Genomic DNA, 70,971 nt, shown 5'->3' on the forward strand with positions numbered 1-70,971 from the left:
TGTATTTGTACATTTGAAGGGGATTTACTTCAACATAGCATAGTAGTTGAAGGCAAGATTCTGGAGCCAAAGTTCCTGGTTCAAATCCTGAGTCTGCCACTTATTAGCTGTGTGACCTTGGGCAAGTTACTTCACCTCTCTGGGCCTCAGTTTCTTTACCTGTTAAATGGGAATGCTAATGACCCTATTACATGGAGTTATTATGAGAATTAAACAAATTGTCATATGTAAAGCGCTTAGAGCAATACCTAACACGTAGTATAGGTTTTAGCTATTATTATGCTGTCACTAACCAATAATGTGAACTTGAGTATGTGACCTAACTTCTGTGGGTTTCATTTTTGTTGGTAAAAAGTCTCCAAAGGCCCTGCTGTCACCAACATTCCAAGAAGGGGTGGGAGGATGTTTCCCAACACAACGCTGGAGGAAAGAAATAGCCAAATGCAAATCATCCATCCTGTAAAATGGACACCTTTGAGGTCTCAGCAAAGCAGCCTGTTCCAAAGAAAAAACCCCATAAGCCAACTTGTTATTATCTCTCTAAATTGCATGCAAAGGTGAATTCAGGATGGTGAGGGATTGACCAAATCAAGGAAAATGCTCTTTTTTTCCATCCATCAGACCCTTCATGACTAGCATTGGCTTCCTGTCTCTCCCATTGCCATGTATTTTATTCCATATACTGGGATAACCACAGCTGGGGTGAACAGGAAATCTGTCCCCATGTTTGTTTGGTTTTTTTGTTTCCAACATTCCTGACTGTGAAGTACAGTGTGAGGCTGTCCTGCAGTTGGTCTGGTGTTGGTCACAAGTCACCTTTCACTGTGGAATCTGAAGTCATGTCTAGCACCAAAGATCATGAAAAAAAATTCCATTTACTTTCACACACACACACACACACACACACACACACACACACGAAGCCAACAGAAAAATAGGTGAAGTTATTACTGATTATTCACAAATAAATAAAAATGGTCAGTAATAATGTTCTGTTCAGCCTCATTTGTACTGATAATTAAAGAAATGCACATCAAGACATTGAGATATCTTTTTTCACCTATAAAAGAAGCAAACTAATTAAAGTTAGGAAATAGCCAATGCAGAAAAGGATGTGAAATAAGCATTCTCATGCATTTATGAGAGTCTAAATTGGTGAAACTTCTCTGGAGGACAATTTTGCCATAAATAGCAAAAGAGTAAATGTGCATAACCTTTGACCAGCCCTGAAACTATGAAGGCGTTGAACTAAAGCAGCCTATATACAGACTTCTCCTCTGAGGAAAATAAAGTCCTATTTGTTTAATTTCTTGTAGGCTTAGACACACATAAAATTATAGTCGGGTATTCTATTCCTTGCAACCTAACACATTCCTAGTTGATAAATCTGAAAAGAAGGGGGGTGGGGGTAAAAGAGGACATTCTTATCTTGCACTAATTTTAACATGAAGCCTTCTAGTATTTTCCCATTAAGCATGATATTGGCTTTGGAACTGAATTTCACTCTTCACTTTTATCATACTACAGAAGTGTTTATCTATATTTGTATGATGAATTTTTTCTAATAGCTTTTCAGATCTATGGTGATGATATTTCAGTTTTTCTTTTTTGATCTATTTGTGATGTAATATTCTTCTGATATGCTACTGTGATTCTGTGTCAATATTTTATTTAGGATTGCTAAAACAGTATTCATAAATGAGATTAGTGTGTTACTTTATTTTCCCCTTTTTAATGAGTTATTTTTATTGTATTTTTGACTGATATATTACTACTGACTTAAGAAAAAAAAGAATTCCACCCACTGAGGGTTTTTTAAATGTAAATGACTGAACTTTTTATTTCTACGTATTGTATTCGTACTTTTTCAGATTTGCCTGTTTTTTCATAGTGCTATGTTCTATCATTCTGTCTCGGCAATTATGTTGAAGGTAACTATTTTACAGTCTTTTTCAAATTGTTCTACCGCCTCAAGTTCTTAAGGGGCTAATCTCCTGTTTATTACTGATCCAGTCCCGCATGTGGTTCATTTCCTAGTTGGGTTTATAATTCTTATTATAAACTCATCTCCAATGGAAGTTGTTTTATCTGTTAGAGATCAGAAAAAACAACTGTGTTTTGCATTTGCTTCTGACAGGACTGAGGGGATTCCTCACTTTGGAACCAGCTTTTATATTCTTTCTTGACTTCAGGACTCCCTGGACACATGGGTAATATAGATTGGGACATCGCACCTAAGCATGACAGAGGCAGACTCGTGGTTTCAGTTTCTATAGCACACGTTTTTTAATTCATTCAGAGCCCCCAGACACAGCACAGACTTCCTTGCTGTGGCACTCCTAAGATCCTTCCCAGGGTGTCAGCTTTAGGCAGGGGTCTCAAGTCCAGATCTCTGCTTTTCTAGAACACACGGCTTTAGTGGGTACCAACCCCAGTCCTCAGCCATTTCTGTTTATATTCATGTCAAATACCCCTATTTGTCTTTGCGTTCCTTCTTCCTGTCTCACACCTAGCTATCCCCCTTTCTTTCTTTCAATTGTTGATTTTTTTTTCAGCATTTCTGTGTTCAGCAGAGGTTCCCTGAATTCCCTTCATGTTCCCAGAAGTTGAATCTTTGTACTTTCCTGTCTTTTAAAAACCCTTTCTAGAATAAGCACAGGGTGCTATGGAAACTACATGGCAGGGGTGGGGGGTGGGGGGGTGCCTAAATCAGGAGTGCGGGTTCAAGGAAGACTTCCTAGAGGAGAAATCACCTATTTGGAGACCTTAAGACTGAGCACACATTAGCCAGGCAAAGAAAATGTGTGTGCATCAGGGGTGACAGGTTGGATGAAGAGGTGGGGTGAAGGTTGCAAGCAGAAGATAGAGCCCATATGAACATCCAAGGGGGGGAAACAAATCTCATATCACATTCTGAGAAGCACAAGTTCCAAGAACTACAAGAAGTTTGGTGTGGAAAATGGAATGAGATACGCGCTTGATGAGATAAGTAGGGGCCAGTTCATGAATGGCCATGGGCCTGGTTAGGACAGTGGACCTTGTGCTGAGAACAGAGTGGAGCTGAAGCTGACCATCAGGTCTAAGAGAGTGAAATCACCAGGTTTGAAAGAAAAACAAAAGTAATAGATGTTGTTTGTATAAGCAAATATACACAGCCAGTTAGAAAATGCTGAAACAACTTTGCACACAAGACAATCCCAGAGGGCATTCAAGCACAAACCTTGGCGTTCCACCATGCATAACCCTGACTTCTTACCCCAAGGAATACAAGGCATGCTAGTGGTGCTCAGTCCAGGGTCCCCACCTCCCAGGAATTTCCCCCACCTGCTTTGGGGTAGGTGGGTGAACACCCCACCTATCCAACTAGCAGACGTTTTGGAAATACATCGCCCTTTCAAGAATGTTTGCCCCGATCACCCTATTCCCCACCCCTCCCCATCAGCCCCCCAAACTCTGCCATAACTGCCCCTGATGTAAGGAAAGAGCTGTGCACAGCAGCAGAAGCTTGAAAACAAGAGTAACCTGGGCCAAGGGCCAGGGGGTCTATTTTTAGAACTTGTTCTCATTGCCTGTTTATCTTTCAGACTCAGCCTAATGTCTTCCAGGCGACTGTTAAAGCTATTTGGCTGGCTTGCCGAGGAGAGGAAGAAGGTGATCTAAAACCAAACAGCAGTGGCAATGGTGATAATCATTCGGACAGTGTGTTCTCATAATTTCCCCTAATGTACCCTCAATGCCGTTTGATTCCTGCAAAGCCACTTACGTAGGATTTATTCAAGCCCTTCCCAGCCACTTTTACTGGCTGTGGAATTTGGGCAGGTCACAAAGAGAAGATAATAGGTTATGGATTTCATAACCCATCAAGTATGACCAGGGTGCTGCTGTCCCTCCTGGCCTGTTCCTCGGGTCTAAAACAGGGGTCTAACATCCCAACTGTAAACAGGCTTCAGACAGTAAAGCGCCCTCTACAGATAAAAGCATTTAGTCATGACTCTCCTTTGTGCCTGGTTACTCAGGAAAAGACAACGATGCATTCATTTATCATAGCATTTGGTGAGTTATTTTACTCCACTCAAGCGGCAAAAGAGAAAAGGGCCGGCGTTGTGTCTCGATTTATATTTCCCTCCAGAGGACAAAATAGGTGGCCCCTGGAATTCCACAGCTTGTAAAACGCGCCGCGGAAAACGCTTGTAGGCGTGCTGGAACTTAACCCCTTCCTTTCCGCCGGCCCAGAACGACTTTTAAGGGCGCCTTCCCCCGACTCCCTGTTCATTCGCCCCAGATTACTCCACTAGCCAGATTCCGTCTCGCCCGATCACCCTCCAGTTCTGCTGTCCCCTCTGGAGTTTCAGGGGTGGTCGATGGGCAGACCTCCGCGGCGGACCCTGGGTCCAGCCCCTCCTAACCCTCATGGTCCACCTTAAGGAGCCTCCGCGGCCGGGAGTAGAGGCGGGTGTTTTGTTCTTATAAGGGGGAAAAGTTTCTTTGACATCCAGGAAATGAGTAAGTCTGAAGCCCTTTAGAGCCTGTTGATGGGGGCCAGAAGGCGGGAGCCGGCCAGGGTATCGCCGTCAACGTCCCTCTAATTACCGGGCCGGACGCTCAGCCGCAGCCGCCGCCGCCGCCAGACAGCGGATTCGGGGCTCCCGGGACCCGCGAGCGCAGCCGGGGCTCGCGCGGTCTCTCCGGAGGCAGAGAGCGGGGACCAAAGCTGAACGTAAGTATCGGGCCCGCGGCCGCGAGGCTCTGCGTCCTCCCCGGGCATCTCGAGGGCTGGAAGGAAGAAGAGGGACCGGGCGGAGCTGCGCCGGAGATGGAGGAGGATTGGAGCGGGGTGCCCGCCCGGCCCTCCCAGGTCTGGGCTGACTTGGGGAACCCGGTTACGGCGCCCGAGCAAAAGCGCGGTTGCTGTCCTCTCCCTCCTCGCGCTGCGCGGGGTCCTGCGTCCCAGCCTCTCCGCTCGGGCCTCTCCCGGGCCGCGGAGACCCCAGTGGGCGCTTCGTTGCAGCCCCGGGCGGCTGGCAGCTCCTCCTCCGCGCGCACCGAGCCGCGGTGCCGGAAGCGGGACCAAGTTGCTGTTTCTACGGCCCCGAAGATCCGTTACTTTCGACCTTGCGAGCAGAGTGCTAGAGCTGAAAGAGTGGCCGAGTCGTCCTGCTCCTTCGCTCCCTTCCCTCCTTCCTGCCTTTCCTGGAAGGAGGGAGTAGGTGTGAAGCCTGTTTTTTCTCGGTTTAACGTAGTGAAGCTATGAGGTTGCTGGGGCCGATTAAAGCCCCCGCCGCTTCCTCTTTCAGGCCTATTGGTGGAGGAGATTCCACGCCGCGCAGAACTTTCTCTTGGGGCTGCAGCTAGTCTGCCACCTGACCTCTGATAGCATCCCAGACCCCCTTCCCAGAGTTCCCAACTTCCTGGCTGCCGGGTGGAGGGACTCAGACGCCCCAGGGCTGGGCTTCCCATTCAAAATGCTCTTTCTCTTTAAAAACAAAAATGCTGCTTCCCAGGAAGGGAAAATATTTTACCGAACCTCTCAGGGACCACACTTTGCCTTTTGCTCCTCTGACTGGTTTGAGCACCACCCCTCCCATCCACCCCCCCCCCAAAATAAACTAGAAGAGTACCAGCCACTGGCAGATCCTGGACCCTATCCTTTTGGATCTAAATCGGTTTCAGAGTCCTGTTCTTTTTTTCTTTGTTCCTCTTGGATTTGACCCAGGGCCCTTCCCTTTTACAAACCAGTTCTACCCCGGAGAGGCTGCCAGGTAAAGCAAATCTGTGCTGGATGCAGTCACAGGTCCAAGTCAGCCTGGAAAATGGCCTGGTAGACAGGTAGAATTGCTGCCATTCACCTCTTATTAATAACATAATAGGCTGTGCTTTTGAATCCTCATTCCAGCCTACGTGCCTAAGTGGCTTTCATTGTTTGCTAATTCCCTGTGTGCTGCTGGTCTTGGCCATCCTGCCCTCATATTTTCCACTGTGGGTAACCATAAAGTGGTTAGACTGACTCTCCACTGGAAAGGCTTTTGTTCAAGTGCCATCCTCTAGCTCCGTAATTTTCAAAGATGCAGCAGTTTCATGTGCCAGCTTTCGGGTGGCAAGGATCTGAACTTTTATCCTCATGCCATGAGCCGAGAAGTTGTCACCTTACCAAGAACGCCTCCTGGCTCCTGCAGTGCCCATGAGGGAAACAAAGATGAGGGTGTGTGGGTGAACTTTTTATCTGAGGGCAAGAAAGGGGAGGAACTTCTGGTAGAGACCTCTGGCAAAATTGCCCACCTGAGAAGGTATCATCTGGGAGGAACCTGGTTTTGTATTTTTTCCTTCTTGGGCCCCCTGTGGTCAATAAAGAGAAAGAAGATGGGGAATTCTGTCTGAGGGCGAGGGTGCACATCTGGGTTGGGGTCTGGAGTGCACAGCCCTGTTGTCACTTGTCCGCAGGAGAGAGGATGGAATGCCATGGAGGGTCTGGAAGGTGCTCCTTGTGAGGGAGAAGGGAATGAACTGGCAATATTTCCCCCAGGTTTGAGAAGCCTAGGGGGACTTGGCTCTGGCCTTCAGGAATCTCCAACATTGTCACTTGAGAAGAGGAGACTTGCTCTTTCTGGCCTCAGAGACTCACTGGGTGGGAGAAGCAGGAGACAGATCTTATTTACTTAGAAGTAAGGGGGAACTTGCCGACAACTAGAGCTCCTCAGTAGGTAAAGCGCTGCCATCACTGTCAGCAGACAGGTGGCCATCAACAATTACGAAGGAGAAAGTCCCTTCAGAGTCCAAGACACTGTGGCTCCATGTTTGGGGTGCAGAGTCCCCTCAATAGGAGGGCAGCCCCTGGGGGATCCTGGGGAAGGCTTTACCCCCCAAGCGTCCTAAGGGAGGGGCAAGTGCTCCAGGTGTGCTGGGCACCCAAGGAGCAGAACCGTACTTGTGGCTGGGGCTAATCTCGCCTTGCTGCGGAGGGGGACATAGCCGTGAGAGTGCCGAGAGCTGATAATAATAACCTCCAAGGCTGCTGCAAGCCTGTTCCATCCTTTGCATGAATTAGAATAAGGTGCTTCCTCTTGGCAAGAGGATGGCACCCTGATGCCATTTAGAAAAAGGGACCTCATCTGGGTGGACAGAGCCAAGGCACATAGCTGGGCAAGCAGCATGCGAGCCGGATTCATCCTCACCACCCCGCAGCCGGGTGTTCTTGAGCAGTGTACCACCCATACAACTGTACACAGCAGCCCTGGTAACCAACAGTTACTGAGGGCTTAACATTTGCCAGGCTTTTTTTTTTTTTCCAAAACCACTTTGTCTGTATTAACTCATTTAATCTCCTCAGTAGCCCAGTGACATAGGTATTGGTATCCCCATTTTATAGTCAAGGAAACTAAGGCACAGAGAAATAAAGTATTCAGAATGTTCCAGTCACTGAGCATTCACGGAGCAAGAAGCAGGTTAAGCTTCAAAAGCTAGTTTGGGGCTTCCCTGGTGGCGCAGTGGTAGAGAGTCCGCCTGCTGATGCAGGGGACACGGGTTCGTGCCCCGGTCCGGGAGGATCCCACATGCTGCGGAGTGGCTGGGCCCGTGAGCCATGGCCGCTCAGCCTGCGCGTCCGGAGCCTGTGCTCCTTAAGGGGAGAGGCCACAACAGTGAGAGGCCTGCGTACCGCAAAAAAAAAAAAAAAAAAGCTAGTTTGGTTGGGGGGCCCTCATGAAAAAGAGAGAAGGGCGGTTGCTCTTTTTCTTTGTCAAAGGAAGTAGTACCTGCTCTCAGCTCAGATGGAAAAAGACGTAAAACTCACCTGGCAGCCAAAAGAAAGGAAAGAAAGAGGCAGGCCTGGCCTCGGGGGCTGATGGAGTGGCCTGGCCCAAGCCTCAGATGGCTTTCCTTCTTAATTGCTAGGCAGTATGAGGTCGCAAATCCAGTTTGGGGCCTGGCATGAGGGTGATGAGTAAGTGCTGCCTGGGTGTGGTGCAGAGGAAAGGCACCACGCAGGTCCCCTGACCTAGGCAGAGAACGCCTGTGGGAGTGGACGATGGGAGAAGTATCTGAACACGCTGTCCTGACACTTCCAAGCCCCACAGGCCCCATCCCTGTGCAGTGCTGTTCACGAGCAAACGCCCTTCCCAAGCTCGTCCAGGAAGACTTTCCAAAACTCCATTTCACAGCTCCATAGATATGGTCATTTATTTTTCACACTATACATTTCAGCACTTAATCAGGTGCAACAGAGGGTTTTACTGCGTACTGTCTATAGACAGTATTTTAAACAAAATAGGCTTCTCAGCTAATGGGAAAGTCACGATGTCTCCTGGAAAGGGTCGGCTAGTGCCTAGCTGATTTCCCAGAAGGGTGGTGTTTACCTGCAATCATGTCACCTGTCCCAGAATCTGGCTCTTAGCAGTGCCCTCTAGAAACCCCATCTCCACAGTTTTCAGAACAGTTTGGACTTGGGCTGCTGAGTCATCTCAAGAGAGCTCCCCGAAGTGAGTGTACAAATAAAATTGCTAGTGTATTAACTTGCAAGGAGACTTTGTGACTGTCGTGCAGCCTGAATGATACCTGCTTCTTGCGTCCTGGGCAAGGCACATGGGAAACCAAAGATCAGAAGGCAGCTACTGCTTGGCAAAGCTGGATTCAGATCAGGGGAGGGAGAGGGCAGGGGGAGTGATGGTCCAATAGCATGGGCCCTGTTCTCTTCTGTGGCTCCCTCACCAGTGGAGAGATACCTGCCAGGTAGACTAGCACTCCTGTATGCACTGTGTATCTCCTTGGCCAGTCCCTCAAAGGCAGTGTACCGGTAGGATTTCTCCCTGTCCTCTTTGATAATTTAGCAGTTTTTATTTTACTTACTTATTTCATTTAGTGCTTTCTAAGCATTAGCTCCCAACTACATTGAGTTGCTTTTGCATAAGTTAAATAACTACTATAAAATTTCAGGGTTGTAGGTTCAGGCCACAGGGGTAGATGCTGCACGCAAATCAAGGGGGTGGTCAGGTGACCTGGATGGGTCAAGAAGAAATGAAGCAGAGCGAAGAAACATGGTCCCTAGTCAGCACAGGTGCTCAAGGAAGCGGGAGGCCCGGGGCTGGCCACTTACTGCAGCACCCGTGTGAGCATGGACGTGGTGAAGCAGTCCTAAGTGCTTGCTTTGGCTGCCTTAGCCACCTGGCCTGCCCAGCTGGCCTCTTTGGATTTAAAGGGCTCTCCTTGGTCTCTGTCCAGGCCCCCTCATGGCTCATCTTTAGAAAGCCACAGCCTCCAGGTGCCGCAGAGCCAAGGAGGTATGACTCACATGGGCTTTGGAGTAAGGAAGGCTTGGGTTCAGTCCTGGCTCCACTGCTCAGGAGTTGGGTGTTCTCAGTCGTTGGGCAAGTGCGTTGACTACTCCAAGCCTCAGCTCTGTCATGGGTAAAATGTGGATAACCCCTCATGGGACCTGCTTATAAAACACTGAGCACAGTACCTGGTGCAGACCAGTATCTGGCTAGTATGAGCTTTTTTGTTTTTTTTTTTAATATTTTATTTTATTTATTTTTATATTTTTGAAATTTATTTATTTTTGGCTGCATTGGGTCTTCATTGCTGCGCACGGGCTTTCTCTAGTTGCGCTGAGTGGGGGCTACTCTTCATTGCAGTGCGCAGGCTTCTCATTGTGGTGGCCTCTCGTTGCGGAGCAGGGCTCTAGGTGCACGGGCTTCAGTAGTTGTGGCATATAGGCTCAGTAGCTGTGGCCCACGAGCTTAGTTGCTCTGGCATGTGGGATCTTCCCGGACCAGGGATCGAACCCGTGTCCCCTGCATTGGCAGGCGGATTCCCAACCACTGTGCCACCAAGGAAGTCCCTAGTATGAGCTTTTAAAGACAGTAGAGGTCAATGGAGGATCTACATTCTCTGCCAGATTGGGACCCTCACTTCCCCCATTAGTGCCACTGCTCCCTCCTCTGAGGTCTGGGCAAAGGGCAAGGCCACAGGGACCCAGATTATCCCAGGTGGTGAGAAGGAGATCATTGGTGCCCTTGAGTGGGGTTCATTCAGAGCTGAGGATAAAGCTGCCCATCCCAACCTTTTGACACTTGGAGGGGGGAAGTCAAGTTTGAGGCACGGCCTAAACAGGCATCCAGAGGGGAGAGAAAGGTGAGAACGTTCTCTGGGACAAGAAGAGGATTATTTGGTTGTGCCCAAGAGGTGTATAGGATCCTCCTGAGCAGTTTGGGACCTGTGACGTTTTCCTGTAGAAAACGCATCCCCCTCCATCCACATGGCCTACCCCGTGACATCAGCAGAATGGAAGTACCTCACAGGTGCCATCACTGTTGCCCAAGGCAACACCTCCACCTTAAGTCAGACGGTGGGGTGGGGGAACAGAAACCACCCAACTGTAAGGCACTTGACGTTGACAACGGAAGGAGCGCAGAAGGCATTACATCCACAGGTGTGTTTCTTAGAGGATGGGCCAGGGGAAGAGGGCGGGGCTGCAGGCCACAGGTCCGGGCTATGAGCCAGTTGGTGGAGGGTCTTCGGGCCTTGGATTTGCCCCCAGAGAGCAGAGCATAGCTGTCAGCATTGCTCTCTTGTTTAGTCCTCTGAACTGCAACTGGGGCAAAAAGCATGACCCCTGAGGGGCTTCTGGTGGCTTCCATGGCTCTGGGTCTCCCTTCTACAGCCTGAATCAATCCGTGAAGGGCGTAGGGCAAGAGCAGGCCAGAGCAGTGATGGGGAGATCAGAAAAGTGGCTTTCCCTCCTTCACCGACGCCCCCTCCCCCAAAGGAAGGTGAGAAACAAGGCTGCTCGTGTCCTTCCTGTGGGGGCTGACTTAAGAGAGAACCTTCATTCATTGATGGAGCGAGTATGTACTTATTGTGCACCTACATGTGCCAGGGCCCTTGCTGGGGCTCCTGTGGCCTCACAGAGCTTGCGGATCAAATGCGGATCAAAGGCACACAGAGGAGGAATGTCCGGAATCCACTGCCCCAGGAGTAGGTACCAGCCGGAAATAGAAGCAAAGTCTCAGAGTTCACCTCTCACCCAGCTCTGGCTTTCCCTGTGGAATTCTAGGTGGGCTAAATGAGACCTGTGGAATCCCTTCCTCCCCAGCAGTTTATGCAGGAATTTGAGGGTGTTTGAGATGTACCAGAGATTTGGTGAGTGGTGTTAGAGAGGTCAGCATGTTCACAGTGTCCTGCCTAAGGACAGAATCCCACAAAGTCTGAGTGTCAAAGGTGAGAAGACAACAGGCAGACCACCAACCCCAGGTCCCCTCCTGCTCTGTGATATTGACAGACAGGGCTCAGTTTCCCTGTCTGTTTAATGGGGGCAGTAATGGCCAGTACCAGGTCATATTCAGAGCACTTTGAGATCCTCTGAGGGAAGTCCCAAGAAAAAAATTCAAAGCCCACAACGTTTAACTGGCTCACTTCCAGGTGAATAACACAGTGGGGCGCTCTGCTGCCCAGCAGGAGGGGCTCCGCTTGAAGCTCTCCCGGACTTTCTCCCTCCAGGTTATTTTCCTGCAGCAGATGCAGGAGAGTCTCCTACCAACCTGCATCAAACCAAAGGGAGGGCGTTGTCATCATTTTGGCCCTGCTGGTTGGTGCAAAGCCACGTGCTCATAACAAACTGTTCTCCTGGGAGCCTGTTTCAATAGCCTTCTTAGTAGCAGTCAGGGGACCTGCCTGGAGTTCATGAAAAGGTCCTTTGTTTGCTGAGACTTTGTTTCAGAGTCACTGAGGAGGCAGGCATGCCTGGGCTGGAGGGGAAGAGAGTGGGGATGCCTGGGTCCCACCCCTGTGTGCTGCCCTGGAGGCCCCCATGCATCCATGCCTCTTCCTTCTGATGCCTCACCCCCAAACCCACCACCCAGGGTTAGAAGAGACCTCACTCCTTTTTCCTAATCCACGGCAGAGGAGGCTTCCCGAGGAAAAGCCATCTCCGATATCCCAGGCCACACTCCCAGAATCTCTGGGTGGAAGGAACATCATAGGTTCATTAAGTCTGACTCCCTGCTTCGTGCCCATATTTCACGTAAATTGTCACCTGCTTTTCCCTAACAGTGCAGGGAAGGAAAGGCCACAGGTGCATGACTGATGTTTCAAGGGGCACTGAGCAACATGGTGTCATGGGAAGATTGGAGGCTTGAAAGGTGGGCAGTCCTGGGTTCAAATCCTGGCTCTGTGATGTGGAATGGATGGCCTCCCCTCTCTGTGCCTCAGTCTCCTTATGAGGATAGTGACTCCTTCAGAGGTTTATTGTGAGGATGATATAGCCATGTAAAGCATTTTGCACAATGTTTAAATCTCAGTGAATGTAGTGCATTGGTTGCTATTTACTAAACCCTCCCCTGGGTGTCAGGGCCATGCGGTGCGTCTGGCATTCTCCAGAAAGGGGGAGTTGCTCGTCACTCTACCAAGGGTTGGTCCTCTGCTTCTACTCTTACCTGATTTGCATCAAACCCTGTCATCCTCCATCTATCGTCCATTTCTAGAAGGCTCTCAAGCGAGGATGTGGGTGTCAAGGAGAGACGCAGCTGGGGGTCAGATAATTTGTGTCAGAGTTCATTTGTGGGTCATTATCGTGGTCAGCACTGGTGGTGAATCAGTCAGCCTACAATTAGCTGAAGGCTGTCCAGACCTAAAGTGGCTTTGGTCTGTCTCCAGGGGTGTGTCTTGGTTTTTGCTTACATTTCCCGAGTTGCTTACCACTGTTAGTGCTTTGCTTTGCTTTTCTAACGGCAGGGTGCCTCCCAGAAAAAAAACTTAGAAGTTACTTCATCCAGGATGCCTTACTCCATTCCCATCTCAAATTCCTGCTCCTGGGAGTAAAGGCAGTGAGGTTCTTTTCCCAGCCCTGACTTCATTCAGCAAGCAAGCAAGCAAGCAAGCAAGCAAGCATCCATGGAGCGCCTGCACCTTTAATGCCAGGCATCAGAGACCAACACTGGTTTCTCCTTCTATGTGCAGTGGAGGAGTTTTCAGTGTCGCTGTCAGATGGGCAGCAGGGAGCTGTGAACTTCCCAGGTGCCAAACTTCCTGCTCTCCCTCTGTGGCGTCCCCTGGGGGCCTTTAGAAGAAAACGGGGAGGTAGAGGAGACAACTTCACCCTGTCCCCAGGCTTCTGGAGTTGCTGCAGAGATACAGGCCACCCCCCTCTGCCCAGAGGAGTCCCTAAGATGCACTCGGCAGGATTTAATAAGTCAAAACGGAGACCTGGCCTTGTCACCAATACCAATGCCAATAACACTGTCCTTTACAGAGCACGACCATGTGACTGCCATGCCATGAAGTAGGTGCTATTGTCACAGCAAGTGGGAGAACCAGGATTCAAAGCCGGGCCTCTGATTCCAGAGTTTGGCCCCTTTGCTACTAAGCCTCTACAAAGTGTTAAGCTCTTCTGAGCTGAAGAGCTTTGAGCTGTTTCTTTCTGGGCGGCCTTGGGATGGGAGTATAATATGTCCAGGTGAACTCAGCAGTATCAGTGGCTGCTTGCGCCCTACACCAGCCTGACCTGTGTGTTGGTTCTGGGACAACTACTGTGTGCCATGTGCAGCCTGGAGCAGAAGCCGGGACAGAGCATGGGCACCCTCACAACCTCATCAACACTCCGTCCCTGTGGCTGCAAAACCATGTGGTTGTAGGTCGTTGTTTTGTGTAATTCACAGGGAGGGTGACTGTGTTCCTAGATGATTCTGGGGGTCATTTTTCTAATAGTGCCTGGCCTTACAGCCTAGGCCCCCAGCTTCCCCTGGTGGAGGAGAACTGGTTTGCTCTGACGACCGATGAAGCTCTGGTGAGGGAGGACAGGCAGGCTGCCTGCTCTGTTTTCAGCCCAGGTCCCTGCAGCAGAGAGCACAGCCAGGAGGCCAAACACAACTCTATAAAGTTTTTTACAGCTGTGTTGGCCTCCCACTTGCCTTTGTGTCTCTTGCTGTTCCCCTTTATTAAGATGAAAGGGGTCTTTAGATCTTTGCAGTCACAGAGCATGACTCGTGTATGTGTGTGTGTGTGCGCGTGTGTGTGCGTGTGTGCGCGTGTGTGTGCAGGAGGCCCAGAGCACTTCCCTTCTTCCCCATCTCTCTCCCCCTCTCCCAGCCCAGCTGGGGCCCAGGCATTGTGTCAGGTACACCCAAGCCTCAGGGACCAGGGTGGGAACGCAGCCTGGGACTTCACCGTGTAGGGGCCAGCATCCCTCTAAGGCAGCACGTGAGTAAGAGGCGCTGGGTGGGGAGGGAGGCGGGGGGGACCTGGCTGTTCTGTGGCCACAGAAAAGCCCCCGGGGCCCATCCCCCCACGCCCATGCCGGAGAGGCCAGGGTGTTTTCCTGAGCTGGGCTCTCTTTGTTCCCATCCAGGGCTCACAGGGAAGGGGGCTGCTGGGCACTAACAGGCTATTTGATCCCATCCATCCCCAGCTGAGCTCTGAGACTGGGCGGGGGGTGGGGGAGCGGGTGGCCGAGCGAGGGCCCTGTCTTCCCTTTGTTGTCCTTCGTATTTACTCTCGGCTTCCTGCTCCACCCCCTAAGTCCCCTCCCCTAAGCCCGTGTGTTTGCCGGGCGTCCGGAGCCTGCTTCCCCCGCCCCCTGCTGCAGACTGCCCTCCCTGCCCCGTGGCAAAAGTGGGGTTTGTCCTGAGTATTTGCTGCTGTGCTTGGAGGCCTGGGGTGTAGAAAACGTAGGGTGAAGGGCGAGACAGCGGACAAGTTTCGGAGCCCTGGCCTGGCTGCCCTGAGGTGGGTGTTCCTCTTCCCTCTGGGCAGCCGCTCTTGTGAGTGACATGGGGCCCATGGGCAGAGGGGAACTGAAGAGAAACACTAGTTCAAGCCAAGCCAACGTCTGACAGTCATGAGGGCTTCTTCGCTGTGGGAAATGGTTAGCACTGCGCTTGTATTGTTAAAACGCACCCTGTGAGTTCAGGTCTAGAAAGCTGATGAGGGAATTGGGGGTCAAGGGAGGCCCTTGGGTGCACGCTTGCTGTAGGACGTGCATCCTTCCTAAGAATGGAGGCGTATATAGAGGCCGTCTTTAGAAAGCGGGTGTCTCCCATGTGCAGTGTGTGAGCTGGTGGGTCCCCAAGGTCGCCCGCCCTGTCCTTAGCACACTAAGCAGGCAGCCCTGCATTTGGTGTCTGCCAGGCGCTCTGCAGAGTGTCAAGGGAAACAGGCCCACCTTGACCCAAGAGGAGCCCAAGCGAGGAAGGCGGTGGGATAAGACCAGACCTCAGGCAAGCAGCTCGCCGTGAGGACAGAGTAGCCTGGGGTCCACCGGGGAGACAGCAAGGTCTGGAGCCTCGGGCCTGGCGTGGTGTCCGCCTCTCCTCTGCTCTCTTCCTACATGTGTGACCTTGAGCACTTGCTCAACCTCTCATCGCCTTGGGCTCCTGCCTGGGAAATGGGGCTGCTGCGCAGGTGAAATGAGCTAAGAATAAAGGCTTGAGGAGCAGGTGTTTGCTGGGTCCCTGCTAGGGGCGCATCTATGGAGACACCATCTACACAAGGCACCAGACACCAGCCTGCCCTCGGAGGGGCTTAATAAATAGACCATCTCCCTCCCCTTGTTCTTCTATCCCTTTCAAGAAAGAAGGATTTGTCTCAGAAGTTGGGGGAGGGAGGGATCTGGAAGAATCTTGGAAGCGGTTTCTGAAATGGGCTGGCTGTGAGGACCATTGGGTAGGGTTAGGCGTGGACATTGCAGGGAATGGTGGGAAAGTAAGTCTAGGAGGTGTTCAGAGGACAGTAGATAATCTGAAGCCCCGCCCCGGGCAGGAGGGAAGCGACCTGAGAGTTCCCCTGAGCCTGGTTGAGACCAGACCCTGAACATCAGACTGAACTAAAGCTCAGACCTGTGTCTCATGGATACAAGAACTCCCTGAAGTGGGGCAGGAAGACCTTCAGGGCCAGGGCTACCTGAGGTGTCTGGGAATTAGGGAGCGCTTAGAGGAGCTGATTCCAAAGGACCACGCCGGGCCAGAAGGGAGAGTCCCATTGGTGTGGAAGCCCCAGGCTTTGGTGCACAGCGATGGCTGCGGCAGCTGGGGAGGTTGGAGGTGCCCAGCAGAAATGGGAATGTCAGTGTGGCCAAACTGGGAGGGGAGGGGAGTGCATTGTGCTTTGAGACTGCATTGGCTTCCTGGGGCTGCCATAACCAAAGACCACAAATGCGGTGGCTTAAAACAACAGGAATCTACTATCTCACAGCTCGGGAGGTCAAACGTCTGAAATCAGGGTCCCTGTCTTGCCTCTCCCAGCTTCCTGTGGCTCCAGACCTTCCTGGGCTGTGGAGTATCACTCCAACCTCTGCCTCTGTCTTCCATCACCTTCTCCTCTTTGTCTGTTTTCTCCTTTTCTGTCTGTTTATAAGGACACTTGTCACTGAATTTAGGGTAATCCAGACCTGTCTCATCTCAAGAGCCTTCATTTAACTACATCCGTCAAGATTCTTCTTCCAAATGAAGTCCCATTCACAGGGTCCAGGTATGAGCACATGGACTTGTCTTTTTGAGGGCTGCCATTCGACCCACTGCAGTGACTGCCGGAGGAGCCCTGGGGAATATGGATGGGTGGGGGGAGGTGTGGGCCCTGACTCAGGGCTGCCAGGGGAGCCTTTCCTTATCTCTGTGACCTGCAGGCCTCCTTGTCATCCCTTAGCCTCTGAGACCCCAGGCCGCAGTCTGTCTGTCTGTCCTAAGATGCTGTGATTTTCCATGACTCCCTGTGGGTCAGGGCCTCTGCTGTGGGGAAGTCAGGCAGCATGGCTTGGAGGAAGGATGCCCTGTCCTTCCTGGGAGATTGATGGCTTCCCTGCCTTTTCCATCCCTTGCCCACCAAGGGACATGCATGGGCTATGATAGAGGAACGGAAACAGGAAGGATGTGGGCTCTCCCACCCACGTGGCTGGAGTCCAGCCCACTGTCCTTCCTGCACCTGGGCTGGCTGGCTGCATGACCCCAGTCCAGAGGATGGGTTTGGCATCCTGGTGACTTTTTTGGGAACGCCTCCCTCTTCCGAGAGTGGGCCTCGAGGAAACTTCACACTTCGGCGGGTGTGACTGGGCATCCTCTGTGAGTCTGGCCAGCGTGGCCACGTGCGGCGACAGCAGAGCTCGTGTCAGTGGAAAGGCCGCTCTCCTCGCAGCGTGCACTTTCCCACGGGCCCATCAGTAGGTCCACCTCTCTGGCATGGGGGCGGGGTCTCTGCTCCCCCCCTCATTCTGCCCTGCTCCCCAACCTCCATCAGGGCCCAGTCTTGACCCTTGGGGTTTCCCCAGGTTAGGGAGGGCTGGCGGGGGTTCAGCTCTCCGTCCTGGGGACCACAGGCCTTGGTCTGTAATCTGACGGCTGCTTAGTGCACACGCATTAGGCCACACGGTCTCTCTCTTTCCTTCTAGTCCCTAGAGAGGCTGTGGGGAAGGCACGTATAAGCCCCTACCTAGCACAGCCTGGTTAGGATTATTCTGAGGGTGGCTGCTAGGGCCGACGGGGAGACACTGGTATAGAGTCAGCCCTGGACTTGGGGTGAAAAGTCGAGCCAGGGGGGTATTTGGGGGATCCTGGATGCAGGTGGTGGTATGATGGGGAGAGTGGGGTGAGCCCCGGGGTCACGGGCCGCCGTGAGGGATGCTTGGTGGGCAGTGGGGGGCAGCAGTGGGCAGGGAGAGGAGGCAACAGACTCTGGGTGGCCCTCTGACATATTTTATTTGGCTCACATGGGTTTTAAAGAATTTTTGAAAGAGTAGAAGACATTGTAAACTTGGGATTTTGATAAAATCCAGATTTCTGGCTTCTCTTGGGGGAAACAAAAAAGATTATGCCATTTGGGGTGCATAGAACCGCAGTACGGTAGCTCCCCCTAGAGAAGGGCTGTTTGGCCCAGTTGTCTGGCATCTGCAGCCAAGCTCATCTGTGGTGGGCAAGTGTCCCCTCTCCACGCCCCTACTCCAGGCACGTCTCCCATCGCCACTCCTGCCCCCAGGAAGGGGAAAGGAGTTAAGGGAAGGAGCCCAGTGGCCCTGAGGGTGGCAGGTCCCAGGAAGGTGACACAGGCTGGAGGCCAAGACAGAGGTCCTGCCCAGTGGGAGGGGTGGAGGTGATGGAGGAGGTCACTGCAAAGGCACTGAGAAGAGGCGGCCCTGGGGGCCCAGAACCGCACCCTTTCTACCCACTTGCTCAATTAATTTTTGTCGGTCCTCTTCCTTCCTCCTTCCTCACTTCCTCTCCTTGCCCGCCCCTCCCTCTCTGCCCACGCCTGAGGCCTGCCAGCGCCCCGCTCCCACCCTCAGTGCTGCTCAGCCCCCCTCCCTTCCCCCCCCCCCCGCAAACTGCCTTCCCCATCACTGTGTGGGATGCAGATGAAGAGAGTGGCTCCCTGGCCTTGCCCCTGCTGGGCCTTTCTCCTCTCCAGCAGGGAAGCCCCATCCTGTAAAGGTGGCAGACAGTGGCTGCATAGCTGCCCTTCTGGAACCGTCTGTGCTGAGTCTGTCTGTCCCCTGGCCCTGAGGGGATGAGGAAGGAGTGTATGGAGACCTATCACTTGCACAGCCGGCCATCTCCTCCCAAGTATGGGATAAGCCAACTCCCACTGACACACTGGGCGCCTGCAGGTGTCCAGCCTCATGCCTGGTGCCTGGAGGGGGCCCTTGCTGGCACCGTGGGTGGGAAGGCAGGGACCCATGGGTAAACCAATGCAGTAAAGAGCAGGAAGGCGGCCTGACCCGCAGGAGTTTGGAGAAGGGCAGGTCCCCTGGAGGAGGGGTCCCTGAGCTGGGCCTGAACGGCGGGTGCTGTTGAACAGCAGGAAAGCTGGTCAGACACCAGCACGCGGCCTGGGCTCTGCCAGAGAGAAGCGTGGAATCGGGGATGAGACAGGCCGGGCCACGGGAGGGGCGCCTCACCAGGGCTCAGACGAACTGCTCCTGGGACCCACACTCCAAACCAAGACTCAGGGTCAAACTCTGTGCTCTGCATTCAACCTCTCTTTTCTTTTTTCTTTTCTTTCTTTCTTTCTTTTTTTTTTTTTTTTTTTTTTTTGTCTGTGTGGCATGTGGGATCTTAGTTCCCCAACCCGGAATCGAAACCACACCCCCTGCGTTGGAAGCACGGAGTCTTAACCCCTGAACTGCCAGGAAGTCCCCTCAATCTCTCTTTTCTTCCAGTCCTGTGTCTCCAAGGCCTGGGAGACTTGGGGGACAGTCAACCTAATGATTTTGGTGGTCACCACTGGCAGTGATGCCAGGGAGGTGGCAGTGCTCACTCAGGTTCCCATCAGCCCCTGAGGGATGGAGGTGGAACAGAGAGGGGGGCGGACTCCGTCACAAACTGCAGTCCAGGGAATCTTAGGGGCCACCCAGCGCACCTCCCTGACCATCAGCCTCTTCACAAGGTAGGGGTGTTGCAACTACCTAACCGGTGTTCTGAAAATTAAATGACAAAACACACGCAGAGTAATTAGCTTCCTATCAGCTGTTAATGAAAACATCATCACCTTTCACTTAACCTCTCCTGGCTGTGAGGGTCCACAGGGTGATGTCCAGCCTACCTGGACCACTTCCACCTTCACCCATCTCTCAGTCAAGTGTGTCTCCTCGTTACGCCTCGGTAAAACGGGGCTTAGATTAGTACCACTCTAAACTCTGACTTTCTTAAATTTGTGGATTTATTTCCCCCAAACAACATGTATGTCATTAGCCAGGACTGTGAAACTCCAGCACAAGGCCAAGCACACAGGAGGGGTCTCCCTTAGCCCCTTCTTTCTCAGGAGGCCCAGAACCTAAGCAATGGGAAAGGGACTCAAGTTACCCAACGGGTCCTGGGCTACAAGTGCCCTCCGCTGCCATCAGCCCACCTCCTTATTCCATTTCATAAGGACACATCAGCTCTCCTTTCGGCTCTGAAGATGATGCCAGGGCCTGAGCTACTTTTGCTGTGGTAATCAGCAGAGCTAATTGCATCTGACAGGCTGGGCGTGGGGCAAACCCTTGGCGAGCTCCGGGATCTGGGCTGCAGTGTCACTGGAGCCCCACCCCCTCCTCCCTGGAGGTCTGCCTGGTTTGGGAAGGGGTGTTTCACAAGCTGGAGTGGGCATTAGAACCACGTGGAGGTGCTGTCCCCACCCCTGGAATTTCTGATCAGCAGGTCTGGGACAGCACCTGAAAATTTGCTCATCTAACAAGTTCCCAGGTGATATTGGTGATGCTGAACCGTGACCACATTTGGAGAACCACTGTCCCAGGGGGTCTGCCGGGCTGCTGGGAAGGGCGCCCCCGCTGCTGAGGCCACGGTCAGCCAACCCTGGGAGGGGGCTGGTGGGTGACAGGGCAGAGGGGTGTTGATGAACACGTTGTGGGGCTGGACACAGGCTCCTGCTGGTCTCAGTTTGTTGTAAGAATTGTCTGGAAGGAAGGGGCATGGTGGATGTGGAGCCAAGCAGATGGGCACAGGGAAGGTCTACAGACAAGGAGGGGCCCCCAAAAGAACGGCAGTGAAACTCTCTGCGATGTTGTAGCCTATTGCTCATTCCGTCCTGTGAGGGTACGTGGTGGCCGTCTGCCTCCCACGTGGATTGTGGTGTTTCTACTACAGAGGATCATGGCACGCTCATCTTTGTGGGCCCTGGGGCACCCAGCATGTTCCTTGCACACTGTAGGTGCTCTGTAGACATAACACAGTGGAAAGAACTTGGGCTTTGGCGGAGGCAGTCAGAGCAGGCTTCCTCAGCCCAGCTTTGCCTTTTCTAGTTGTGGGGCTAGAATATTACTTCTCCTGGGTTATGGTTAACCCACCTGTGAAACAGGAGTGACACCCACCACCTAGAAGTTTACAGGGCCCGCTGTGTGCAGTGCCCAGCACATCCTAGTGAAGGCTTGATAAATGTTAGTGTATCACTATTAGCCAACTCTTTTTTTTTTTTTTTTTTTTTCCCAGCCACACTGTGTGGCGTGTGGGATTTTAGTTCCCTGACCAGGGATGGAACCTGTGCCCTCTGCATTGAGAGCACAGGGTCTTAACCACTGGACCGCCAGAGAAGTCCCACTGTTAGCCAGCTCTCAGTGGCATTTATTGGATTAAGCTGTGGTGGGTGTGCTATAGGGGTCTGGGGGCCGTGGGAATGAGGGACCCCCGGAAGTGGGGGCCATCTTGGATTTCTCCCCCAGGGTCTGGGGCTTCCGGCCAAGCTCAGAGTAAGGGCCTGAGTAACCCATTGGTCTGGGCCCACCACCTGCAGCCCTTTGCCCCAGCCCCTGCTGCCCCCATGACCCTGGCCCTTTGCCAGGCTAAGTTTAGCCGTGACTTGCATGGGCCACTACGCTCTGTGGGCCGGGGCAGGGGTGGAGAGGAACTCAGCAGGTTTCCTGCCTGCTTCCGGGCAAGCAGACCAACAAAAACCCTCCAAGTGGCCCAGGTTTATTTTCAAAGCCAAACCCAACTGGATGTCTCAGACTGCATGTATGGGGCAGCCTTGTAGAGGTGAGAGCTTTGGGCCAAGGCAGAGGTAGACATACTTGAAATTGGGGGAAAGGGGCCCTTTGGTGAGTAGTGTGTGTGTGTGTGTGTGTGTGTGTGCACGCGCGCGCATGTGTACGCGTGCATACATATATCCACGGTTTTGTGAGAGGCTCTCAGCTACTGTCCTGTCCCTGTGGTCCCCAAAAGTCCAAACATCCAGATTCTCTCCCCTCATTCTTCTGATCCCCACAGCCCCTAGGGCAGTGTTCTTGTGACTTGGTTTGGGGAGGGGAAGTAGTGGAGGCTTCTAACCCAGCCCCACGTCATGGGCACTGAGCAGCCACCGCCCTGTTCACCATCACTTAGGTGCCACAGGCAGAGCCAGCCTGCACAGAGGGTACCAGGAGCAAAATGACAGCTGGGATCCCATCCCATCCATGGGAGGGTGGAGGCGGTTTAAGCTGGGAGTGAGTCAGAGAGAACTCCACCTCCAGGAGGACCCAGGGCTCCGAAGGCTTCTCCCCATTTGCTTGGGGTCAGGGCGGAAGCAGTGGCGTGCCAAGGAACAGCAGTCCCAGGGGAACGTTTTGTGCTTTCAGACCACTTTTGAGCATGGTTCTTCCAGGCCCATGGGAGTTGGGCAGGGCTGGTGTGCTTGACAGGTGAGAAAAGAGGCCCATGGAGGCCAAGGGGCAAGGAGCTGGTATTGGAAGGTGCCGACCCTATGCCGGGCACTGTGCTCAGCACCTGAGATGGAGGGTCTCGCTTAACCGCCCCTTCCTATGAAGGAGGACCTGCTGTTAGCGCCATCTCACAGGTACAGCAGTGGAGCCCCAGGGAAGCCAAGTGACTCACCCAAGACCCCTCAGCAAGGGGCGGTCACGGTTCAAACCTGGGCCTGTCTGCTTCTACAGCCTGGGCTCCTTCCTGTTTCCCTTGTGCTCCTGTTGAGTCTTCTTGGTTACCCTGCTGTTGCCAGTGTTCCTGTGGCTGCCTGCTTCCTGCCCGAGTCCCATGTAGGGGCATCTCGGTGGCCCACTGCATCGCAAACCCCTGCAGGCAAGTTCATCTGCTTTCCCATCCCATCACAGCTACCCTTTTATAAGAAAACTTGCTCAGGGGCAAGCATTTTGCTGAGTGCTTTCTATGCATTATCTCCTTTACAACAGCAGGTATAGTTATTCCCATTTTACAGATGACGAGATTGAGGTTCTGAGACGTTGAATGATTTGTCCAAGGTCACATATCCAGTAGGTACACATGCTGGGTGCTAAGTCGGTCCGTCTCCTCCAGAGTCCGTCCTCTTAGCCCCTCATGCGCTGTGTCAATTGCTCCAGTTGGTTAGGAGTTTTGAACCTTGCCTGCCCCAGTACAGCCCATCATCTTCCAGCAGACATGAGGACATATACAGGTAGCCCTGTGGGAGCTGTTGGGTAGAGAGGAGGAGGACTTCCTAGTCACAGGACTTGGTGATGGCACCCCTCCCCAGCTGGTAGCATCCTACCCTGAGTTGGCGTGGAAACTGACCTCTGGAATCAGGTGCTGCCAAAGACTTTTGCTGTGACTTGTCAGGGCCCGCTGTGCCCAAATGTGGCTGCCTATAGTACAGAGGCCTGGAAGGGCCTCAAAACCCCCAAATTATCTCCTAACTGGCTGCTACCTAGTATTCTACTATTAGTACTCCACACCTTTATCCTAAAACTCTGATCCACGTTTATCAGCCGGCCTTATGGTTTTATCTTGGACCACCCTGGCCAAACTTTCCACTACTATTTCTCTAACGTAGAATCCGGGGCTGACCTGTTTCTGAAATTATCCAGCAAGCTGCTTCTTGTCTTGGGGAAGAGAAGCTGGCTGGCTGCCCCCATTCTTTTTCCTCACCCCACCTCCCTTCCACTCTGAGACTTCCTCCACTTTCTCCTGTCCTCCATTTCCTCCTCAAGTAAAATTACATAAGTGCTTCAGAGTTCACCTCTGAGGCCTGAATGTGTCTGCACACTGAACTCTGCTGCTGCTGGACCTCCCTCCTCCCTGCCAAGCCTTTTGTTTCCCACTGACAGGGTGGAATCACATCTGAGCAGCAGGCTTTGCCCAAGTGTGGCAACTCAGGCCATCTATTGGGTTGTCCAGAGAGTTTGTTCGGGTTTTTCTGTAACATTGGAAAAACCTGAACAAACTTTCTGGCCAAACCAATACATCCTGGCACTGCTGGGTAGAACCCACAGACGTGTTCTTACCTAATGACAGATACCTGCCTCTTGGCACCATTACGGTAAGAACCAGAACAGGTGGCTTTCAGGGTGCGAATTCAAGGTCAGGGAGTGGGGTGTATTGGCATATATTGTGTGTGTGGTGGTGGGGGGGCTCTTGGTTCTCCAACAATGACCTCCTTTGGCCATTTGCTCTCCTAGCTGAGGTCCCCGGCAGGAAGCAAGTGGGGCAAATGTGGAAAAGGCCAATTGTTACTTCCCAAGATTCCAGCCAGGGAGAAGAGGGTATAATATAAGACTTACCATGTGAGTCTGCTTCTCAGACTTTAATGTGGATGGTATTAAAATGCAGATTCTGGTTCAATAGGTCTGGGGTGGGGCAGAGATTCTGCACTTCTTTTTTTTTTAAATTATTTTATTTATTTATCTATCTATTTTGGCTGTGTTGGGTCTTTGTTGCTGCGCACTGGCTTTCTCTAGTTGTGGCGAGCAGGGGCTACTCTTTGTTGCGGTGCGCGGGCTTTCATTGCGGTGGCTTCTCTTGTTGCGGAGCACGGGCTCTAGGCACACAGGCTTAAGTAGTTGTGGCATGTGGGCTCAGTAGTTGTGGCATACAGACCGTAGAGCGCAGGCTCAGTAGTTGTGGCGCACGGGCTTAGTTGCTCCGTGGTATGTGGGATCTTCCCGGACCAGGGCTTGAACCCGTGTCCCCTGCACTGGCAGGCGGATTCTTAACCACTGTGCCACCAGGGAAGCCCCGAGATTCTGCACTTCTGACCAACTCCCAGAAGATGCTGCAGCTGCAGTCTGAATAGCAAGTACTGTGTTGTAAGAGGTTAGTCCTTCCCCAAAATTCCCCTGAGAGCTAAAAATCCATTTATCCTGGAGGAATGGTGTGTCTCCTTTCACAATTAAGAAGTCAGATTTAAAGTTCAGATGACTCGTGAGAGGAAAGCCAATGATTCAGTCACTCTGGTTGTCTCCTAGACTGTTCTGGGGAAAGACCCAGGAGTAGCCAGGAGATCAATGTCTGAATTTGAGGTGGAGCCTTCCAGATCAGAAGGAGAGGTTTACAGTGGGGAAAGATAAGGGCTCAAGACTGCTTCAGTTACTGTTCAATCAACGTATGCTGTGCACCATTCACTGTGCTGTGTAGGCAGTTTGCATGGATCAACACATCCATCAGTACGATGGCCCTCTGGGTGCTCTGGCTTTCCTTTTGTACAGTAAGGAAACTGGGGCTCAGAGGGGTGAGTTAACATGCCCAAGGTCACACAGCTACCCAGTGAGTGACAGGGCTGGCTTTGGAACCCAACCCTCCTGTTCTTAACCACTAGGCTATACTGTACTGAGGAAACAAGCATTCACTAGAAGGCATTCACTGGGCGGGGGAGGGGATGTCTTATTCAGGACTGTTTTGATTTCAAGTGTTGGAAAACAACTCAAGCTGACTTAAATAAAAAGGGAATGTATCGGGAGTTCTCTGGTGGCCTGGTGGGCTTTCACTGCCACGGCTCACGTTCAATCCCTGGTCGGGGAACCGAGATCCCACGAGCCACGTGGTGCCACCAAAAAAAAAAAAAAAGAGAGAATGTATTGATTTATATGACTACAAAGTCCAGAGGTAATGGCTTCAGGCACAGCTGGGTCCAGGGCATATGCTTTCCTCCATGTTGGCATCTTTCTCATCCCCTCTTTGAGGCAGCCAGAGAGCCACCAGCAGGTGTACTCCTGTTCCCTCAGCAACCCTAGGCAACAGGGTGAGTCTTTCTCCCCACTGGTCCCAGCAAATCCTACCTGTATCTCCCAGTGGCCAGCATAGGGTCATAAGCTCACCCTGAAACAGCCACTGTGGCTGGTAAGGAGGAGCATGAAGTAGCCTTGCCTTGGGCCTGGGTTACATGCTCACCCCTTGAGCAGGGGGTGGGTTCATCCCCACCCAGACCACAAGGACTGGGAGTAGAAAAGGTTTGGTTCCCAGGAAAAGTGGGGTGCTTCTGCCAGAAAGAGGGCTGTCTGGGCAGACCGAAACAGGTCCACCACTGTGGTTGTGTAGCCAGGATCGCTGCTGTGGGACTTCGGGGTTCTTGTTCCCGAGGCTAGGCTGGGCGTGGGGACGGGGAAGAACCGTAAAACGTCCACCAGCTCGGCGGGGCGGAGGTCGGTGGGAGGGAACCACGAGGGAAGAAGTGGCACCGAGGGGAGCCCGGTGTGACCGTCGTCGGCCTTTCTCTCCCTGTTCCCAGGAAAGCTGCAGCCATGGCGCTGGGGCTCTTCCGGGTGTGCCTGGTGGTGGTGACGGCCATCATCAACCACCCGCTGCTGTTCCCGCGAGAGAACGCCACGGTCCCCGAGAACGAGGAGGAGATCATCCGCCAGATGCAGGCGCACCAGGAGAAGCTGCAGCTGGAGCGGCTGCGCCTGGAGGAGGAGGTGGCGCGGCTGGCGGCCGAGAAGGAGGCCGAGAAGGAGGCGCTGGAGCGCATAGCGGAGGAGGCCGAGCAGCAGAATGAGAGCCGCGCCGCCTGGGACCTGTGGAGCACCCTCTGCATGATCCTCTTCCTGGTGATCGAGGTGTGGCGGCAGGACCACCAGGACGCGCCCTCGCTCGAGTGCCTGGGCGCCGACGAGGACGAGCTGCCCGGCCTGGAGGGCGCCCCCCTCCGGGGTCTCACCCTGCCCAACAAAGCCACGCTCGACCACTTTTACGAACGCTGCATCCGGGGGGCCCCGGCCGACGCCTCCCGCACCCGGGAGTTTGTGGAAGGCTTCGTGGATGATTTGCTGGAAGCCCTGAGGAGCCTGTGCAGCCGGGACGCGGACATGGAGGTGGAGGACTTCATCGGCGTGGACAGCATGTATGAGAACTGGCAGGTGAACAGGCCGCTGCTGTGCGACCTCTTTGTGCCCTTCATGCCGCCGGAGCCCTACCGCTTCCACCCAGAGCTCTGGTGCTCCAGCCGCTCTGTGCCCTTGGACCGCCAGGGCTACAGCCAGATCAAGGTGGTCCGGGCTGACGAGGACACGCTGGGCTGTATCTGCGGCAAGACCAAACTCGGGGAAGACATGCTGTGTCTCCTCCACGGCAAAAACAATGTGGTGCGGCCAGGCAGTGAGGCGGAAGACCCGCTGTGCGTCGGAGACTCCCCGTACCTGGACACGATGCGAGTCCTGAAGTGGTTCCAGACGGCCCTCACCAGAGCCTGGCACCGCATCAACCACAAGTACGAGTTCGACCTGGCCTTTGGCCAGCTGGACACCCCGGGGTCCCTCAAGATCAGGTTCCGCTCGGGGAAGTTCATGCCCTTCAACCTGATTCCTGTGATCCAGTATGATGACTCCGACCTGTACTTGGTCTCCCATCTTACCAGGGAGCCCTGTGGGGCAACCCCGCCATCCAGCACAGATTGGCTCCTGTCCTTCGCTGTCTATGAGCGCCACTTCCTTAGGATGACCTCGAAGGCGCTGCCCGAGGGCGCCTGCCACCTCAGCTGCTTGCAGATTGCCTCCTTCTTGCTCTCCAAACAGAGCCGCCTGACCGGCCCCAGCAGGCTCAGCAACTACCACCTGAAGACCGCCCTGCTGCACCTCCTGCTCGCCCGGCGGCCAGCCGCCTGGAAGGCTGAGCAGCTCGATGCTCGTCTGCACGAGCTGCTGTGCTTCCTGGAGAAGAGCCTGCTGGAGAAGAAGCTCCATCACTTTTTCATCGGCAATTGCAAGGTGCCCGAGGCCATGGGGCTCCCTGAGGCCGTACGCAGGGCTGAGCCTCTCAACCTCTTCCGGCCCTTTGTCCTGCAGCGAAGTCTCTACCGGAAGACAGTGGACTCCTTCTATGAGATGCTCAAGAATGCCCCAGCGCTCATTAGCGAGTATTCCCTCCATATTCCCTCAGACCATGGCAGCCTGCCCTCAAAAGCTGTCATCTTGTAGAGCATCCACGACCCAGAGGGCCAGGACACAAGGCATCCTACATGTCCACACTCCTGGGGGCATGTGCAGGCCCTGTCCTGGGAAAATGACAGGCTTTGTAGGGCGCCGTGGCTCAGGCTGCCGGGGGAGCCAGACCCTATAGCACAGAGGAAACAGAATTCCAAGCCAAAGCTGGTTTGCTTTCATGCCGTTGGGGCTTGCTGGTGAAGCTGTTGTCTGGGTTTGGGGACTGATCCTTTGCAGCTTACTTTTGGATCACCACCAATGGCCAAGATGATGACAGAACTCTATGGACGCTGAGTTACAGACAATGCAAACATCGATTTGGGTGTGATTCTTTTTACATCCCAGGTCCAGTCTTTACTTGAATATCAACAAAAGATCTACAGGAATGCTAACAGGGACCCGTGTTAAGACCTTGCACCCTGATTTACAGTAACCCTTGACCCCAGGCATCTGCAACCAAGCAATGGGCACCAGTGTGGGAATTTGCAGTGTTCCATCCACAGCCTGCACAGTAGGGGTCCCCACTGTGGCTGCCATTTTTATACTATTTAGAGAAAAGACCTAGAGAGATTCAAGGCCCCAGGTGGCTAATGTCTCTGTTACACAGAAGTGGGCACTTGGTGGCAGACAGAAGTTTAAGCTGGCCGTTGTTTCAGCTACACCTCTCACTCAGGGTGCACCCCCTTTTCTCTGCCCCTTCTCCCAGGATGCTATGTCCTGAACCCTGTGGGTGCCACATACCACGCTGGGTACAAGCATGGTATGTGGGCCCCTCCCCCTCGTTATTCTCTCCACAACTGGTCTCTCTGGCCACCAGTATGTTGGGAGGTGGGGGGCACTGAAGATAGACGATGAGAGAGAAAGAGGAGCACAGGGTCACTGGGGCAAAGGGCAGAGCCTGGTGCCTGGGGTCTGGTTTGCAGTCTGGCCGCTGATGCCCAGTTCAGAGAAGGTCGTAGAGCTGAGGTGAGGGATGCTGTAGCCCTGAGTTTTCCTCAGGGTTCCAGTCCTAGAGCAGGGCGTGCCTGGAAACAAGATTGCTGTGGAAACCCAGGTCCACATTCAGGCCCCCAAATCCCCTTGGCTGTTCATTCCAGTGGGGCTCCCTCACTGCACAGAACCCTCCCTTCTGGATGGGCCTTCCTGGCCACACAGATGACCAACACCCTAAGAACCTGACAGAGGCTTGGCTGACTGGGACACGTAAGGACAGACTACAAGCACAGCCCTCAGACCTCAGAGAGACCACCTTGGCACTGCTGGGCTGCAGTCCCTGGGCAAGCACCAGAGCCGGTGCTCAGAGCTGGCCTCAGTCTCCAGGCCTGGTTCAGAGGCACTGGGAAGCCACTCCCTCCTCCAGTTATGGCTTCACTTGCCCTTTGGGAGCTCCTCCTCTCTTGGCCTTGCCTCAGTAACCTTTGCAGGGGGCCAAGGGGAAGCAAGAATGAGTGCTCCTTCCCCAGCACTCTCCTTCCATGGTTGAAACTGGCCGTGCCTCCCAGACACGTACCCAATTCCTCAGGGGTGTCGGGCTCACCATGAACTGAAGAAAGGATCCTGTCTCTACCCCAGGAGTGCTCTCACCTAGCCTCGGAGTGTTCTAGAAGATGGACAGTTTGCCTGACAGGGTTAATTCACAGTAGGAGGCTCAGCTGTTATGGGGCATCGAAGCCCATAGGAAGCTGTAGGAAGCTTCCTTCCATGTGAGCTGGGGTTAGACTGAGCAGCACCTGGGTCTGCCCCTCCCCAGGCCCACATGGTCTCCAACAGTAACCCCAAAGCCCCATTTCCAGTTTGGGGGAATTTCCTTATTTATTGTCACCCATGCCTTTCCTTTCCCATCCTCATCCTCATCTGATGTGCTTTGAGGAGACCCCAGCAACCAAGAACCAGCCTCCAGAAGCCAAGACCAAGCCTGAATCTCCCTCGGCTTCCCCTTTGCTTCCAGGAGAAAATTACCTTCTGGCCTCTTGTTTATACAGAGACAACAACTCAGCGGGGAAATGGGGATCTTTTATGTACCAAAGCTGCTTCTGAAGCAGAGAGCAGCGGGACTTTTGGTGTTTCATGCTGCCTTATTTATGTTAAAGGAAGAATTAAATTCTTGCAAGGAGTAGAAACTGGTCACAGTGTTTGTTTTTAACTTCAGGAAGTCTGTGAGCTTCCCAGGGCAGAGCTGAGGAGGGGGTGGATTTCCTACTGACACGCGGAAGCTTTCACTCCCTTTTTATTCTTATGCTTTCAGGAAATTTAAAAAATTGCAAAACAGAATATTTCTGGCCCATCTTTGAGGCAGCCTGCAGAGTTCCAGAAAGGGCCTTTGAAAGCAGGCTACAGGGTGGATTCCAACACAAAACCTTATTTCACAGAGCTGATGTGTGCAAAGAATGTGGGCCCTGGGAGTAATGTGAAGCATTTGGCTTGAAGGAGAGAGATTGTCTTTTAAACAGAAGAGTTCTAGACCTTTAGGTCACTTAGGCCTTTCCACTAAGGACAGCTTTCTCCGAGGGATCTCTTTCCTTCCCGAGCATGCTTGACATTACCCAGCATCTGCTCACTTGCTGTACCAAATGCCCCAGGACTTTTGCTGCACCTCTTGACAAGTGAAGTGAGCAGGGCTGACCTGAAGCCACAAGGTCGGTTAGGTTGAACGAGGGCCTCTCCTCCTCAAAAGCCCCAGCCCCTCTCTCTGCCTTGTCAAAGCACAGCCTGGCAGTCCAGTGGTTAGTACTCTGCACTTCCACTGCAGGGGGCACGGGTTCAATCCCTCGTCCAGGAACTAAGATCCTGCAGGCCATGATGCATGGCCAAAAAAAAAAAAGAAAAAAAAGCACAGCCTGGGTTGAGAACGTGGTTTGTAATCAAACCAGCCAGCACTGGTTTGTTTGTAATCACGGGTGTCATCAGAATCCTATGGAGAGCTAGGTCAAATACCCAGACCCCACCTTGAACCTACATGGCAACCAGGTAAGGCTCTATTTCTAAAGCGCCCTCAAGTGACTGATGACACCCCTAGCTGAGGATGACTCTTCACTTCCTTTCCAAATGGAAAGTGAAAGAAAACCCAAGTGGACTGCTTTCCCTACAAAACTGTTGGGAGAAAGGCCTGGTAGAAGCCGATGAGCCTGCTTGGGATCCATGGTCCAAGCGGCATCTGCCACACCACAGACGTCCGTGAGTACACCCACACTTACACTAGTGGTATGAGAAGCAGAGAGGGGATGGGGGAGGCAAAACTGGTGAGCACTCCTTTCTAGCAGGTCACGCATGGGTATCACCGGGGCACAGGTTCCTGGGCCACACTGCAGACTTCAGTGGAATCTCTAGGAGTCCAACACAGGAATCTGCTTTCTGCCGAGTTTCCCAGGTGATGCTGGAAGTCCAAGAACCCCTGATGCTGGAGGATTAGGGAGGGCCTCACGGCAGGGCGCTGCCAGATACTGTTTCTAAAAGATGGGCAGGACTGACCAGGAAAAGCATTTCAGCCAGAAGCATGGAGTGAGGGCAGGAAAGCACCATAGATGTAGGCAACATTTAAGTAGCACGTACTGTGTGCCAAGCATCCTTCCAGAGCGGGGTTGGTGGCAGCTGTGGCAGCAGGGAGTGACTGTCCTGGAAGTTCTAACTTAAGTCACTCAGCAGACCGGGATTCAGAACATTCTCATGCCCCGTCTGGTCTCCGCCTCATGGGATAGAGCGGGAAAGTTGTTTGGTTTGACCACAAGCAGAGAGCCAAGAGCCATGCAGTGACGGAAGTGTGGGCCTTCGGCTCACCTCACCACGGCCCCCCAGTTCGCCCTCCCAGGACTTGCCCCCTCCCTCTACCCTGGAGGGACATCTTTCAAAGTTAACATTTCTCCTTGCCATCCAAAGATAGCTTGTTTTTCTAACTTGTGTGTCTGTTCTTTTTAAAAACAAAACCAATACAGTCATGATAAAAAAATTCAACCACAGAAAAATTAGTAACAGATAAAAGTTCCCACTCCTGACTTCTCAGCCCATTCCCCCGTTAATCAGTAGGAAGTATCTTGTTTATCCTTCCAAAATGTTTCTATGTATGTACGTATCATGTGTGTGGATGCATCCCTTTAGTTCTTTTTTACATAAATTGCACCATACTGTCTAACTTTTCTTGGACATCTTTTTGGAACATTTGGCTCTACCTTGTTGTTTAAAATAGCTGCTTCCTATCTCCCTGTGTGATAGATGTACCTTAATTTACCCACCCTCCCCTGAGGAACACTTAAGGTGTCTCCACTTTTTTTGCTGTTTAAACAACACTGCAGTGAACATCTCTGTGTGTAAAACCTGCTTTTTTTTTTTTTTTTTTTTTTTTTTGTGGTACGCGGGCCTCTCACCGTCGTGGCCTCTCCCGTTGCAGAGCACAGGCTCCGGACGCCCAGGCCCAGCGGCCGTGGCTCACGGTCCCAGCCGCTCCGCGGCATGTGGGATCCTCCCGGACCGGGGCACGAACCCGTGTCCCCTGCATCGGCAGGCGGACTCTCAACCACTGCGCCACCAGGGAAGCCCAAAACCTGCTTTGAAGTGATCCTCTCCTGGTAATTGCTATATTCTGTACTCACCAACTTGCTGTATATGGATTCACCACCAAGCATCTTAACATAAAAATAAGAATAATCCCTTTATTCTGGGATTTATTCAATCATCATGACTCTGGAGTGAGGAAAAGCCATTTTTAACCAAGTACTGAAAAACACAGCTTGTGTTCCACCCTGGGTCAGATGCTATGTGGGGAACAGAAATATAAGACAAGGGAAGGGCTCTGTCCCCAGTGAACTGGATCTATTAGGAAGACAAGACCGATGGCCACAAAATAAGCCAGAGAACAATGAAGACTGGTAAGTAATTGAAAGGGAAACGATGTGGCTCTGAGGCCTGCATGGCGACAGGGGTGTGTGAGCTGCCGGATCAGCTTTGGGTTTGAGCCGCAAGTTTCTGCGTCATGCATACACCCCTTCGTACCGTCATTCATCCAATCACATATTCATGTATTTGCCCCTTCACAAAATACTTGGTGAGTGGCTATCACTTTCTGTATGTCAGGGACTGTGCCAGCTCCTAGGAAAACAAAGTTCAAGTGAGACACTTTGTCCTTATACACAGGAAAATTGAAGAGCCTCCCCAAAGAAAATCAAATCAACACGATTGTCATTCTGTCACCAAATGCCTGAGTTAAATTCATCTGAGCCCAGGGTTGGCTTATTTCCTCCTGCACCATGTACAACCCTGCTTTAGAGGTGAGAGTGGCATTTTCTATCCCTTTGGTGTTTCTCTACAGCCCCAGAAAGACAACAGAAAATAAAACTGTCAGCAACAGTCTCCCAGCAAAATGGAACCACATAAACCTCAGAGGTGTTCAAAGGTATTCCTTCTTTTTTCAAGGGGAAAAGGTTAGGTCTTAAAAGTGCAAGAGGAGAGGCCTCCAGACTCCTCCGGGATAAGTGGTCCACACGTCTTCCTCTAGGCTTCCCCGGGCTAGCCAGGCGATGTCACAGCAGAAGCGGCCGTCTCAGGAGACCCCAAGTGCTCTCGGGTGGCCCCTCCCCAAAGCCCAACTCCTTCTCTGGTTTCCTGCTCTACCCCTTGCCCTCCCTGCGCAGGAGGCTGTGGTTCTGGCTCCCAAAGGCCCCAGAATCAGAGCCAGGCTGCCTCTCGGAGGGCCCACCAGAGGGCTCGCGGGAAGCCCCACGGCCTCAGGGGTGGCACAACCTACCACATCAAAGAGGAGGAGTGTTAAGGTGACCGGCCCAGAGGAGGGGGCACGAGGACAGCTGCTCTTGCCCCAGCCAGTTCCTGGGAAGCTCAGGCCCCTCCCTCTCATTTGGGCTGGGAAACACCTGCCCCTCTGCTTAGAAGGCGAGAACTCTGCTGAGCTGCACTTCCGCGTCCGTCTTCCACCCACCCCTTCAGCTCAGCACCAACACAGCTGCTTTGGAGCTGCGGCTGCCCTGAACACTTGAGGTTTCTGCTCAGACGTGCTGAGACCTAGGCAGGTGGAGGCTGCCCCTCCTTCTTTCCTCCTAAGAGAGCTGAGGATGTTTTAAAGAGACAGATGGTTTGAGACTTAATCTGAGTCCTCAGCATCCTCACATCCGTTGACCTGTGTCATCCCCTGATCCTAGTACTGAAGGCTTCAATGTAATAAACATATGTTGAAAACCTAAAAAAAAAAGTGTTAAGGTGAGATTTTCAGGACAGGGGTGGGGTAGGGAGTTGGGAAGAATTCAGTCCTTTCTATTTCTTTAAAACCCACCGATCAGTAAGGTTTCTCTTGGGGTAACTTTGTTTAAAATAGAAATAGAAAGCAAAGACCCACTTCCTGCCACTTCTCCCAAGGCACCCTTGGGCCTGTCTTCCCAACTGGCCAGAGATGACTCACACAGCCACCCCCAGCCTCATTGCTCACCTATTCCTGCAGAGAACTGAGCTGTGTTAGACCAAAGTCTCTTGGGACAGTGGCTGGGCCTCCAAAGGCGGATATTGGCCTTGGGTCTCTCCCAAAAGGCATGGCTAGTGCTGAGTCAGCCCCCCAGGAGTTGAACTTCAGGTCAGCCCCGAGATCTCCCAGCCAGAGATGAGGAGTCAGCCCATACATACTCCCCGATTGCTGATACCCCAGGAATCAGGGCCAACGGATGCAGCAGCAGAAACCTTAAGTGGAGCCAGATTCAGGGCCAGGGAGGTTGGTGGCGTTCGGCCCTCTTGATAGCCACAACTTCCACCAGAACGATTCCTAAGAAGCTCCGTCCACACATCTGTTTCCTCCTTGCAGCATTTTGTAATCAGCCAGGCATAGAAACTACTGAAGCCCCACCCATCCAGGACAAGACAAGACCTCAAGCAGCAAGATTGCTCAGCCTGAGTGTCCAATGACCCAGAGAGAGACAAGGAAGGGAGGTCCCCCTGCCCCATCTCCATGTGCCCGCTCAAACTGGAAGCCCAGTGTGAAATTCTGCCCATGAGGGACCCAGACTTCTCCCATGACAAAACCGTGCAAAGACCAATGAGACTGAGATTCCAGACAGTGCAGAGGGCACAGGGGCTAAGAACTTGGACTCTGTGTTCAAATCCCAGCTGTGCCACCGTCCTGCTTAGCAAGTCACATAATTTCTGTGAGTCATGGCTTTGCCTCGTTTCTTCTCCTGTAAAATGGGAATAATGCTGCCCACCTCATACAGCCATTGAGAAGACTGAGTGTAAAGGGCACCTGTGAAGCACTTAGCTTAGGGCTTGATGAATAATAAACAACAAAAACAGCAGTTGTTGGAACTCCCTTGGTGGCGCAGTGGTTAAGAATCTGCCTGCCGGGCTTCCCTGGTGGCGCAGTGGTTGAGAATCTGCCTGCCAATGCAGGGGACACGGGTTCGAGCCCTGGTCTGGGAAGATCCCACATGCCGCGGAGCAGCTGGCCCCGTGAGCCACAATTACTGAGCCTGCACATCTGGAGCCTGTGCTCCACAACAAGAGAAGATTCGATAGTGAGAGGCCTGCGCACCGCGATGAGGAGGGGCCCCCACTTGCCGCAACTAGAGAAAGCCCTTGCACAGAAATGAAGACCCAACACAGCCATAAATAAATAAATAAAATTAAAAAAAAAAAAATCTGCCTGCCAATGCAGGAGACATGGGTTCGAGCCCTGGTCCGGGAAGATCCCACATGCCGCGGAGCAACTAAGCCCATGCACCACAACTACTGAGCCTGCGTCCTAGAGCCCGCGTGCCACAACTACTGAGTCCTCATGCCACAGCTACTGAAGCCTGCGTGCCTAGAAGCCTGTGCTCCGCAACAAGAGAAGCCACCGCAACGAGAAGCCAGCGCACAAGGAAGAGTAGCCCCCACTTGCCTCAACTAGAGAAAGCCTGCGCACAGCAGTAAAGACCCAACACAGCCAAAAATAAATAAATTAAATTTTTTTTAAAAAGGTAGCGGTTATTACCCTTGCTCTTTTTAAGAAATTTTTCTCCCATGTTTTAATATTTATTTATTTATCTATTATTCTTATTTATTTTATTTTGGCTGCACCGGGTCTTCGTTGTGGCCTGCGGACTTCTTAGTTGTGGCACGTGGGACCTAGTTCCCTAATCAGGGGTCGAACCTGGGCCCCCTGCGTTGGGAGTGTGGAGTCTTACCCACTGGACCACCAGGGAGGTCTCTACCCTTGCTCTTAGGAGGGCCCCTTACAGCCAAACTCCTACTTCGTGGTTCTCCCATTGATCGTGAGGCTGTCCCTCTAGTACCTCCTCTGCCACTCCATCACACATGAGTCTGTCTGCCCTGGGGTCTCCTTCAGCGCACAGTGTGGGACCTGCAGGACCTCCACACCTAGCTTGGGGCCAGGCACATGCTCAGGAACTGTCTGTGCACCTAACCAAAGGGGGTCTGCGGCACTGGCCCCAGCTTGAGGGAAGAGGAAGGGGTATCTTTCCTTAGCTCCTCTGCCCGCTCTGCTTTCCTGGTCCCTTTGCAGAACAGCTATAGCGCTTCTATCAGCAGTTACCATAGCAACAACAGAGCCAGTGAGAGGGTACCAGGCAGGGCATCCCTGCATCTCGGGAGACCAGGTGCCTCTTCTGGACAGCACACAGGGGAAACTGCTGTGACAGGTGCCTCATAATGAGCTCCCTGGAAGGGGCCCAGGTTTCTATGTCATCCATATACCCCTTATTTCATCCAGTCACGTATTTGCCCCTTCACAAAACACTGAGTGGCTGTCACTGCTGTATGACAGGCACTGTGCCAGCTGCTAGGAAAACAAAGTTCAAGTGAGACACTACTCCTGCCTTGAGAGAGCTCCCAGTCTAGAGAGGGAAGCAGAAGGGGAAGGCCGGGGAGGGCAGGAGGCAAAGCGGTATCGGTGAGGGGGGAGCCGAGGAGGGCCTCTGGAGTCAACTGCTTGCATTCAAACCCCGGCTCTGCCTATTACTCGCCATGTGACATCTGGGCACTTTACTGCGTCTCTAAACCTTAGTTTACCCATCTGTAAAATGGGGGTAATTAGCACTTACCTCAAAGGCTGGGAGGTATCACTAGTATGTGTAAAGTATTGCCTGACATATGGCAAGCACTCAGTAAACAGAAGGCTTTCTATTGTTCTGACTCTACCCCGGGTTCCCTCCTCCACACACCCAAAGCCAGTTTTAGATTAGAGCTTCCTCCAGTGCTTCCTCAGCAGAGCCCCAGCTAACTCTTACCCCAGCTTCCAGGCTTAGCAGCCCCCACTGCCCCTGCACCTGGTAAGTCTGTGTGTACCCCACCCCCTGCTGCCAGCAGATTATCCAGACAGTGTCCCAGATAAAGTCCCCAAAGGGAGTCTTTCTGTTTAGCACATGAATGGCCAAGTACCACTTATTTCAGGATGGAATTTTTAAAATACCTCCTGCTCTGATCATTTATAGGGTTCCTCAGTATTCATTCTGGTACTTTCCTCCTTTGGCAGAAATGCCCAGAAACACACACATACACACACACACCTTTGAGAGATTTTCTAAACCTCTGAGTATAATCCAAATATTCCACAGCTTTGGAAGTAGAAACCCAGATTTAGCAAAGGCTACCTCTGCTAACAGACATCCTTGCTTCCCAGGCCCCCAGTCTTGTGCTGTCGGGAGAGGGGTGCCACGCTCAGACTCCCCTGCGTGGGCAGCACAGAGCCTGCCTCAGTTGCTTTTTCCTCCTTGGCTGACGGGCCTGTGAACGGCTCCCTCCTGCTTGCTCTCCGCCAGGGAGCTGACTGTTGCTGTTCAACCACATCCTCTGAGGAAGGCTGTCTGCTACTAAGTGGGCTGGGGACGCTGCTTGCTGTCTGCAAGGGGATTCTTGGTTGTGGTGGATCTTTGGGAGGAAATGACAGGGCAGCGTATCCTACAGGTCTTGTCAGGAGCATGTGTGTAATCATCCTTCCCGTGAGCAGCACGGTTCCCGGGTGCTTTTGTGTTCCATGCAGCATCCAAGCTGCCTGGTATCTGGGCAGGCCTGCGGGCATTTCAAATCCCTAACACTTTAACCCTCGTAAGATGATAACATCCTCTGAGAGGGCAGAGAAGCTGAATTCTGAGTACTCCTCCATAACACAGGAGAGGGTATTTATTTTACCATCATCAGCAACATGGCAAGATTCCAAGATTCACAATATTAAACTAGGCTTGGGATGCACGGAATGGGGCCGGGGGAAGGAATAATAGTCCCAGCTTCAAAGGGTTCACAGGTCATTTGAGTCTAAACCTGCACACATGAAGCAACCAGGAAAACAACTCCAAACCATGCATCAAGCTGTGTGCAACGCAGGACATCTTGTTCCACAGAGTGTTGGGAGAATGAATGCAGAGTTCATGTCTAATCATCCTCAGAAGCCTTGCCATGGTTATAGGGCTGTTGGCTATTCACTGAGCATTTCCCTGGAAGGTGCTAAGTCCTTATATGGATGACCCCATTACTTTTCAACGACCCTATGAAACAGGTCCTTAGTCGTTCCATGTTCCATATAAGAAACTAAGTCTCAGAGTGATTAAGCATCTTGCCCATGGAATTTAATGAGCGGCAGAGCTAGAATCTGAACCTGGTACACCTGACCACACAGCCCTCTTCTTATCCTCTATGGTATACCACCTCTTTGCCCAAAGAAAAATTCTTATCTGAACTTTGCAAGAGGAAAAGCTGGTTGAAGAAAAACACCAGGAGGCTGCTCTGAGGAAGATTAGAGGGTGGAGGAAACAGCATTTGCAGAGGCTCAAGAGCTCTGGCACAAGCCATATGTGAGCAAAATGTTTGCAAAGACCAAATGCCCAGGCTTCCAGGGACTCACAGGGGTAGATGAATGGGAAATGGGGCTCCTGGGTGGACCCAGTGCTGTGTGTGTGTAAGGCAGGGAAGGGGCTGGAGGCTAATCAGTGAGAAGCCCCTCGGGCTGGATATCTGATTGTTTGTGTAGACTTTTGATAATAAATGGAACCAGGCTGACAGAAACCACAGGGGAGCCTAAGGCAGAGCAGCGATGTTTCCCCTCCATCAAGATGATCATTGACTTTGATAAAGGAAATGTGGACCAGGTGGGATGTGAGGTAAGAAGTTATGGGAGAGACAGCCCACCACAGCCCTCACCACCAAAGCTCCGAGGAGCAATGTGGAGGTACCCAAGGGCAGTTCCTGCAGCAGTGAAGATGCTCCACCTTGGACCTGACCATTTGTTGGTAGGTTTAATCCACTCTAACACAGCCACTCTGCTGTCTGAGATCAGAGAAGTTTAGAGCTAGAAGGAATCTCAAGTACCATTTACTCACCATCCCCACCACCCAGCACAACCACTGCCATCCCAACCCACCCCCACTGTGCCAGGATGTAACTGGACTCAGCCCAGATGCGCTCCAGTCCAGAACCACCAAGGAAAGGAGTCCACACGACCGCCTCTAGTCATCAGTTCTGATGTTATCATCATCTATGACGAGGAAGCTCTTTCAATGCTGTGGTTTAAACCGTCTTTCTCTTTTTCTAATAGAGGACAGATTTCACCTTAAATCCATAGTTGAACATGCTTTTATAAGATATTCTCCAGGGGCTTCCCTGGCGGCACAGTGGTTGAGAATCCGCCTGCCAATGCAGGGGACATGGGTTCGAGCCCTGGTCCGGGAAGATCCCACATGCCATGGAGCAACTAAGCCCATGCGCCACAACTACTGAGCCTGCGCTCTAGAGCCCCTGAGCCACAACCACTGAGGCCCATGCACCACAATTACTGAGCCCCCATGTGCCATAACTACTGAAGTGTGCCCTAGAGCCCACGCTCTGCAACAACAGAAGCCACTGCAATGAGAAACCCATGCACCGCAACGAAGAGTAGCCCCCACTCGCCACAACTAGAGAAAGCCCGCGCACAACAATGAAGACCCAACCCAGCCAAAAATTAATTAATTAAGTAATTAATTTAAAAAAAAAAGACTTGGCCATCCAGGACCTTAAAAAAAAAAAAAAAGATATTCTCCAATTGTTGAAAGTGGTTATCTCTGAGATATGGGATGATGGAAGACCTCCTGTTTCTCTTTCACTGTTTTTCTTTTAACCCTGATGTAATTTTTTTAAACCCCCACCCATAAAAGAAGTAGTTGTTATGAAAGCTCCTCATGGAGCCTTATTTAATTGCCTCTTTTCTCCAGGCTAAATGCTTCTAGTTTCATCCAGAGGTTGACAATTCAAATTCCTCTGTGGCTGACAAGTGACATAAAGGAAAGATAAGGAAGTAGTGTAAGGCAGTGCAGGTGACCCTTGCCAACTGCACAGAGCACGCCTGGCTGAAAGGCTTTCAAATCCCAAATTGGGCTGTGGGCCACCAGCCTGCAAATTTTCCATGAACACTCTTCTCCATCTTTTATTTCCTGGTTCTCCAAGCTTTCTGAATTAGCATGTGGAGCCCCAGAAGAGAACATCTTTGGTTCTGGCCATCCAGAAACAGGCCTTTATTTGTTGAGTCAACAGCAGTCTCAGTCCCATGCCAAACACTGGCCAGCACACAGGATTTACACCTGCAAAGATGATCAATCCCTGAGTCCCAGGAGAGGCCACAGAAGCCAAGCAAGGATCCTAGGGAAATGTGACTTGCAGACCTCAATTCTGTGTTGGCTCGGGTGCCATGGCAACAGAGCGCCCCATCCTGAGTAGATGGTACAGAGACTGCCCCATCAAGTGGCGCCTGTTCTGGCAGACCCTCTACTTCCCCAAGCAGGCGTGCTCTGTCCAACTGGCACGGAGTCACACTGGTAAGTATTTACATGAGTCAAAATCCACCCAGAGGCAGCAGATGGCCAGGCCAGGCCAGGCCAGGCCAGGCTGAGACATGAGGAGAGAGGGGCTGGTTTGGGCTGAGTCAGAGGCAGGAGCAGCAGACAGCTCTTCCACGGGCACTGACATGTCCAAACATCACTCCTGCCGCTGCCTGGTCTCAGCATGGCTGGAGGCTGGGAAAAGATCCCGTGTGAACAGAGCAAATGATCACAGGCTGATCCTGAAACCCTGAGATAAAATGGCATTGTACAGAGCTGTCCCACTCCTACGCCACCTGCTGGCACACCTGGCCATCCTTTGGGGCTCTTCATCGTCTTCAGTGGTGGGCATTGTTGGACGGAGCCAGCCGAGGTGCCATATCCAGCCAAGAGAAGCATTCCCGTAAACTGGTGCAGCCACTATGGAGAACAAATGGAGGTTCCTTAAAAAACTAAAAATAGGGGCTTCCCTGCTGGCACAGTGGTTGAGAATCCGCCTGCCAATGCAGGGACACGGGTTTGAGCCCTGGTCCGGGAAGATCCCACATGCCACGGAGCAACTAAGCCCATGCGCCACAACTATTGAGCCTGCGCTCTAGAGCCCATGAGCCACAACTACTGAAGCCCATGTGCCACAAGTACTGAAGCCTGCGCGCCTAGAGCCCATGCTCCACAACAAGAGAAGCCACCGCAATGAGAAGCCCGTGCACCACAACGAAGAGTAGCCCCCGCTCGCCGCAAATAGAGAAAGCCTGCACACAGCAACGAAGACCCAACACAGCCGAAAATAAATAAATTAAAAAAAAAAAGAGTCACCATATGATGCAGTCAATCCCACTCCTGAGCATTTATCTTGGAAAAACAAAAACTCTAATTTGAAAAGATACATGCACCCCAATGTTCAGAGCAGCACTATTTATAATAGCCAAGACATGGAAGCAACCTAAGTGTCCATCAACAGAGGAATGGATAAAGAAGATATATATCCATACACACACACACACACACACACACACACATATTACTCAGCCATAAAAAAGAATGAAATATTGCCATTTGCAGCAACATGGATGGACCTACAGATTATCATACTAAGTGAAGTCAGACAAAGATATGATATCACTTATATGTAGAATCTAAAAATATGGTACAAATGAACTTAATTACAAAACAGAAACAGACTCACAGACACAGAAAACAAACTTATGGTTACCAAAGGGGAAAGGAGGAGTTTGGGATTAACAGATACACGCTACTCTATATAAAACTGATAAACAACAAGAAGCTACTGTATAGAACAGAGAAGTCTATTTAATATCTTATAATACACTATAATGGAAAAGAATCTGAAAAAGAATATATACATGTAGAACTGAATCACTTTGCTGTACACCTGAAATGAACACAACACTGCAAACCAACTATAGTTCAATTAAAAATATTTTTTTAAAAAAAGAGAAGCATTCCCACTGCAAGACAAGCAGCTCTAAAAGCTCTAGGTTTAAAACCTCAACCAAGATGAGTGGAGAGATCAGGGGCTCCTGTGTCTTTGTCATCTTTGTCATCTTTATCACCCACACAGCCCAGGCTTGGTACACAACAGGCAACCAGAGGCTTGTGTTGGGATGAATTGAAAGCGTCTGTGACGCAAATCCAACAGAATGACCTTTACCTCTGACTGCGTTTGGGATGTGTGTCCTTTTTTAAGGCAGGATGTTGGCTATAGAACATTTTGTGAGCCATCCTGAGCCCTGACAGCACCGGTGATATTCTGACGTCGGTAGTCCAGGGTGATAATGGGTGTTTCATTTCCTGCTTTGGAATTCTTTCAGTCACAGGACCCTCGGTGTCTCCCGGGCCCACAGCCAAACTTTGAGGGAGAATGAAACTCATGCACACCCACAGGCACTGCAGCTTTCATTTGCCAAATGGAGAGTATTTGGACTTGAAGCATTTTCTTCCCTCTCGACTCTCTCACCAGGAAGTTGGGGAGGGTGCCATCTGTAGTGACAAGCATCAGTGATGGGGCGGCCTTGAACCTCAACATCAGCACCAACAACCTGGAGGTCAAACTGGGTCGATAACCATGGAACTGGGAGGCACACAGGCTCTCAAAATGTCCCTGGACAATCTAGCACGGAGATTTCTAGAGACTCACTGGACGCTGTGGGCTAGAGGAGCCATACAAATGATTATCAGAAATGATTCTGTCTCCATATTTATTGGGAACCTCAAAAACAGTGAACAGAGATTGACTGCCGCACCAAAACAAGTGCTGATGCAGAATCACGACATGCTTGGGAATTCTGGGTGGTGAATGGGTGGACTGCAAGGCTCAGCAACTTAGCCCATAGTCAAAGGCATCGGGGTTGTTCTGAAAATAGAGATCCAAGAAGCCGAGGAAGACGTTCTTATCTATGAGAAGAGCACGTACTGTGGGGTCCTGCTTCATGGCTGCGATCCAGAGCTGGAGTGCAGGGGTGTGGTTCACACAGCTGCAGGACAGGAGAGAATCGTTAGCACAGCTAAAGGGCAAAGGGGACATGGATCACTTTTTAGACTTACAAGCTACAAGAAATGGATTTACTGGGGCAATAAAGTTATCTCAGTTACCTTACTATCAACTGAGTACAATCACTTACTGGAGGAAAATCTAATTCTTGGAATGGCTGTGTGTGCTTTAGAATTGCAAAAGTTGTTGCTTTTAACCCTGCAGTTAAAATGCTTGTGGATTGAGTGCTCTGGGGAAATAAGGTATCTGTGCTTCACTGTTTGCCAACAAAAAGACAACCCCCTGAAAGACACATCCTTCTGTCATTCTCAGATTTTACTTTAGGAAGTTTGAAAAAAATAAAGACACGTCGTTTCCAAAAACACTTTTTTTGGAAAGCAATGAGTAAAACAATCATTAAACCTTGAAATAATGGAGCTGACTGGGTCCTTTCAAAGACTGATCAGGATGTTTAGGTCTAGGATCTGTAAAGTGACTTGCCCAGGCAATAAACTTGTTAGTGTAAAATCCAGAAGAAGAGGTGAGGGTTCCTAATATGTGGTTCAACACTCTGTTCCCAGAAGAGACAGGTTTTTGTAAAGTTGATGGTGTGACATAGTTTATAAAATATCCAAGTTTGTTATATCTGAACTTCCCTAAGTGGGACGCACAGGAGATGCCTCCTGGGTAGACTCAAGTGTGTGCAATATGAAGGAGATGCAGTTCTACCTCAGCAGGACCGGATTCCCAAACACCAGAGTGGCCGGCACCCACCATGCAACCGGCTGGCGTGAGAGCAGAGCCAGCACAAGTTCACCCTCTCCTGTGAGCATCGTGGAAACAAAGCACACGTTCTGCCCAGGGCTCCTATGAAGCCTCCCTGAGTCTACCAGGCAATTTCTTCTACTTTCAACATCCCTACACTCCCATGCCGTATGGCTGGCCATTTGGTTTGTTTGTATAACATCAAGCATATATTACTTTAAAAATCATTTACTTTTTGAAGGGTATGCCTATCTGGGGAAAGATTCCTTGGGGAACTAAGGTGTGAGGAGTAAGGTGTGTGGGATCCACTGGGTGACACAGCAGGACCAGGTGGAGGGCCACCGAGGAAGCTGCAGACAAGGCGCCAAGACCCTGTGACTGAGACCCTTCCCCTGCTTCTGAGTTCACCACCGGCCTGTGCTGGGTGGGTGTTGAGGACAGCAGGCTCTGTAGCATGGCAGGAGGCTTCTGGACACAGAAAAAGTTTTATCAGCAGAAATATGGGTAAAGTTTGGGTCCACAGTTAGTGGCAGAAGAGCACAGATGCATTTTGAACAAGGAAACACATAGTTTAAAACCTGACTGTGTTTCACATTCACATGTGTCACATGTCCGGAGAAGGACAAATGGCACACAGATCATCTCAAGCACTAGGGCGACCCTAGGAATCCACAACCACACAGTTAAATGTCTTACTCGGCTACTCCATATACATCCAGCCGCTCAAACCAAGGCCAAAAGAGGTAATCAATCATGGATATACAGTCTCCAGCGAAGAAGATGGTGTTCTGATAGCCAAGAATCTGAAAGTTTAAACAGAGCAAAAGCAAGTTAACTTACCTATATGCTAACGTATTTATAGACACTAAGTACAAGTATCAAATTAATTCCCAAAGAAGGAGAACCAAGACTTTGATTCTCCTGCCATTTTGTTAGGTGAATGCATCTTCCCTTTTCCTGAGTTTTCTTCCACCTCCTTTAGGGTCGTACTCCTGGCCGTGCTCAGTCCTGCCCTCCTTTCAACCCTGGGGCATTCATGCAGCTCATCTGACTGGAGGATTCTGAAGGACAGCCCAGCCCAGCCACTCCTTCTCAGCCTAGATCAGGTTCCTCCCTGTGCTAAGCTTCCCAGGGATGAGCTCAGCCCCTGGAGAGGGGGCCTTGCCCCTGACCATCACTGCCTGCTGCTGGGAGGGAGGGGCCACATTAGGAACCCCACTTGTTGCAGTTGTGACTCCCATTCTCCAGGGTCCACTTTATCTGTAAAAAAGGGGACACCACAGTCTCCACACATCTTCCTCTTTTGCCTTGTTTCTCAATCAATTCAAAACTAAGGCAGGGAAGAGCAGGGCTATCTAATGGGCTCGCTCAAATCCCAACACTCTCTTTCTGTCATATTTTCTTTGTTTATTTGAGCTCTTTGAACTTCACACATATTGGCCACCCAACACTATCAACTTTTTACATTAAAATACAATTTCCGCATTCCCAAATGGGACAAACCAACCTGGATAGATGAGTCATCAAGAAAACAGATAAACTCCTGACAGAGAGATAGCCAAAGACAGTGGGGGTGGGGGGGGCGGAAGGTACTTGAGAATTTAAAAAGCAACAGTGCTTAGCAGAGGTTTTTGTTGGGCCAGGTCTTCCCACAGAGAAAAGTATGACGCCAGTTACCTAGTTAAATCAACCAAAAGACTCTCTTTGACCCACGAAAAGCATAATCAACTAAATACTTCCCCGTAGGCACAGATCTAGATTCCTGTGTCCTTATGTCTCAGGCTTGATTCTTCATACTCTATCTAGGACAGCTTGTTGCCTCTATGATGTAGTCTCGGGCTAAAGTTAAGAATGACTTCTGGGGACGTCCCTGGTAGCGCAGTGGTTAAGAATCTGCCTGCCAATGCAGGGGACACGGGTTCAAGCCCTGGTCCAGGAAGATCCCACATGCCTCAGAGCAACTAAGCCCGTGCTCCACAACTACTGAGCCTGCGCTCTAAAGCCCGCGAGCCACAACCACTGAGCCCACATGCCACAACTACTGAATCCCGCGTGCCTAGAGCCGTGCTCCGCAACAAGAGAAGCCACCGCAATGAGAAGCCCGTGCACCGCAACGAAGAGTAGCCCCGGCTCGCCGCAACCTGTGAAAGCCCATGCGCAGCAACGAAGACCCAGTGCAGCCAAAAATAAATAAATAAATAAATTTACAAAAAAAAAAAAAGGATGAGCTCTGGTACCAGCAGACCTGGTCCTACCTTGGGCTCTACCTCTCATTCAACATGGAACCCAGGGCAACTTACCCACCTCCTCCTCCAAGCCTCATTTTTCTCATCTGTATAATGGTGGTAATGTTAGTGCCCTCCTCAGAGGTTATGGTGAGGAGTGACGGAATCATGCATGAATATACATGAGCTCTCACGATCAGAAAGCACAGAGACCCCCCAGAGGTTACATCTACAGAAAGCAAATCCTTCCCCAACAGAAAAGATCAATGGGATCCTCCACCTGCCACCCTTCTCAGAGGAGAAAGCAAATCTTGGTGCCCTAAAGTCTATGTCTTCATTACCTCCCAGTATGGCACAGAGGAGACCCCCCTGACTAGTGTCCTGAAAGTCTGAAAAAATGTTAGGTGGCATCACTTTGTTCGAAGAAACTCACAAGATGGTACTAAAGCAGAAGAATCTGGCCAATGAAAACTCAAAACAGATGCTATTTTCAGTCATGTGTAAATAAGTCCTGATTTACAGGGGAAAGGAACAAATTGTTCAGTTTTTATGGATTCCAGAAAGCCCCAAACCTTCTTTATGTTCAGGAACAGATAGTAATCACCCTAACTTTTATCACTGGCTTTGAAACGTATACCTCCAGCTTCTTATTGGCCTTTCATGGCACAAACGAGAACTGAGTCTAAACTGATTGACTCCGGAACTTCTATATAACTCTTCTGCTTTACAGAGCAGAGGTACTCTTGAGAAAGTCCTTGTCAAAACAGACCACATATGGACATGTACCAGAACCCATGATGATATATTTTTCAAGCTTTTCATTTACTCGGAGTAGGAGTATGCCTTTGAATATATACGATCTTATAGATACAATCAATTTTTATATAAACACTCATAAAGCAGTTTAAGCCTTATCAAGGTGCTTGGTACAATAAAAAGTCAAGATAAGCATATGGATGAAATGAACGAGGCATCAATTACCTTCTGCCAGCCTCTCCCTCGCCCCTGAAATACATTTACACGTTCCCTCGGACTTTCTTTAATCCAAGTGTGACATCAAAATTCCTTGAAGTTCTTGATACAGCTGTAGATTCTTGAGCCCTGCCTCAAACAGGCATTTCTCCACCAGATTTCATACAGAGCAAGTCAAAAATCCCAAGAGAAAAGCAGCCTTCCTATAAACCAGCACAAAGTGCTGGCTCCCCTACAGACACATTGCAGTAACCCAGGAGCACAACGTGGCCAGGCCTCCTTGGAGGTTTATTACCATCTTTAGGATCTTCAGTAGGAGAGCTCCCTCCTCTGCAAACCTGAGACTTTCCGGACACGTGAAATGACTTGTCCCCTTAGAATCACAGAACTTCAGTACTGGAAGGGCCACTGGGATTCTTCTAGTGTGACTCCCCTTCCATTTTTCCATTTATTTATACGATGCTCATTACATAAAGGATTAGAGTTGCAGTGTACAAAAACGTGTACACTAAAATATTAAATATGAAAAATAATAACATGCTAAGATCAGGGGAAGTAAAAGTTAGAACAGAAGGTCAAAATAAGGAAGGAAAATGGTCTCAAGATATCAAGCCAAGGCTCCTGCAGAGTTCTTTAATAAATAAAGCTTTGGATTTGACTTGAGTTTCCTGGCAGTTCAAGTGGAGAGGAAAACATGCTGGTGAGCTGATTCTTGTCTCCTGCGTGGAAGCACAAGAGACTCTTGCTTACAGAGGAGGAAACTCCAACCCAGGGAAGTAAGAGGGCTCTCTGGTTAGTGCCAGAGCTGAGACAAAAACACCATTCTCCTAAGTCCCAGACTAGTATCAACCCTGTGTCATTCAACTTCAAATAGGTATGTATGATGACTCTAATCACAGAGGCTTCCCCAAGTCTCTTGTGAATTCTTTGCCTGTTCTTAAAATGTATGTAGCAGCAAAAAGCTTAGAATCAGCAAACTCTGAAAGCCTCTTTCCCTCTACATCCAAGGACTGGCTCAGCTCTGAGCGTCCCTGTGAGAACTTCCCCCTCAATTTTCCTCTTGCTCAGACTCTCTGTCAGGGGCTCTGCCAGAGCAGCTAACTAACCAAGAGATGTGACACAATCATGGCAAAAGAGCTTTTCAAAATTCTCTCCTTCCTGTTTCATTCCATGGATAAGAAGGTCTTCAGGCAACTTGACTCAAAAGAGTTCTTCTGTGATCTCAGTTTAAACTAAGTCCCTTGCTTACAGCCAATTAGCTGCTTTGACAACTTTTCAGATACTCAGAAGTACGAATAAACCGACAGTCTTAATGTCCAATGTCTTGTCGTTCCTAAGTGTGCTGTCATCAGAAACAGAACAGGAAGCTGTGGCTATACCTCGACCCACTCAGCGGTGCTTATGTTAATATCCAATGTCATTTTTAAAAACTCTGTTTTGAGTTTTTCCTGTCACCCACCTGCCACATATAATGATATTGGCCATTCTTAATGTTGAATCGCTTTTCTCATGATGGACTCCCTCACTCTCAGAACTACTGTCCTCGGTGTCATCAAGCAAGGCAAGATGGCCTGCTGAGAGAAGACACTTTTCCACCAAGGCCCTAGACATCCCCACAAGGCCATGCATGGCCTGGGGAGGCAACTGAGGCTCTAGCTTCAAGCCCTTGAAGTGTTAACACATCTTCAATTCAGATTAAGAATTGAGATATTTTAGGGAAAGCCATTTGATGTTCTGGAATAGTAGAAAACTCTATTTTTAAAACTTTTCTGTTCTCCAGTTCACTGAAAAATGACTACAGATCATTGTCTTGCTTTTAGATGTGACAGGGGATTAGGAGTGAGCATGCCGATCAAGAGAGAGGGACTGCTTGGTGAGACCTGAGTACCGCTACTTTCACCCCAAACTTGAAAAGCCTGGAAGGGCCACTCATCTACTGCGAAGGCCTCTTGGGCTCCCCCAGGCGGACGAAAGGAGGTTCGTGCTAGAGCGCACGTAGAAGGAAGAAGGGCGCGGGGCTCTCCCTCCTGGCCATCGTGGTGAGGCTCACTGGCCGGGGCTTCCCGCGCCAAGAGATTCAACAAGGGGGAAAAGGAAATCTGCAAAAATGTTTTAAGGAGCAAGATTGTAAAGAGAAGCAAAGCCCAGACTTCCTCAAACCAGGCATTCTAAAAAGCTTCTTCAGTCTACAATCTTGGACTCTCAGGTGCAGCTTCAATAACTGCACTTTAGGCCTTGACTTAGCCACCTGCCCTGCACGTGGTCATTTACACCACAGCCGACAAATCCCGGACTTCTAACCAGGACAGCCTGGTGGCTCTCAGCGGGTCCTGCTGTCCTGGTTGGAGGAGGAAGAAAGAGGTTTTTCTTGATGGAAATAGTTCTTAAGAAGCAGACCCGGGACTTCCCTGGTGGCACAGTGGTTAAGAATCTGCCTGCCAATGCAGGGGACACGGGCTCGAGCCCTGGTCCGGGAAGATCCCACATGCCGCGGAGCAACTGAGCCCGTGCACCATAACGACTGAGCCCGCGGGCCACAACTACTGAAGCCCACGTGCCTAGAGCCCGTGCTCCGCAACAAGAGAAGCCACCGCAGTGAGAAGCCCGCTCACCGCAATGAAGAGTAGCCCCCGCTCGCCGCAACTAGAGAAAGCCCCCATGCAGCAGCAAAGACCCAGTGCAGCCATAAATAAGTAAATAAATAAATAATAAATTTTAAAAAATCAAATAGCAATTTATTTAAAAAAAGAATGAAGCAGACCCCCCTCCCGCAATAAAATACGCAAAGCCACTTGCCGGTACATCAGCAATGCAGGCCCTTATCCAGAAGCAGAAGCAAAGTACTCAACTCCAGGGCAGAAATCTTTTAAGTTCATATAAGATAAGGGGGAGATTCTCAAGATTTCACATTTCAGGTCCCTGTTACACTGACATACTATAGCTGAGGCTGAGCTAACGAAGATGAACCGATTCCCTTTAAAACAAACCAAGGGTAGAGAACAAACTTAGAGTATAAATAAAGCCACTTCTCTAGAAAGAAGCCTGAGAAGTAGGGTCTGTGCAGAACACGGCCCTCCTACTGACCACCACTTACAACCTGGAGCTCCCTGTGAGGATCTGGAATGCAACCTGTCAACACTTGGGGGGATCAAAGGACCACCCTGAAAATTCTATCCTGGAATCCTTTTCATGGGCTTAATTCTTTTGTCAAAATATATTTGTAAGATAGTAGGGGGGAAAAGCTAGTCGGGTAAGTCTTGACAAGTCAAATATCTTTTAGGTGATGGGTGGTGGATGAAAATATAAATGAATATCAAATCTCTGAAGGAGGAGAGGATTTCCTATGTATAAAAGTATAAGAAATCACAACAGGAAAGACTTATAGAACAATAATGTTATATTTATATATGTACAAAACAAAGACAAAAAGTTAAAACAAAACCAAAAAATGTGCCTTAAAAACAGGCCAATATCCTTTATATATAAGGAACTCTAAAAAAAAAACAAATCAACAAGGAAAATCAGTAAGACCTTGACAAACAGATGGGTAGTAGACCACTTTCATAAATAAAACACCAAGAGATGGAATACTTTGGGGGAAAATCTACCACCTCACTAGCAATCAAAGAAATATACATTAAATCAACAATGAGAAACTACTGTTTCTCAAAACAGGCAAATACCTTTTAAAATGAAATCTCCCAACAGTGAAAAGGGGATGATACAAAGGGCATTTTCTGTACACTGAGGGTGGGGGGTATACAGCACATATCTTGGAGGAAGCAATTTAGTAACATCCAGCTCCAGCCTCTAAAGTGGTCATACCCCTTGATCTGGTAACTCTATTCCTGGAAGTGCAGCCTAAGGACATATTCTAAAATAAGAGAAAAGGATTTTTATGCAAAGAAGCTGCTGTTCCTGGCAGCATCATTCACAATGGTAAGCAACTGAAACAAACTAAATAACTCGAATGAGTGTTGCTGGATAAATAACTATGGCTTATACATATGGCAGATTATGCAGAATGAAAAGTGATTTTTTCCATCTTTAATAATTACACATCTAATAGAGAAATACATTCTCATTATTTAAAAAAAATTCAAACACAGAAAGCAGTATAAAAGGTAAAGACTCTCCCTCCCTATCCCTGCTCTTAACCACTTTTCTTTCCCACCCCAGTGCTAATCCCCTTCCCAGTAGCAGTCACCAGTAGGAGTCTGATGTGTGTCTCTCCAGACATTTTTCCAGGCGTTTATTTACATGTATATATATATATATATATGCATATATAGTTAAGTTTTGTTTTCTTCTACAAAATTGGATCATATCACTTGTATTACTGTGTAATTCATTTAATATTTCTAGGCAATCTTTTCATCTCAGTACACGTGGATCTACCTCATTCTTTTTTTTTATAAATTTTAAAAATTCTATTTATTTTATTTTTGGCTGCGTTAGGTCTTTGTTGCTGTGCGCGGGCTGCTCATTGTGGTGGCTTCTCTTGCTGCAGAGCACGGGCTCTAGGCGCGTAGGCTTCAGTAGCTGTGGCTTGTGGGCTCTGGAGCACAGGCTCAGTAGTTGTGGTGCACAGGCTTAGTTGCTCCGCGGCTTGTTGTATCTTCCCGGACCAGGGCTGGAACCCGTGGCCCCTGCATTGGCAGGCGGATTCTTAACCGCTGCGCCACCAGGCTTCGAAGCCTTCATTTAACCATTCCCTATCTAATGTACATTAAGGTTTATAATTTTTCACCATAACAAATAAGGCTGCTCTAATAAACACCCTTATACCCATAACTAAGCATTTCTAGAGTTTATTAAAATATGGGGAAAATCCTTAGGTCATAATGGTAACCAAGTTCTATATAGAGTACAATTTCAACGACATAATAATATACATAAGAAAAGGAGAGGAAAAAAATAATAACAGTGGTTGTTTCTGGGTAGTGGGATTATGAATTTCTTTTCTTAGTTTCTATATTTTTCCGTATTTTCCAAACTTTCTCTAATGAACAAGTATTACTTTATAATCAAAGATGAGTAAAATTAAATTTTAAATAACAAGAAGAACTATTATTCTATTGTTTACATGGTGGGAGAAGGTATAGAGGAAGTTTATTAAAAGAAATACAGCAAATATTAGTTTACCTAGAAAGCAGCTGTCAGAATTGGACAATGCTTTAAGTTACCAAACTAGCAGCACTAAAACTGCTCAAGTAGCCACGGTGACTAGAAGATAACCAGTTCCCCAGTGTGGAGGAATGGTGATTACAACCAAAAAATGGCACGTAGGTGGACATGCTGAATTAGCTAACAAATCCAGGAGAACTGACAACACATGTCCGAGCCAAAATCTCATAAATGAATGTTCACAGCAACACTATTCGTAAGAGCCAAAAAGTGGAAACAACCCAAGTATCCATCAACTGATGCGTGGATAAACAAGATTGGTGTATCCATACAATGAAATACTACTAAGCCATAAAAAGGAATGAAGGATGAAACTTGAAAACATTACACTAAGTAAAAGAAGCACATGGAAGGCTAACGTTAAATGATTCCGCATATGAAATGTCCAAAACAGGTAAATCCATAGAGAAAGAAAGTAAATTAGTAGTTGCCTATAACTGGGAGGGTTTGGAAGAAATGGGGAGTGACTGTAATCTGGCTGAATCCTGTCCTTCACTGCACTTGGACTTGATTGGACTACTTCCATAATGAAAATATTTAGAATGAAGGCACTGCCACCCGAAAAAAGAACAGCTGAAAGGTTCTGCCAACATTCCAATCCACAAAGATAAAAGAAAGGTGGGATCAGGTGCTATTTTGAAATGAAAGTCAGTAATAAAGGTTAAAAATCTAAAGCTTAAAAAAATTACGCTGCTGAGATGAATGATTCAGTAAAGACTAGCCAATAGGTTTGAAGACAGAACGTGTGGTTAGAGAAGGGCAGCCCAGCAGTTTTTAAAACTCAGGAAAATGTTCAGAACAGGAAAGCAAGTGGGGAGCCTGCTGGTTAGAGAGAAAAACAGCAGTAATGTATCTCAAAGAATTGTAAAAAATAACATAGAAAAATATGGTTATATAACAAGCACAATAAGCCTTTAATTTCGATGAAACTTTTTTTTAAAGAAAAATTTAAAAGTCAGACAGGGCATTTATTTCAAAAGAAGAAAATGTCAGAGTGTAAGGCTGCAAAAGTTAAACTGAGCCGTTTGCTTGAGGATAACGCGGCAGAAAATTATACGTTGGTCTCTTAAGTTGTTTATCACTCAGAAAGCCCAAGGATATTTAAGATATTTTCAACTCACAGAAAATCCTGATTGTACAAAACCATGTGAAAAAAATTGTACACGTCATCTCTATTAATAGAGAGGGACCATCTCTATTAGAATTATTCGGACAAGTTCCAATTTCACTAGAATCTCCTAGAGTCAATACACCGGTATTGAGAGGAATGAATCAAATAATTCAAGCTCAGTGGGCATGTTTCAGATTCTGATATTGCCTTTGTTGTAGTTATAATTCCTGCTAACATTTTAGGGGACAAAAGCTACATTCAAATCTGGTAGAACAATGCTGAATACTCAGTGGTCCTTAAACTAGCCCTGGTTTAGGTAGCTTTCACTGATGCTATTTATTAGATCTGACAGGGTTGTTGGCAAGATTAAATGAGAGGATGTATGCAAAGCACCTGTAGCATCATGCCTGGCACAAAAATGCAGATTCACTTCCCCTGGAAGAACCCAGCTAAAGAACTGTGCCTCCATCGTAATATTATACGTTTCTTTAGCAATCTGTAATTTTCAAAGTTCATCCATCATCCAAACACAGAGTAGGAGGAACAAAGTTCGAAACGTGTTTTTAATTACCTCTGAATTTAAAGGGTTTTGTTTCCCAGCTCCTTTCCCTGGCCCAGGAATTAACTGTAAAAAGGTAACCAGACATGATAAAATTAGTTCAGCCAATCTTTGAAATAAAGACCTTAAACATTCTCTGTGGGCCAAGAGCTTTCAAACTTCTTTTTGAAAGCACAGGTCCCCCTCCCTCTCCAAATTCCAGCTTATTGGATGTCTTGTTAAATCCGGTGATAAGAGCGGGGCTGGTCTTGGCTGAAGCAGGATTTGGAACCACCCACCAGACCTCCCCTACTCAGTGGTCCCTCTGTAGAACCCAGAAACTCTCTGTTTTAAAACAATCCCTCATTCTATAAATGTGGAAACCAAGGCACAGAGAGGTCCAGAACCTTGCCAAAGGTTCTGTCATCTAGTAAAGCCAAGTCTAGGATCTAAAAGTCTACCTCATCCTAGTTGCCTCCTTGGAGTCAGGACCACAGTCTGTGTTCTCAGGACCAAAGGCTGACATTTCTTACACATGACTATTCATCATCCAGAAATACTGCAACTGTATAAATCTAAGATAGGCAGCTAGAATTGTAAATAAACTGAACTGCTTCCACTTAACAAAGGTCAAATGGAAGCATATTAGTTATCAGCCTTCCCTTAAGGGGATAAAAATAGCATTCTCTGGCTGCCAAAAGAACTACAACCCACCCATAGGGGGAATTTATCAGTTTCTGGAACAAAGATAAAGGAAGTCAAAGAACCGCCTTCCAGGTTATTCTAGATGTACAGGGTAAGTAGCTCTATTACTGCTGGATTTTTTTTTTTTTTTTTTTTTGCCTCACCACAGGGCTGGTGGGATCTTAGTTCCCCAACCAGGGATTGAACCCAGGCCCTCAGCAGTGAGAGTGCAGAGTCCTAACCACTGGACCACTGGACCACCAGGAAATTCCCCATTACTTCCAGATTAATGGAGGATCTGATAATAGTCATTGCTCCTTGCTTACCCATAGACACTTTCCCCTTCTTTCTTTTTTTCTTTTTTTTTTTTGCGGTAGGTGGGCCTCTCACTGTTGTGGCCTCTCCCGTTGCAGAGCACAGGCTCCGGACACGCAGGCTCAGCGGCCATGGCTCACGGGCCCAGCTGCTCCACGGCATGTGGGATCTTCCCAGACCGGGGCACGAACCCGTGTCCCCTGCATCGGCAGGCGGACTCTCAACCACTGCGCCACCAGGAAAGCCCTCCCCTTCTTTCTTGATTATAGAACTCTGATTTTATGCAGGGTGTTCCCAGCTAAAAGACTAAATTTCCCAGCCTCCCCTGCAGATACTTATGACTCTACAACTAGGTTCTGGCCAATCAGATTTAAGTAGTCATGGGCTAGGACTTTTAGGAAAGCCTTTATAGTAGTATGGCCTTTTGCCATTTTTTCCTTTCTGTTGTCCTTTCTGTGACCTGGAACTTGGATGTGATGGCTGCAATTCTAGCAGCTATCTTGTTATTTTGAGGATATAAGCCTTGCACCAAAAATAACAGAACAGGAAGAGAGAAAAAGCCTCAGTCCCTGGTAACTTCATGAAGAAGGCATCAAAACAGCCCTGTACTACCTTACCTCTCTCTCTCTCTCTCTCTCTGTGTGTGTGTGTGTGTGTGTGTGTAAGAATAAATCCTTCAAGGACAAATTTACAGTGGTTAGGTCCCTTTTACTAGCAGCCAAACACAATCTCGAACCAACATAGACCTTGGACTCAGTGGCAGAAGCGAGAGGATCCATGCATAGATACTTAAGGAATGTGGTGATTCTGGCAAAGGAAGAAATTCATCACATGCCCTGGCTTACTCCTTGCCAGATTTTCAAGGAAAGTTCCAGAGCAGGTTAGCAGAGGGCAAGTACCCACAAGTTAAAATCAGATGCCTAGTAACTGAACTTATCAAAGTCTGGCAGGAAAAGAATAAATCTGTGAAAGTGGAGGGTGCCAGGGTGACCAGGGTGGGGACCTGCATCACTTCTTCCACTGCATCTGGCCAGGAGGGGGGCCCATTTTGTACCTCTTCCAGGTTGCAGAACTCCTGACGCAGGGCTACCTTCAGGTCAACGCGTTCTCTCCCACATCTCGATGCTATCAGACACATCTTGGTCAAATGTGGGACCTGATCAGAGGACACAGGTTCTTAGTGGAGAAGTCGGAGGGCTCCTGCTCTGCCTAAAAATGCAGCCAGAGCTTTGTCACTCCAGCTGAATAGGCCAACACCCACATCCAGGCTCCCCAGCTCCCTCGGAGGGCCACCTCTGTGGTTTCAGGAATCCACTTGTCACAGCACCCTGGTAAACAAGGTGTTTTAGAGGGGGCTCTCCGGTGCTCCTTACTTGGTCAGCTATTTCCATGCTGTACAATCTTGGGTAGGGCACTTACCCTCTCTAAGCCTCAGTGTTCTCATCTGAGGAATGGAGCAATAATAATACCCACTTTAAAAGGCAGTGTTGAGGCTTAAACGAGTTAACCTTTATAAGGTAGTTAGAACAGTGCTTGGTGCATCACAAGTGCTCAACAGACATCAGCTATTAATATCACTGAGTTATTTTTGTTTCTTTTCAAAGAGAACTGTCTTAAAATTTCTCCATCATATTCTCTCCCACTATCAACAGGTGCCCCCTTTTCTCTCTTCTACACATTTCCTGGATGGTTGGCACTCCTGTTCCCCATAAAGGCCAATCTCCTTCTGTGCATTACCTTTTTCACACCCCAATTTTTTTTTTTTTTTTTACCTGGGATCTTGGAAATGTTTCCTTTAAAGTATCACCAGTTTTCAATTCTTTCAATCCTCCTGTCTCAAGTTACACAGTCATAACTATGCCAGAGCCATAACTCTTGAGACTGCTGGTTCAAATGGAAAAGTACCTATCGGCTAAGCCTTTAACCTTTAATATCAGAGGTCCCAGCTTCACTATAATTCCACACCAGTTATCCTCCTAAGGCACACATATGTATTAAAACATATCAATTTCACCAACGATTTGACTTTTAAAATGGATTGGAGTTTGGGAAAGACATACAAAGTAAAACAGAGTGTAAGTGGCTTTTTAAAAAAATTGGATATACCTTGTAGAATAGCTCCAATAACATCTTTTGGCGAGCTCGCTCATAAGGGTCACATGGATACAGCTTCCTTCCAGGGTAAGCGTCATCCAGGTACTCACAAGCAATGGCAGAGTCATAGATCAGTTGACATTTGCTGTTCTCCAGGACAGGAATTTGGCCAAAAGGGTGCTTTGTAAAGAACCATTCAGGCTTGTTTCTCAGGTTAATGTTGATGACTTCATGTCTTACAAAGCAAAGGGAAAACAGGACAGAACAAAACTGAAAGGCTTAGGCAGGCAGACACTCATCTTGAAAGCAGAAGCAATCAAGCCATAAAATTAAAATTTGCCATAAGTTTTTTTTTTAATTTAGGTTTGTACAAAGAAAAATACATAACAACATCGTCTTCATTCCTGCAGTAAGATGTGCTCGATGTTTTCGATGCCTTATCCCATTAACTCCTCATGATGAGCAGCAACGGAGGGGAGGCAAAGAAAACACTTAACACAGCTCCTGTGAGAAACAAGCCTCCCTGTGGTTGAATCTCCTGCCCAATATCACCCACTAAGAAGTGGCAGAGCCGGGATGGGAGGCCAGGCGGTCTGACCCAGAGCTCACAAGCTTAACCATGGCACCACAGATTTCAGGACATTTTAAAGTTCGAAAGTACAAATCTGATATCCGGAGACATTTTTCATTTGCCACAGCTGGAGGGAGGGGGATTCTACTGCCATCTAACGGGTAGAGGCCAGGGATGCCGTTAGACATCCAGCAGTACACAGGTCAGCTCCTCCCTCACCAAACACACAGAGCAAAGAACTATCCAGCTCCGAAAGGCAACAGTGCCAAGGGTGAGAAACCCTGCCCCCAAAGAAGTATTTACATCAGTTCCTAAGCTGCCACTTCATCACTGGGGGTAAAACATCAATTGTTATTTTTCTTAAAAAAAAAAAAAAAAAAAGTAACCTTAAGGCCAAGTAGAATTGAGCAAGAGGGAAGAACCTGGAAATATAAGCCATAGAAACTCCACACAGCAGAATTACATAATTTTCTTTAAAACATCTCTGTATTAGTCTCTGCATCTCTTTAACATGAATCCGAAACTCCCCAACTACTGATTCTCCAAGGCCAGAGTCAAGAGGCTGGAGTAACACTTCTCAACACCTTGGCTTTGAGATGGTCCATCCAGCCGTCCACATTCCAGCAAAGTTGCTCTGCCTTCCAAATCCAGATGTCCTTTGCAGGAGCTTGTCTTGCAAAATTCCTTCTGGACGGGTGTGTACCTGTTTATCAGGTGTGTGGGAAACTTCAAGACACCTCTTTAATAGCAGTTCCTTCTAGTTCACTGTTTGGAACTATTTGTTCATTCATTCAAAAAATAGTTTTAAGCACCTACTACGTGCCAGGCTCTCTTCTGGCCCATGAACAAGAGAGACAAGTCCCTACCTTCAAGAACTTACATTTGTGTGTGTGTCAGTGTGTGTTTCTATGTGTGTTGGGGGAGGGGCTGGGAGATGTAAAGGAAAGATGGATAAACAAATAAGAAAACATTGCAAGCGCAATGAAGAGAACAGAACTGACCTGAAGACGCCTGGGGTGGGGTGGGGTTTACACTGGACGGAGCAGTCAGAGAAGGCCCCGGTAGCCTCCGTGGTGCCTTTCTTCACAAGCTCTAGGGGAGGAACCAGCTCACCCAGCCATCATTCAGTTTACTCTGAGCTGTCCTAAAAGTCTCCTGCACAGGCCTGTCTCTGCATTTCAGGACGGCACTCTCAAGAACCTGTCCTTTGCTAACCGTTTATTGACTTTGCCTCAGAAGAAAGGCACAGAGAGCCTCTGAAATCTGAGCAGGGCTCCCCAGATATTAGACGTTCCCACACGCGTATGGGGGCCCCCCTGCTTCTCACCTGATGCCTTTCGCCCGGAGGACCAGGCGCGTCCTGTGCGCGTGGGGGCAGAACCTCATGCTGTAGAGGCGGATCAGGCCCTCTGGGACAGGACCTGGGGGGGCGCTCCCTGCAGGCGGAGGGGGATACAGGGAGGCGGATTAGCCCAGAGGGGAGAGGGGCTCACTCGCCTCCCCAGGACCCCAAGAGGGTCGCGGGTGCTCCGCCTCCCGTGTCCCACAGAAGACACCTTTTTTTTGCACGTGGCTTTTGTGCGGAGGAACCCTGTCCCTGCTCGCCACGCTGGTCTGGAGGTCAAGGCTGGCAGCCGCCTCACCAGAGCCAACATCCAGCCACGGGGCGCCCCCAGCCTGCGGACAGCTGTCAAGAGGACTCACCTTCCCCCAAGGTCCTGGTCGCATCGTCGTCCCTCACGCTCTCCTGGCGTCTGCTTAGCGACCCACACTCACAGTCGTGGCCATGTGGCTTGCTGCCGCCACTGCAGGCTCCAAGGACAGCAGCGCTCCTCTGGATCTCCCCTCTTGCCCGAAATTCAGCTTCGCAGCAACAGGGCAGTGGCGAGGTACAGGGGGAGTGATCCAGGATGGCAGCTAGGATTATTCAACCTGCAGAGACATAGCCCCAGATTCAGAAGCCGTAGTAGGAGTGGGGTAAGAACAAAAAGCAAAAAAACAAAACAAAAAACAAACGAAAAACACCTGAAGAGTACCCCTTGCTTTGAACTCACAACATCCTGTGCCGTCTCTTCTCTGCATCAAGAATCCGTGAAGAATGGACATTTAAACTCCACTTATTTCAAAGGAGTTTAATAAAAAATTGACCAGGGTAACGCTAACATTTTCTTTCCCATTCTAAACCCTCCCTCTTGTGTATCTAAGACAATTGGCCATACCCTGTGTCTAATGAGTATTTATTTTAAAATAAGGCCAAACCTTTTCATGATCTAGCAGATAAGAAGAAACACGTGTTAGTGTTAAGATCTTGCACGACCCTAAGAGCGTCTCCTTAAATTTTGTGTTCTCATTGCCCCACCCTAGTTCTGGCCACATTTATGAGATTTTACTCAAACTATGAAAAACTGGTGATGAACAGAAACGAGATACCTAGAGGCAAAGACACATTTGTGAGCTCTTTCCAACTCCCAGTATAAATTTCAGAGAAGACCCTTTTTAATTCCCAAGGACACACTGCGAACAGCCAGCAATACAGGGGCCACTTGGATAGCATGCCCATCTACATGAGATAAAGGAGGTAGCTCTCTTTTGCTCTGACCTTAAGAAGCTGAGATCCTAAAATTTAGCAGGTGGAAGTACAATTCTTTTAATTGTTACAGGATAGAGCTGAAATGGGAATTGCTTGTAAATGCATTTTATGGGGTTGACAAGTAAAGAAGGAAAGAAAAGTATTATGTTTCACTCACAGTGACTAAATGATTTCCATGGGTTGGCTACCTTATTTGATTCCCACAACCACTCAGTCAGCTATTATTATTATTGCTATTTTACAAGTTAGAAAATAATCTCAGAAAAATAGGAAATGCCCTGGTGGTCCAGTGGTTAGGACTCGGTGCTGCTACTGCCAGGGGCCCAGGTTCTAACCCTGGTCAGGGAAGTAGGATCCCGCAATCTGCGCAGCGTGGCCAAAAAAAAAAAAAAGAAAGAGAAAAAGAAAATTATTTGCCCAAAGTGACCAGTGAGTAGGGTTGAAGAACTTTAAAAGTCCAAAGTCTGGCTCAGTGACTTGGCCTCTAAAGCTGGCAGCAGTGTGGAGAGGAAAGGACAAAAATCCAAAAAAAGATATAGTGCATAATAGCTGCTCAACAAATGTTAGCTGAATCTAAATATCTTTTATTAAAGTACCAGAACCTAATTATGTAGCTTATGAACAGGCACCTTTTGGTCTTTGGAATTCCAACCTATCCAGATAGTCTTGGCTAACAGTGTTTATGTTTTTTTCTGCTGAATAAGAATCTTTGAAAATCTTCAGAATAGTCACTCGACTACATTCTTTGCTAAGTTACTCAGAGTGATTTTATGTAAGATATGGTAAGTTGTCACTTTCTAAGAACTGGGGAATGGCAAAATGTATGAATAAATGTCCTCTGGAAAGAAAATGCATATATGCCACCAAGAAACCTGGCACTGGAAAAGACAAATTGGTTCTTGACTTGCCATGCTGGCAGTTTTGCATCTGGAAGACAGAGGAAGTAATAAGATAACTACTCTTCTGGAGCTAATTTTGATCAAAAAGTACAAACTGGAGGATAAAATAGGAACAATCAACATAACCATGTCATGTGAGAGCTTCTGGTAGACAAGGAGCTGACTCCTGATCAGACAAATATAACACTCACATAGAGAAAGTATATTTCAAATAGTTGAGAGAAAATATAAACAGATTCTAAAAGGAAAGGCCGTATGAGGAATGTGAAATTCTCAAAAATCAAAATAACTTATACTAACACGGATTTGGTGCTTTATGTGTATTAACTCATTTAATCCTTAAAAGAGTCCTATAAGGGTTGTATTCTTGCCTCAGTAAACTGAGGCTAGCAAGGTTAGGTCACTTGTCAAAAGTCTCACATCTAGTAAGAGGTGCAAAGGGTACTATGAAGCCTGGAAATTTGACTCCAGGGGCAGCACTCTAAGCAGGATCTTAATCTATACGAGAGATGGGAAAACTTTTTCTGTAAAGGCCAAGCCGGTAAATATTTTAGGCTTCTCAAGCCATCTTGTCTCAACTACTCAACTCTATCCTTGTAGGGTGAAAACAGCCGTAGATAATATATAAACAAATGGGTGTGGCTGTGTTCCAATAAAACATTACTTATGAACGTTGAATTTGAACTTCATATATATTTTAATAGGCTTTGTTTTTTAGAGAAGTTCTAGGTTCACAGCAAAATTTAGCCAAATATATAGAGGTTTCCCACTAACCTCCGACCCCCACACGTGCACAGCCTCCCGGAGCATCCTGCATCAAGGTGGGAGGGACATTTCTTACCACTGAGGAGTTCCATGTAATTTTCACATGTCACAAATCATAATTCTTCACTTGATGTTTTTTTCCAACCATTCTTAGTTCTTGAAATGTGCAAAAATTAGCAGTGGGCTGGACTCGGCCCACTGGCTTTAGTTTGCCCATCCCTGGTATACACTGACAATGACTGGATTAGCAATAGCTAAACTAAGGATTCCATTTGTAAAGTAAAAGGTTCCTGGCTCCGCCTTTCTACCATGCCAGAAGAGAATGTATTTTCATGTTGTGTCTCCTCATTCCCACCTTTTCAAGAAAAGCAACTCTTGAGAGTTGGAAAATATTGTTTATTAAAAGTATGGCTGACCCTTAACAACTAGGGGTTTCAGGGTGCTGGTTCGCCACACAGAATAAAATCCAAGTATAACTTTACAGTCAGTCCTCCACATCCGTGGTTATGCACCTGCAGATTCAACCAACTGCAGATCATATAGTACTGCGGTACATATTTAGTGAAAAAAATCCACGTATAAGTGGACCCTTGCAGTTCAAACCCATGTCGTTCAAGGGTCAGCTGTATACCTGTATATGGGAAGTCACATTCTGAGATGATGCAAGTCTATTTGATGTAGTCAGGGGAGAATGGACAAAGGGATGGAAAGTTCTTCCTCTGAATGGAAGCAATATTATGTCAAAGTTCTCACTGGGCACTATATTCAAACCCTGACTTTGGCACTTAGGCAAGCTATCTAACCTCTTTGACCATCAACTTCCTCACCTGTAAAATGAGAACACTAAGTACCTACTTGAAGGGTTTTGATGTAGCGAATGAAATTGTTCAGGTGGCCGTCCTCAGTAGACTAAGAGTTTAATGTACTTCAAAATTAATGATTAATACTAGTGAATAAGGACACATTTTTAATAGCATAATGCATTCTGATTTTATATCCAAAAAGATAAAGCACACTGCAATTCGGCTTTGCCAAGCACATTAGAATTAAAATTCAACTCAGAATGCTTCTTTCATCAGTGCCCAGTTTAATACCAATTGAATGGGTTGAATGCTGCAGGCTACCTTTCAGTAATGTGTTTTTTAATCTTACCACTAAACACTATGGTTTCCCTAGAAAGATTTTAATTATGACCTTTAAGCTTAACCCTATTTCCTCTTTAAAACTCAGTAAGTACCTCTTTGAAATCCTCTTTGCAAATGTTCCTTGTATATCATGTTTACACCTCTATTATACTGAGTCATTCAAGCAAGAAATAAATGGTAATAAGGCTATATTAAACCTACTCCAAATTGGTTTCCAGCTACCTGAAATATGACCGCATCTGTTTTGAAAATGGGGAGAACTTCAGTCCCGGGTGATGACTTAAGCCTTCTAGGAAAAAAGTGCCACTACATTAATAACAATCTCTTCACTCTATTTACCCGAGTCTCTGTTTTGAGGAGAGGAAGTGAGGTTTGCATTTTGAAATTAAAAAAATTTTTTTTGGTCATACCCATCTCTGATAGTGGCAGAACCTGGAGGACATTCCTCTTAATATTTCAGAAGCCTAATTTACATGACAGATTGTGTTACTGGGAGTTCCACTATTATTCACCAAGTTCAAAGAGTTAGGCAAGTGAGGAAAAAGGCTCTTTTTCAAACGGGCCTAGGTTTAGGACTTGTTTCAAAGAAGTCAGGATCAGAGAAAATCCTATGTTCTAATGTCTTTGTGACATTAAATAAGATTACTAAAGTTGTCAGTGGGGGAACTTCATCTTCCCACTGGGGAAAGCAGGGTCAAAGGAGACTTTCTTTTTAAGTACCTGATTCTGCTTTTCTGTCCCTATTTTATAGCTTAAGGGATCAAAGAAAAAAATTAACAACCTTATATAATAACACTTGAATAAGCAAAGGCAGATTTTCAAGATCCTAAAATAAGCCAAAATGAAACCTTTGTAAAATCAAACAAATTTCGATTTGTTTGGGTTTCGAAAAGGAACACTTCCTGTCCTATCCCAGGAACAACAGTGGTGTGTCAAAAAGGTGGCTACAGTCCTCTCTCAGCTCAATCTCTAAAACTTAAAAGTTGATGAATAAAGAGTCTGAGGCAGAGGCATACTTAAACGCTTATTTTAAGAATGGTCTGAATGACTGTTAAAGAGTTCAGGCTGGGTTTGAATCACCTCTTCAACATTTACTGGTGGACCCTGGACAAATCACAGCAACTTTCTATGCCCTGATGTTCTCATCTGTAATTCAGAGCTAATGGTACCAACACATTGTATGGTCTGGGTTGAAGTAATTCAGACTATGGATGAGAAGCATTTAATACGTAGCAACCGTTAGCTATTATTTTTATTATTTGAATATTGCAGGGAAAACCCATAGTTCTGACAAGACAGAACATTCCTGGGGGCCAAATGTCCCTATCAGTGCCCTATAACGTAGCTAAATTAGTGGTGCCCAATGCAGGGCTGACAATTAGTGACATGGGGTGTCTTTACTTGTCTTCAAGTCAAATCAGAAAACGAGAACAATTTAATGACTTTTTTTTCCCCTTTAAGTTAAAGGTATTCGCTTTAAAGACCTGTTCCTTACTCTCAGATTATAGCCCTTGCGCTTTTTTTTTTTTTTTTTTTTTTTTGATGGTAAAATCTCTGATGAAACTTTGGTGAAATACTTGAGCTTTCTTTTAAAACGGTTACGCAAAATAAAAGTTGGCAATCCTATTCTGGGTTCCCAAATTCGTGAAAAATCTCAAAATTCAAAATTGACCTCTAAACCCTCGCCCCTTCAAATGCTACGCAGGCAGCAGCAACCCACCGGGCGCTGGTTAAAAGAAGGACGACACCAGCGAACCACCAGGAGGCTCGGCGGACGGAACCGGATGTGGACGAATAGAGCCACAGAAAGAGGCGGGGCCCAGGCGGAACCCGCCCCCTAGAACGCGATCCTATCCGCCAATTGGCCGCGGCGCCCGGAGCTTCAGCCAATCTTCCAAGCCTTTGTATGTGCCCCGGCCTCGCAGTGCCAAGCTGAGCCAATGGGCGTCCGCGTTACAGGCTCCTGGGTCCCGGAGTCTTGGGTCCCCGCGGGTGTCTGTGGCTGGCCAAAGTGGAAGCCAGGTAGTGGCTGGTCACGGCACCTCAGTCCCCTGGTCTACATCCGACCGAAGTCCGCCCGCAGCCTGCCCCGGGTGGGGCAGGCGGACGGCGGCAGAGATGGGTCCGCCCGGAGCCTGGGCGTTGGTGGCGGCTGAGGTGGGCGGCTGGAGGCTGTTTGTGAAGTCAACCAATTCTCAGCTGCCTCTCAGGGTGCGGCCCCCTGGTCGCCTGCATCACCATGGGGCGGAGGACTCATTTCAGATGTGAACTCCCCGGCCCACCCTACCGAATCGGAAATCCAGGGGTGAGCCTTAGGTGACTGTTAACGCACTTTTACGTTTAAGAATAAGGACAGGAAACTAGACTGTACTGGGGCAGGTCTACAGCCCGCCCCCTAGTTCTGATAGAAGAGCCCTGTGCTGGGTGTGTTTCCCCAGAACTTCCTGCCAGCGTCTTAAGGCCTCACTTAACCTCAGGACCTTAGTTGAATCATCTGTAGAATGAAATCCAGCCTTATATACTGAACTGATGGAGGTGGTCTTCACAGTATTCAGTTACATATATGGGACACCTTCTGTGTGCCCAGCATAAGATTTGGTAGGAAGGATTTGAAGGGGTTAGTGACTGGGAGAACAAATAGGAGACCACCTAGTCACCTGGCTTTGAGGTGACGTGGGTCTGGACTTCAGTGGCAACAACAGTAAGAAGAAAGGTGTAAAACTGAGTCAGTGATGGAAAGGAAAGAATGAGGAATCGAAAGGTTCTTAACTCAGAACCCAGAAGACAAACTTGAAAGGGCATCTCTTGAAATGACAACACGGTATCCAAGTGGAAATGTCCTATGGGCAGTTAGAAATCCAGATTGAAGTTCAGCTCTCACTAGAGATGATATAGAGGTTTTCAGCAAGGACTGTGATAGAACCCTTAGCATGCTTTGAGCATCCTGAGACAGGAAATGTGTTTACATTTCTGCAGGAGGGACTTGAGGAAAGCCCACACACAGTAAGGCCATAGTGTCAAATCAGAGAAGGTGATCCAGTGAGACATGAGAGCACTTGGTAAAACAAAAGCATGTTATTATTCATATTAGTGAACGAAAATATCCGATATATTTTCATTGTTGACTCCTGTCCCCTTCAGAGCCCATAGTCACAGGCCTCGAGGTTGTTCTGCAAGTAGAGATCTAAGAAACCTCGAAAGGCCTTTGGATCAATGAAGAGGGATGATACTGCAGGATCTTTCATCATGGCTGCCATCCAGAGCTTAAGATTTGGAGTGTGGTCCACATACCTGTGGGAGGTGGAAAGAATGAAGGTGTGAGCAAGGCTGAGTAGGAAGGCACTGCAGATTCTCCTATATGTCATTATTACCACTCTGCAGTTTCTTATTGTTCTCCTCTAACTTTTCAAAATAGTTCTTTAAAAATACTTGTTTAAGATGCATGTAATCATTGAATATGAGATTTGGAAGATATTGTAGAGGTCCTTGTTTTGTGAAGAGGAATCTAAGACTAGAGTGAAGTGACTTGCTCAGTTAGCATGAGAACTTGTCCAAACGGAGGCTGATAGTTTTTTAAAATGAGAACATGAAAGACAACCAAGAATGTTATATATTATTCTATGGTCAGATTGTGACTAAAAGGAACCCTGAATAGCTCTAAGTTCTAAGAAGTGGCAGTAAGCCAAGGTCGCTGCCAAACTTCGAAACACAGAGTTTGGAAAATAGTGTGGGACTCTTGATGGTAAATGGGAGGTAGCATTGGTCATACAATCCTTCCTGAAATCCTTATGAAAATGCACATCCTTATGGATTTTTAACCAGGAGGGAAGGAGTAATTACTTTTAAAACATTCTACTACATGTCACAGAACTCCCCACCCCTACCGGCCCCAAGGATGAAAAATGGTGAGTGTAGGTATAGGACATGCCCTGGAAAGTCCAAGTCTCCTCCTGTCTGCTTGCTCCCATTCATGCCGGTTGAATGAGATATGTTAATTTTTGTTCATAAAAAAAGGTTAGTATATACTATTTCAGTTATCATTATCCTAAATTAAGCACAAAATATTCAAATATCTTACTCATTTAACTCCAGGGCTACCAGCCATTCAAACCAGGGCCAGATGAGGTAATCAATCATAGAAAGAGAACTGCCACCAAAGAAAGTTGTCTTCTTATTAGTCAGAACCTGAACATTAAACAGCATAAGAGTACTTCTTATTTGTGTATCTGGTAAGATTCATCAAAAGAAATGATGAAGGCAAGAGTTAAGTTCAGAAAGTGAGAGCAGCATGGTTTTTTTGTTTTGTTTTTTACATCTTTATTGGAGTATAATTGCTTAACAATGGTGTGTTAGTTTCTGCTTTATAACAAAATGAATCAGTCACACATATACATATGTTCCCATATCCCCTCCCTCCTGCGTCTCCCTCCCACCCTCCCTATCCCATCCCTCCAGGCGGTCACAAAGCACCGAGCTGATCTCCCTGTGCTATGCGGCTACTTCCCACTAGCTATCTGTTTTACATTTGGTAGTGTATATATGTCCATGCCTCTCCCTCGCCTTGTCACAGCTTACCCTTCCCCCTCCCCACATCCTCAAGTCCATTCTCTAGTAGGTCTGTGTCTTTATTCCTGTCTTACCCCTAGGTTCTTCATGACATTCTTTTTCTTCTTAAATTCCATATATATGTGTTAGCATATGGTATTTGTCTTTCTCTTTCTGAGTTACTTCACTCTGTACGACAGACTCTAGGTCTATCCACCTCATTACAAATAGCTCAATTTCGTTTCTTTTCATGGCTGAGTAATATTCCATTGTATATATGTGCCACATCTTCTTTATCCATTCATCCGATGATGGACATTTAGGTTGTTTCCATCTCCGGGCTATTGTAAATAGGGCTGCTATGAACATTTTGGTACATGACTCTTTCTGAATTATGGTTTTCTCAGGGTATATGCCCAGTAGTGGGATGAGAGCAGCATGTTTTACCCTGACATATTCAAGTTGGCTTTTTGTCTGATTAGTTTAAGCTTTAGAATCTCTTGGTTTGGGATGAAGCAAAACGGTCACTAAAATAAACAGGAAAATGGAGAAAAAAAACAAGCTACAGAGTACATGATCTTTGTAATAGATATATCCAACAAAGGACTGATATTCAGAATATAGAAAGAACTCCTGGGAATCAAAAAGAAAAAAGGCAGAAAACCCATCAGAAAACTGGGCAAGACTTGGACTTCACAAAAGAGGAAGTCAAAATGGCCAATAACCATTTGAAAAGGTGCTCAACTACATTAGTCATCAGGGAAATGCAAATTAGAACCAAAATGTCATACCACTTCACATCCATCAGAATGGCTAAAGTGAACAAGACAAACTTAGTAAGGGTGTGGATCTACTGCTGATAGGAATGTATCAATAATTTGGTACAACCATGTTTTAACAGTATCTACTAAAGCTGAGTTCATGCATACTGTATAACCCAGTAATTATATTCCTTGGAAATGTGAACATATGTTCACCAAAAGATAGGTATAAGAATGTTCATTGCAGGGCCTCCCTGGTGGCGCAGTGGTTGAGAGTCCGCCTGCGGATGCAGGGGATGCGGGTTCGTGCCCCGGTCTGGGAGGATCCCATATGCTGCGGAGCGGCTGGGCCCGTGAGCCATGGCCGCTGAGCCTGCGCGTCCGGAGCCTGTGCTCCGCAACGGGAGAGGCCACAACAGTGAGAGGCCCGCATACCGCAAAAAGAAAAAAGAAAAAAAAAAAAAAAAAAAAAAAAAGAATGTTCATTGCAGCACTATTTGTTACATCGCCAAAGTGGAAAGGTTTACTGTCTATCAGGACTAAAATGGATAAATTGTACAGGAGTCATACATTGGAACGCTACACAAAGAATAGGAATGAACTCCACACAATATAGATGAACCTCAGAAACCTGATATTGTATGAAAGAAGCCAGACCCCAAAGAGTGCATATTATATGATCCCATTTGTATAAAGTACAAAAACCATCCAAAACTAATATTCTGTTTCTAGATATGGATGCTAGTATCATGGCTGTGTTCACTTTGTAAAAATTTACCAAGCTGTACTCTTATGCTTTGGGTAAATCTCTGCATATAATACTTCAATAAAAAATTTACTTAAAATATATTGGAAATAACTAGATTAACTGCTAAACAGATGCCAAATAAAATTATTTGAAAACTAAACACAAATACTATGATTCTGAAATTTAAGAAGGTGACTTGGTATGGTTTTGCAAACAGAAGAACTGAGAATATCATCTGGCTAATCAACACCAAACCATTTTATAAAACATCCATAGTTTTTCTTAGGGCCCTTATAACATTCTGCATTGAAGATAGATCATTTATATCTACCTGAGTATTTGTCTTTGGTCTACCACCAAACTAATCATCTGAGCAGTATGGACCACATCTCACCTTCTACCTCCCATGCTGTCCAGCAGAGTGCCTTGCAATTATTAGGCACTCAGAATTGTACAGTGAGTCACTATTGTTTGCGGTTGTCCTTAAACTGTAGCGCCTGGTAATATTATGCATAAATAAAATACGTATGATAGTTTCACTAAGAAGGAAATGCCCTCTCAGCAGCCTGAAACATGGAAATGGTACCACTCACTGTAACGTGTGAGTCCTTAACCTGGAGTTCTGTGAACTCAGATGGGAAGAAAATTATATGTCCCCCAACTAACCCCAAATTTAGCAGGTAGTATGTGGATGTTCTACTGCTCCAGGGGCTGGTACCTTCAACCTCCACCTTATTCAAGAGTCAACTGTAGTTTTACATAGAGTTTACTTGAAATCAGGAAACATGATTATCTTTGTGTCCCTATATGTGAAAACTGATTCCCTGGCGGTCCAGTGGTTAAGACTCTGCCTTCCAGTGCAGGAGGTGTGGGTTCGATCCCTGGTCAGGGAACTTAAGATCCCCCACGGCATGCGGTGTGGCCAAAAATAAAACAAAAACAAACAAACAAAAAAACCTGATTCAAGAAAGAATATAAAAATCCTGAAAATCAATTAACATTAAGGAAATTGAACTATACTATTAAACTCCACCCCCATAAAAGACACCAGACTCACATGTTTTAAAGAAATAGCCAAACCCTATCAAATGGTTTCAGATCTTAGAAATCCAGAGAAAGTAAACCAACGCATTTTATGAGGTTACAGTAGCCTTGCTATAAAAACCAGATAAAGATACGATAACAAAATAATCTCCTTTACGAAAAAATATGCAAAAATCATTTAAATATCAACTAATTCTAAAGTATATATGAAAATCCACTGAAAACAAGTAGGTTTTACACAGTAATACTGGCATTGTTCAACACCAGAAAAATCTGTCAGTGCCACCATATATATTCACCAGATTAAAGGGGAAAAGTTCAATGAACATTTCAGTAGATGTAATAGATGCAAACAAAACACTAAAAATCTAACACTCATTCATGACTTTTTTAAAATTAGAAAACTAGTAATAGAACTTTCTTTTCTTTTCTTTTCTTTTTTTTTTGTGGTACGCGGGCCTCTCACTGTTGTGGCCTCTCCCGTTGTGGAGCACAGGCTCCGGACGCACAGGCTCAGCGGCCATGGCTCACGAGCCTAGCTGCTCCGCGGCATGTGGGATCTTTCCGGACCGGGGCATGAACCCTCGTCCCTTGCATCGGCAGGCGGACTCTCAACCACTGCGCCACCAGGGAAGCCCTAGAACTTTCTTAATAAAAAAAAAAGGTTTCTGAAAAAATCTCCAGCAAAGTTCATACTTAACGATAAAAGGTTAGGATGGATTCCCATGCAAGACAGGACTGTATCTTCTCTCAGTAAAAACCTAAAGCTGAGTGAGAATGGAGGATGATGATTCCATATACAGGTCCAAATGGCAGCTCTTCCACAAAGCAGGTAAAAACACATCTGGGCTTCCCCAAATGTCTGTCTAACTAATGGCAAAATCTTGTGGGAAATGTTTATTATATACTAAACATTTTTATATAATTTTATTTAAGTTTTCATACAAGTAATTTTATTTCTTTTTATATAAGTTCATGTAAGTTTATTATATAACACTAAGTGGGAAAAAGCACACAGTGACTCATACTCTGATTATAGTTATGTTAACTTTTTAATATATGTTCAAGGACTGGGCTTCCCTGGTGGTGCAGTGGTTAAGAATCTGCCTGCCAGTGCAGGGGACATGGGTTCAAGCCCTGGTCCGGGAAGATCCCACATGTCACGGAGCAACTACGTCCGTGCGCCACA

The 70,971-nt window shown here is 48.3% G+C and overlaps 3 protein-coding genes across 4 annotated transcripts in view; 1 reads left to right on the forward strand and 2 right to left on the reverse strand.

The window, feature by feature from the left end:
* The first annotated feature begins 4,106 nt into the window (after window positions 1-4,106).
* ITPRIP (inositol 1,4,5-trisphosphate receptor interacting protein) lies at window positions 4,107-29,682 on the forward strand. Its single transcript, XM_081240281.1, has 2 exons — window positions 4,107-4,717; window positions 25,873-29,682. The coding sequence occupies exon 2, from the start codon at window positions 25,886-25,888 to the stop codon at window positions 27,554-27,556; it is 1,671 nt and encodes a 556-aa protein (XP_081096407.1). The 5' UTR covers window positions 4,107-4,717; window positions 25,873-25,885; the 3' UTR covers window positions 27,557-29,682.
* Window positions 29,683-42,667: 12,985 nt separating this feature from the next.
* GSTO2 (glutathione S-transferase omega 2) lies at window positions 42,668-58,720 on the reverse strand (the record flags this gene model as incomplete). Its single annotated transcript, XM_081252961.1, has 5 exons — window positions 58,613-58,720; window positions 56,727-56,949; window positions 55,675-55,776; window positions 44,285-44,391; window positions 42,668-42,827 (listed from the first exon to the last, which is right to left on the reverse strand). Exons 1-5 carry the CDS (start codon window positions 58,669-58,671, stop codon window positions 42,668-42,670), a joined length of 651 nt encoding a protein of 216 aa, XP_081109087.1. The 5' UTR covers window positions 58,672-58,720.
* Window positions 58,721-65,740: 7,020 nt separating this feature from the next.
* The window catches only part of GSTO1 (glutathione S-transferase omega 1), a 12,586-nt gene continuing 7,355 nt past the window's right edge, over window positions 65,741-70,971 (reverse strand). For both annotated transcript variants that reach the window (XM_081252941.1, XM_081252940.1), the window contains exons 5-6: window positions 66,763-66,869; window positions 65,741-65,975 (exon numbers count right to left, since the gene is read on the reverse strand). In XM_081252941.1, coding sequence (XP_081109067.1) covers window positions 65,822-65,975; window positions 66,763-66,869 — 261 coding nt within the window. In that variant the 3' untranslated portion in view covers window positions 65,741-65,821. The remainder of the gene's footprint in view (window positions 65,976-66,762; window positions 66,870-70,971) is intronic.

Source organism: Mesoplodon bidens, assembly GCF_964165515.1.
Source record: "Mesoplodon bidens genome assembly, chromosome: 1".
NCBI classification, from domain to species: domain Eukaryota; kingdom Metazoa; phylum Chordata; class Mammalia; order Artiodactyla; family Ziphiidae; genus Mesoplodon; species Mesoplodon bidens.

Coding starts and splice junctions, on each gene's coding strand:
- ITPRIP (XM_081240281.1), top strand. CDS start 25,886: ATGGCGCTGGGGCTCTTCCGGGTGTGCCTGGTGGTGGTGACGGCCATC.